A 72089-nucleotide genomic window follows, 5' to 3' on the forward strand; every position below is an offset into this window, starting at 1 on the left:
GATATTGAGTATGCATTTAGTTGGAACGTCATTTGCTGAATTCTACGTTTCATTAAAAGTTAAAGGGAAATAACTTAATCTTCTTCACATGAAATGAAAAGGATTTAATGTTCATCAGTGAAAGCACATTGTTTGCTGTTTCGAAATGTCTTCCCATTTATATTTTCGTGTAAAGTGATTATGCATAATTGCATCAACTATGCTGTACCAAATGTTAAGAAATTGAAGTTGCAAAAATTTGTCAAACTGTCGGGGCTAGCTTATAAACTTCTCATATTGTATTAAAAATATAGGTTCTGATACCCGCATCGGGTACTTGATCGGGTCGGGTATAACATAACACATTTAGCTAATTTTTGGGATATGATGCCCTAACTTTTGGGTCGGGTATCCGCAGGTATGCAATTGATACTCCTAGTATCATTGAAATTTGACATCAAGTGAAGGGTTTGGAAATTTATTGTCTTCATCTTCTCGTGTTTGACATTCGGTGATAAAGTAATGCAGTGGAAAATGGCACGACTGAATTAGTGGTTTTTTAAAATTGCAATAGGAATAACATAGCAAAGGTTCAGAGTACCTAGAAAACTAAACTTTAAATTCAAGAAAATTACAATAGAAAGCATGCTCATAAACCAGAAAATAGAAAACATGTTCAACATAAAGTAAACTAGAAAACTATATACTATAAAATAATTACGTCGACTTCAGCCTTACTTGAAATCCATGTCTTTCTTGCTTGATCAACTCTCATAATTGAAATATGGTATATCATGTGTAGTGGATGCTCAGAAAGGTTATTGAATATGTACAAATTGAGTGGTATTTTTGTTAGGATATACTGTACATAGAAAAACATGCTTCTAGCTGCTTGTAATATAAATTTCTTATATTCTCAATGTAAGTTGTGAATGAGAATAAGAGCTGAGGGAAAAGGGGTAAAGGTGGAGTTGAGGAGCAGCAGATCAGCTACAGGCTTAGCACCGGGTGATTCGTGACTGTTGGAGTCGGTTAGCCTAAACTAGCCGTTGGAGGGTTGTGAAGATCAAGAGTTACAGCTGGAAGTTTGTTACACTCTTGAAATCCCTTTTAATTCAGTTTCAGTTGTATCGATTCACATATAAGAATCAAGACACGCACATACACACAGTAGTCAGTTCACTCATCTTAGTCTTAGCTTGTCTTGATTCTTGATTAGCGTCTCGCGGTTACTGCTGTCATCGATTGAGAGAGATAGAGTCTATTTGAGAGTGTTGTATGTTCTTGAGAGCTGGAGGTGAATAAAGGATTTGTTTTTGTTGTCCGTGGATGTAGATCACATTGATCGAACCACGTAATTCTTCGTCGTGCTTTACTTTTCTGTTTCTAATTGCTTGATTGATCGAGCTCGATTCTTAACACTCAATTTGTGATAGGAGGAATTTATTTATCATATGGTTTAGAGTTTATTTTATTTGTTGATTAGATTCATGACAAAACAATAGATCAAACAATCCTTTGACTAATCCGTAGACTCCCTAGATAGATGTATGTGAACACACAATTGCTAGTGGTTATTTGAAGTCACCTTTTTATTTTCGATGCTTAATGAAACTGGAGTGTGGTATATTACATAATAGATAACGTTGAAATAAGTATTTCATGCTGGTTAAACCAAGTACAAGATATCAGTGAATGTTTTATTCTAAATCTATACAATTAATATTGAGCATACGATGTTGTCATATGTTACTTTGACTTAACTTATCAATATGTGCGAGTTTTTCAGAACCAATAATCATAACATCTCGACCAAGTGTGACAAAAGCAGTAAGAGCCAAAGGAAAAATTCTACCACACACAAGATGACTAGTTATTGTAGATTTTTAGAAAGAAAAAAAAATGAATTAGGGAAAAATAATTGATACAGAAATTAGAATATAGGGCAAAAATAACTCAAATATGCATCAAGTGGCTAGTATAGGTAATCCTGCATTCATTGAGCCAGATGAGAGATATCTTCACCGTAGCTTCGAGCTTTCTGATGTTGAAGGTCGCCCCATAGTCGCAACGAATGCACATAGGGGGTGTTCGGTTGGCAAGATTAAATCTCATGATTAAATATGTATCATGTTTGGTTCATAAGATTGGACCCTTCAACTTAATCCTATATGGATAGTCTCATGATAATTAGTCATAGCCTCCCCCTCCAACTAAAATAATCCCACAACTTAATCCTAGATGGATAGTCTCATGATATTAGTCATGGCAACCGAAAGCCACCATAGTGTTGTAATCATAGATTTTAAGTTCCTAGTTGTCTCCAACATGCTTTGTAGAAGCACGATTGTCCAACACTTTTGCGCTGTGTTTCCTCTTGCTTTTGGAACTGCGTTTTCTTCTTCACGCGCTCTTAGTTGGCCGTTTTTCAGTGTTCTTTGGTATAGTGTTCACTTTCTCGGTATAAGTTGGGAGCATGCGTATAAGTATCTCATGTTCAAAGTTACAGTTTAGTTAAACTAAACACATTGAAGATAGCTATGACATAATTCGAAACTACCTAGATGTTATAAAGGCACGAAAGATTCATAAATTGTGGATAAAGAATCAGCAACCTGCTAGGAAAGGTGTCCATCGAAGCCAGACGTTGCAAACGATATCTTGTTCGAATGAGGAAATCAATTAATTGGAGAACAAGAAAGAAAGAGATAAAGATTAAGGAAATCAGATAAAGATTATGGAAAATCAAATCATGGACAGAATTATGGAATTAAAATATATTTTTCATATATAGCTAGAATTAGCACCTATAAAAGGTGGTGTAACCATGGAGAGAATTAATTCAAGTCTAATACAATGTAGTCCATAAAGCTTATAGTGTTTTTTATTTTCCACACTTTGTTTTTCAACTCATCTATGTAACAAATTGATATTAATTGGGGACATGGGATGACTTGAGTGACAGATTGATAGGCCTTGGATCCTATCGAAACGATTAGAGCACACGAAATTAAGAAGGAAATGATAAAGAAACCGAGTTGCTATCAACTAGGATTTCGAAACTTGGGTTTCAATGAAAGATTTTTATTTCTTAGTTCTTGATTGAATTTTTGACTCTCTAATAGACCCTTTATATAGAGTCCGGACATTCGACTCTACGATTCGGGAAAGAATCAAGAAGAAAACCCGAGAAGATATAATAAAATCTACCTAAAGATATTGTTCAATAAAAATAATAAAGCAAAGACGTAATTAAGGAAAATAAGTATTGCAACTAATATAATGAGTAGTCACTATTGCAGGTGGCCATTCTCTGGTGTCGGACTCGTCCAGTTGAGTAGGTTGCGGCTGATCGTCGAGGTTCTCCTATCAATTGTTGAAATTCACCTTGTCCTCAAGGTGGAAATCAAGATAATAGGTAGCTTGAACTATTTCAACCAATTCGAAATGGAGATTTGGAGAATAATTAGCAGTCATCAACCTGAAGCGGACCATATGGGAGTTGATCACTCCATTAATTGGCTTATCGAGGGCATAAATTGGAGAGTAAGTGAAATAGCCACATATGGTTCGTCTACTGCAGCTGTCTGCCTAGCGACGTCCCAGCCTGCTGTTTCCAGTGAAGGAACTCCGACCCATTCCTCTGCTCTCCCAAAATGGATCATTCTCGACATGGATTTCCCCACCTAAGTTTGTGATGGATCCGCGAATTTCTGATGTTAGTAAATGCTGGTAGAGAATGAAGATTACGACACAATGAATTTACGTGGTTCGATTTACTGAAGTAAATCTACGTCCACGGGAAGAAGGGAGGGCAAGATTGTATTGCTTGATCTGGGATTACAGCTTACAACACAGACTTGCTATATGCTATTTTATCTCTAGAGAGCTTAACCCTTTTCTATCTGATCTAAGTTCTATTTATACATTGAACTAAGGTCGTGGTTTGCAGCCCCACTAACAAGATCGTGGGTGAGCAATAACTGCTCAATAACTGCTTCGTACCACTAAATAGATCGTGGGTATAGCGGAGGTCGTGGAGGCCTTTCATGAGTCCACTAACTCCTAGTTCGGTCGAATGCTGAGACCGAACTGCTGGACTTTACCGATCAGCTCTTGCCGATCTGAGAGGAGAGCTTGACTGGTCGGCTTTTACCGAGCTGTAGGCTGAGTCCGAACTCTTTGGTCGTGCCGAACTCTTTGGTGCCGAACAGATACTCTTTCTTGGGCTCTGGGCTGATGGGCCGTCACTGTTATTGGGCTTGCCATTAGGGTTTAGTTCGTACCCCATCACTACCCCCCCCGAAAAGCGAAGTGAATCACTTCGGCGAGGTGAGTCACTTCGGCATTCTGGATAATGGTAAGGGGGAGGCTGACGTCAGGGGACGTGCCTTGCGCGTGCCTGCATTAAATGCGACAGTAAAATCCGGCCGTTGAATCCTGAAAAGGTGGGATTCGAAACGGCGCAACGATCTCGAAATCTTTCCCGAATCTGATAAATATGCTCTTTCTTCCTCATTTGAACACCTTTGCTGTTGCGTCTTCTATACTCTCTCTTTCTCGAGAAATTTTCTTCCGCTTTCAAGAGCTTCTTCAGACTTTCTTCACCTTCAAAAAGTAAGAAAAATGTCTTCTTCTTCTTCGGAGTCGGGTAGCGGTAGGAAAGGGGATAAGGGGTCTTCTGGCCGGAAAGAGTCCGGGGAGAAGACCGTAGAGTATTTCCATAGTATTTTGAGTAAGGATACTGTGATATCCCTACCCGAAAAATACTTTTTTCCTGGGGGGAAGGCGGTGGTACCTGACGGTGATCATAGGGCTGACTCCCCGCCGGAGGGGTACGCCACCGTGTACGAGGCCTGCTTAGAATGCGGGCTTCGTTTCCCCCTCCCTTCTGCCTTTATAGATTTACTAGATTTTTTTCAGCTTCCTTTAGGCCAAGTGACTCCGAACTCTTGGAGGCACTTGTCGGCCTTCGCTGCCGAACTCCGTAGGTTAGGAAGGGATTTGTCTTTGAAGGCGATCCTTAAATTCTTTCAATTTAAGAGGAAGGGGTCTTGGTTTTACTTGATCCCTTTACAGCCCTTTAGGGCCTTTTGTAAAACGAAGTGGCCGAAGTGGCAAAATCGCTTCTTCTACTATGATAGGACCGAGGCTCCTAGTTTTCCCTGGAGAGGGCCGGAGTCCGTTATCCGTCATCCTCGGCCTGAACCGTTGGACGAGCTCGATGGCGAGCTCAACAAGATTCCCATAGTTAGGAAACAATACACGGAGTCTGAGCTCGTCAAGGGCGACGTCGTGTTCGACATCTCGTCTTCGGACGAAGAGGCCGAGGGTGAGGATTTCTCTTTATCTTTATGCTCTACTGCTTTAACGAAGAAAATCTGACTTTGCTTTCTTGCTTTTTGGCAGTGTACATGCTGAATAAGGCTAGCCGCAAATCTTCGGAGTCCAAGGAGCCGGAGAGGCCGAAAACCACCAGCTCGGCGTCTGATGCCGAGAGGACTCCGAAAAGGCAAAAAACCTCTTCGGATCCGAAGAAGCCGGAGTCGACTTCGGCAAAGGGGAAGGGGAAGGCTCAGAAGCCCCCGAGAGCGCCAGAGAAAGACGTGGTCTTGGCGCCTCCTTCGGAACATATCTGTGAGCCGTTTTTATGGCCCACGGACTTCGCCGAGGTGAATTCTCCTCTTGATTTTCTGGCCTTGCTTTTTTCTTGTATTTTTTGTGGCCCCTTTGTTGACTTTTTTCTTTATTCATTTTCAGAGGAACGATATGCTCTCCAAGCTTGTCGCCGTCGAACTCTCCAAAGCGTCCAATGACTATGCTGAGATGCAGAGGAAGTTGGCGGCTGCTTGTCATCGGGCCGAACAGGCTGAGGCTAACTTTGAGAAGGCCAGAGCTGCTAGGATTTCGGCCCAGGATGAAGCTCAGTTTGCCAAAAACCAGCTCGTCATCCAGCGGGAGCAGACGAAACGGAGGGATGCTGCTGCCGTGGTTGCCCAAGGGGAGGCTCTCCGTGTTTACACGGAGAAACTCTTTTTGAGCAGCCAGTTCTCGGCCTTTGTCGGTAGTCTGGTAAGGCTAATTGCCGATAAGGGCGAGCAGGGGGCCGACGTCGTGCTGCCTCTGTACAGCCGAGAGATAGCAGCTCGGCTTCAGAATCTGCCGCTCCTTGAGGAGCTCGCTTCATCCTCGGTCCTGCTTTCTGCAGACCGAGTCCGGAGTTGTCGAGCTGATCGGGACGAGAACCTGGAGGCTATCTTTGCCTCCGTGGGACCCGTTTCACCCGCTTCGACTTACAACGGAGAGGGTGAGGCCGAGCCGCTGGAGCTGGAGGCCGAAGTCGAGCGGGCAGGGCATCCGGAGAAGGAAGCCGATCAGGAGGCGGAGGCGAGGCCGGCAGGATGCGAGGCCGAGGCTGAGGTAGCTCAGGAGAAAGAAGCTGAACCAGACCAAGGAGCCGGAGACGAAGCTGGTGGAGTATGATTTCGTCTCCCTTCTCTTAGTCTAGTTTCTTCCTTGTAAAATGGCCTTGAAGCCCTCCTAGTGTAAAAAATTTTCCTTGTGAATGAAAAATTCTCTACACTTGTCTTCGTATAGCTTTTCGTACTCGCCTTTATTCCTGTTGTATTTTATTATCTGCTCGGTACAGCTGCCGAACTAATATAGCTGCTTTGTACTCAAGGAGATGGAGATACTTCACTGGAAACGGCTGTACTCTTCGGCTTTAGACGAAGCTGAGAAAAGAGCTATAGCCGATCAGACGAAGAATGACGAGCTTCTGGCTCGTTTAGTGAAGCTGGAGGCCGATAATAAGGACTTAGAGTCCGATAAGAAGGATCTGGAGGCCGAGCTGAATACGACCATTGCTGAGAGGACTGCGTACGAGGATTACATCCGTGTGCGCGGGGGAGTGACCATATCAGATGTTCAGAGTCGAGTTGACGAACTGTGGGAGGAATATCATGTACTCCGGAGGAACAATGCACTGGAGAGCTCGGCTTGCCAACAAGTTGTGAAATCATTGCGGCGCTGGGCTTCTCGGTACAACATTGTTCTTTCTCGGCGCCCCTCCATAGAAAGATTCCTTCGGCATATCGTGCCAACAGATGCTCGCACTCCAGATCAAACCTCTGGTTCCCTTGTTCAAAATCCTACTCCCAGTCAACAACGAACTCCAGAACAGCCGGAAACGTCAAGACGAGAACGGGCTCAGGAGCAACCGGAATCGTCAAGACAGGGACGGACTGAAATTCGCCGAGGAGTTGTGACTATGAGCGAGCAAGATCAGCAGATGCTTATTGCAGAGACTCTTCATCGCCGAGGTGTTAGGACTTCTCGGGCTCGGGGAAGAGGCGTTGGGTCGAGGATAGCATCTCGTCGACCTGCTTATTCTTCATCTGCTCGGAACAACCGAACTCGGCTTCCAGAGGATTTTGCAGATAGGTGGCTTAACTTCAGCAACCCTGGACAGTAGAATAGTCCTTTGTAATAGCGTAACGCCATTTTGTATACAAGATTTGAAAAATGAAATTTTGTTTTCGCTTCTAACACTGTATTTACAGCTTAGCGAAAAAATTTCATCGTACTTGTCCTCGGTCTTATGAAGTAAACTTCTTTGACCGGACTTGGTCCTTGGTCTTATGAAGTAAACTTCTTTGACCGGACTCGTCTTTGGTCTGATGAAATAAACATCTTTGACCGGACTCGTCTTTGGTCTGATGAAATAAACATCTTTGACCGGACTCGTCTTTGGTCTGATGAAATAAACATCTTTGACCGGACTCGTCTTTGGTCTGATGAAATAAACATCTTTGACCGGGCTCGTCTTTGGTCTGATGAAATAAACATCTTTGACCGGACTCGTCTTTGGTCTGATGAAATAAACATCTTTGACCGGACTTGGTTTGTGTTCTAATTTGGCGATTTTTGTCGCCGGGATCGAACTTTCCCTTGTCCTAATTCGGCGAGTTTTATCGCGTGGATCGGACTTTCCCAGTTAACCGAAGTGGTCTTATGCAGTAAACCTCTTTGACTAGACATGGTCGTCCCCGGTCTTATGAGGTAAACTTCTTTGACCGAACTTGGTCGTCCTAATTCGGCGAGGTTTATCGCGTGGATCGGACTTTCCCTTATTGCAGTTCGTTTCAGACGAAGTGCTTATTTCTTAAGCCGAATTGTGGTCTTGTATCTTCCTGAGAAGCTTGGACTCACAATCGTTGGCTTATTGCAGTTCGTTTCAGACGAAGTGCTTGTTAAGCTGAATTGCGGTCTTGTATCCTCCTTGGAAGCTTGGACTCACAATCGTTGGCTTATTGCAGTTCGTTTCAGACGGACTGCTTGTTAAGCTGAATTGTGGTCTTATATCCTCCTTAGAAGCTTGGACTCACAATAGTCTTTAATAATCGATCTAAAAAGGGGATCAGTCTTTAAAGAACGATATACCTTGGTACCATTTGTAAGAGACGACAAGCACATAGAGACAAAACACATAGAGAAAAAATGAAAAAGACGAAAGAAAAAAACTTTAAACTTTTTATAAAACGACAAGTAAAAGGTACAAGTAAAAAACAAACAAATAAAAACATGTACCCCTATGACCGAACTAGACACAAGACAGACTGACCGGACTTTGTCTCTTACAAGTGGAACTTCTTGAGGTTGGAGACGTGCCACGTTCGGGGTACTTGTTCTCCTGACATGTGAGTCAATTTATAAGACCCTTTGCCGAGGACTTCTGACACCCGATACGGACCCTCCCATGTGGGCTCGAGTTTGCCCAGCTTTTCTGCTCGGCTTACTTCGTTGTTTCTCAAGACGAGATCTCCCACTTGAAATTGAAGCTTTTTCACCCTTTGGTTATAATACCGGGCTACTTGCTCCTTATACTTGGCTGCTTTTATGCACGCCAATTCTCTTCTTTCTTCGGCGAGATCTAGTTCTGCTCTCAGTCCGTCGTCATTCATTTCTGAGGAGAAATTTAGAGTTCGGGGACTGGGTACGCCGATCTCCACCGGAATTACGGCTTCAGTGCCATACACCAGACTATACGGAGTTTCACCGTTGGAGGTTTTGGGTGTAGTTCGGTAGGACCATAGGACTTGAGGGAGATTTTCTACCCATTGTCCTTTGGCTTGTTCTAACCGAGCTTTTAACCCTTTCACCAGAATCCGGTTCGTTACTTCCGTTTGTCCGTTTGCTTGGGGATGGGAGACCGAAGTGAACCGCTGTTGAATGTTCAGCTCTTGGCACCAATTCTTGAACGTCTTGTCGGTGAACTGAGTCCCATTATCCGAGATGAGGATGTGGGGTATGCCAAATCGGCACACTATGTTCTTCCAGACGAAGTCCAATGCCTTTGAGCTCGTTATCGTAGCTAATGGTTCAGCCTCCACCCACTTCGTGAAGTAGTCCACGGCAACGATAAGGAATTTCATTTGCCGAGGAGCTTGAGGAAGTGGTCCCACTATGTCTATGCCCCATTGCATGAAAGGCCAAGGGCTTTGCATAGTGTATAGATCGGTCTGCGGCATCCTTGGGACATTTGCATGAATTTGGCACTTCGTACACTTCTTGACGAGCTGCACTGCCTCTTGTACCATGGTTGGCCAATAATATCCCCATCTCAGAACTTTTTTAGCCAAAGCTCTGGCTCCGATGTGGCTACCGCACGATCCTTCATGAACTTCTCTGAGGATGTAGTCCGTCTCTTCTGGTCCTACGCACCGCAATAACGGCTGGAGGTAAGACTTTCTAAAGAGGACTCCTTCATGAAGTTCGTACCGAAGTGCTCGGCACGTGATCTTCCGAGCTTCTCTCTTATCCTCGGGCAATTGTCCTTGATCCAGATACTGCGAGATCGGCGTCATCCAGTTCGGCGAGCTGGATACTGAATGTACCTCGGCTTCATCAATGCTTCGATGCATTAATTCTTCTGCCTTTGAGCTCGGATCTGAGGCCAACTTACTTAAGGTATCTGCTCGGCTATTTTCCGCTCTAGGAATGCGGATTATCCGAAAATAGGAGAAACTTCGGCTGATGCTTCGCGCTTTGTCCAAATACTTCTTCATTCTCTCGTCACGAGCTTCACTTGTACCCAACATGTGATTTACTATGACTTGTGAATCACAATGGACTTTGAGAGATTTGACGAGCAGACTTTGCGCTAACTGGAGTCCGGCCAGGAGGGCTTCGTACTCGGCTTCATTATTAGTAGTGGGGAATAGGAACCGAAGTGAGTAGGTTACCTCGTGTCCGTCGGGAGCGACAAGTAGAATACCAGCTCCACTTCCCATCTTGTTTGAAGCTCCATCTACGAATCCGCTCCAGCAGTCCGGCGGCTCTACTTCGGATTCCAAGGGCTGTGCTAGTTCGGCATTGGCAGAATTCTTCTGTTCGGCAATAACAGGAATTGCTTGATCGAACTTTGCTTCCGCAAGAAAATCTGCCAAGGCTTGTCCCTTGATGGCTTTCCGAGGTAGATATTCAATTGTGTGCTCTCCCAACTCTATAGCCCACTTGGCGATTCTGCCTGATGCTTCTGGTTTGGTCAACACTTGCCGAAGTGGCAGATCAGTTAAGACGCATACCTTGTGAGCATAGAAGTATGGCCGCAGTCTCCTTGCTGCATTTACTAATGCCAGAGCAATCTTTTCCAGTGGTTGATACCTGGTTTCTGGACCTCTTAATGCTCGGCTTGTAAAATAGATGGGAAGCTGCTTTAGGCCTTCTTCTCGTACAAGCACCGCGCTGATGGTTTGATCCGATGCCGCTAAGTATAAGAATATTACTTCGGCTTCGGTTGGGGCAGAGAGAATAGGAAGCTCGGCTAGATAACTTTTGAGCTCGTCAAAGGCCTTTTTCTGCTCGGCTCCCCACTCGAATTTTGGTGCCTTTTTCAACACCTTGAAGAACGGCAGTTGCTTTTCGGCTGCTTGGGAAAGGAATCGATTCAGTGCGGCTAGACATCCGGTTAGCCTTTGCACGTCATGTATGGACTTCGGCATTGCCATGTTCTGAACGATTTGAACTTTTGAGGGGTTTGCCTTGAGTCCGTCCTTTGAAACCCAACAACCCAGAAACTTTCCCGAATCTACCAAAAAGGTACACTTTTGGGGATTAAGTTTGAGGTTGGCTTTCTTGAGCACGTTGAGAGTGGACTTGAGGTTGTGCTCGTACTCCGAAGTGCTTTTGCTTTTGACGACTATATCGTCAACATACACTTCGACCTCCTTTCCAATCAGGTGCCGAAAAAGCTTGTCTACCATCCTTTGATAAGTGGCTCCGGCATTCTTTAAACCGAATGGCATCTTTTTATAAGCGAAAATGCCGAAATCAGTAATGAAGGCCGTTTTTGAAGCGTCAATCTCATCCATTAAAACTTGATGGTATCCTTTGTACAGATCAAGAAAACAAAAAATTTCAAAGCCTATCAAAGCTTCTACTTTTTTATCTATGTTCGGAAGGGGATAGCAATCTTTGGGACAGTGCTTATTTAGATCGGTGAAATCTATGCACATCCGCCATCCTCCTTCCTTTTTCTTGATCATGACAGGATTGGCCACCCACGAAGGATACTTCACTTCGAATAACACATCCGCCTTCAATAATTGACGGACTTCGTCATGGATGACTTGACTTCGTTCTGCCGCAAAGAGTCTTTGCTTCTGTTTTATCGGCCAGACTGAAGGATCAATATTTAACCGATGAGTGATTACCTCGGGGGGCACTCCGGTCATGTTCAACGGAGACCATGCAAAGACGTCTTTATACTCCTTGAGGAGCTGGATGGTTTTTTCCCGAAGTAGGGGCGTTCCCGCGAAGCCGATCTTAACCGTTCTGGATGGATCGTCTTCGTACAGCTGAACTGTCATCGAGTTCGGCTCCGGTATGACTTCGGTCATCGCCTCTGACTCCGGCTGCTGTGATTGCTATGCTTGGTGGTGCCGATCTGACTGCTCGGCACTTCTAAGCGCAATTTGCAGACATTCCTTTGCTCTCTTTTGGTCACCTCGGATGACCGCTATCCCTCCTTTAGTAGGGATCTTGATGGTGAGGTGATAGGTGGAGCAAACGGCCCGAACTGTGTTGAGCCAGTCTCTTCCCAGGATGACGTTGTACGGGGACCGAGCTTTCACCACGAAAAACTCAATCATCGTACTGGAGCTAGTAGGCGCTTTCCCCACCGTGATCGGAAGGCTGATAATACCTTCAGGGCGGGTGTCCTCCTGGGTGAAGCTCTTCAGGGGAAGCGGAGCCGGACTGAGCCGAGCTGGGTCCACTTCTAGTTTGTCGAAGCACTCTTTAAAAAGAATGCTAACCGACGCTCCTGTATCCACAAACACCCTGTGGATCAGTTTGTTTGCCACTCCGGCTTGGATGACAATGGCGTCTTGGTGAGGAGAGATGGCCGGGACGGGATCAGCAGCCGAGAACGTAATCACTTCGTCCTGCTTCAGCCTTTTATGCGTTGGCTCCTCTCGATTGGAGCCTCTGCGTTCTGACTTTAGGGACGACTTGGTCTTCCCGGCAGGAAGCGCGTCAATAGTCTGGATTACTCCATCATATTGCGGCTCGTCATCGTCTTCGGGATCCGGCTGCCTTTTCGGATCCTGAGGAGCGCAGTTCGCACCACTCTGCTTCTTATTCTTCTTTGGCTGCTTGCTTTGGTATTTTTTCAATGTCCCTGCCTTCACAAGAACATCGATACCTGCAGCCAAGTTTCTGCACTCCTCAGTATCGTGACCGTGGTCTTGATGGTAGGAGCAGTAGCTATCCTGTGGTCGGCGCGCGGCTGATTTCGTCATCCGCTTTGGCTTTTCGAATAGGTCAGAGTGCAGTTCGAAAATTTCCGCTCTCGGCTTGTTCAGCGGTACGAACTGAGCGGGCGACTTCTCGGGATTGAGACGAGGTCCCAATCTGTCTTGCACCGGAGCCCTTTGAATTCTTTCAAATGGAGTCCGGCGAGGATGCCCCTGATCGCTATGATCGGGCTTCCTTCTGTCTCCTCGGGTCGATGAGCTGTCTAACGACCGTTTGCGACGGTCTGCCTCATCGGCCCGGGAGTACTGGTCCGCAATGTCCCACATTTCCTGAGCTGTCTGCGGACCGCACTCAACGAGCTTCCTGTAGAGAGCTCCGGGCAGGATTCCATTTTGGAATGCCGAGATGACAAGCAGATCGTTGAGATCGTCTACTTGCAGGCATTCCTTGTGGAATCTTGTCATAAAGTCGCTGATTTTTTCGTCGCGACCTTGACGAATGGAAAGCAGCTGAGCCGAAGTGATTCGGGCTTCCGCTTTCTGAAAGAACCTCCTGTGGAAGGCATCCATTAGATCTCGGTAAGATCTGATGCTGCCCTGGGGGAGGCTATCGAACCACCTTCTCGCGTTCCCGATGAGCAGCTCGGGAAACAGCTTGCACATGTGGACCTCGTTGAGACCCTGGTTCGCCATGTTATATTGATAGCGCCCCAAGAAATCGTGAGGGTCCACGAGCCCGTCGTAAGTCATCGACGGAGTTCGGTAGTTCTGTGGTAGGGGAGTTCGGGTGATGTCGTCCGAGAACGGAGTCTTCAGTGCTCCGTACACGGCGAATCCGATAGCTCGTCGGTATGGAGGAGATTGAGTTCTCCTGTGATTCCGGTACCGAGGAGGAACTGGAACATGTGGGGGACGGGGATTCTTTCTCCTGGGAGATGCGACACTACTGCGGTAGTGACTTTCTTGTGCGGAGGGAGAAGGAGAATCCGCCGTTTTCGTCTCCGGCTGCTTTTGGCTTTTTCGCAGGAAGGTTAAGAATTCCTCCTGCTTCGCCGCCAAAAACTGCTTGACAGCCTCATTCAAATCGGGCTGCTGGGAAGACTCAGTGGGACGATTTTTGGAGCGGCTTGTTCCTTCGCCATGAGAACTGGTGGTGGATTTATCCCTAGGCTGCTTTCCAGACCTATGGGATGGATTGGCTCCCTCCTGGTTCTCACGGGCAGGAATACGGGTACTCTGCGATCTGGTATGCATTTTTTGGGTGGAAAAAATGGATCAAAAATTCGCTTTATCACAAATTTTGTTCTTCGTTTCCCACAGACGGCGCCAGTGATGGATCCGCGAATTTCTGATGTTAGTAAATGCTGGTAGAGAATGAAGATTACGACACAATGAATTTACGTGGTTCGATTTACTGAAGTAAATCTACGTCCACGGGAAGAAGGGAGGGCAAGATTGTATTGCTTGATCTGGGATTACAGCTTACAACACAGACTTGCTATATGCTATTTTATCTCTAGAGAGCTTAACCCTTTTCTATCTGATCTAAGTTCTATTTATACATTGAACTAAGGTCGTGGTTTGCAGCCCCACTAACAAGATCGTGGGTGAGCAATAACTGCTCAATAACTGCTTCGTACCACTAAATAGATCGTGGGTATAGCGGAGGTCGTGGAGGCCTTTCATGAGTCCACTAACTCCTAGTTCGGTCGAATGCTGAGACCGAACTGCTGGACTTTACCGATCAGCTCTTGCCGATCTGAGAGGAGAGCTTGACTGGTCGGCTTTTACCGAGCTGTAGGCTGAGTCCGAACTCTTTGGTCGTGCCGAACTCTTTGGTGCCGAACAGATACTCTTTCTTGGGCTCTGGGCTGATGGGCCGTCACTGTTATTGGGCTTGCCATTAGGGTTTAGTTCGTACCCCATCAGTTTGCTACAACATCAATCCAGCTACTCTCTTCTTCTGATTTGAAACCATCTACCATGATTACATTATTCTCAACCTCCTTCAAATCATCAACAATGGCTGTATGAAGCAAAACTAGAAGAAACACCCTGGCTTCTTTTCTTTTCAAAACCATATGCATAAAAATAACAGTTGCCAAAATGCAATTAGGTAATATTCATCAGCAAACAAACCTTCAGGGTTTTTTCTTCTTTTGTTCTAGAACACACTTAACATTCCTCAAGTGTACTTGACTTTTTTTTTATTCCGCCTTTGGGAGAGACGCATGACCCTCATGCGTCGCCTTTTAATGAAACGCATGACGGAGATGCGTCTTTTATAGAGACGCATGAGGGACATGCGTCGTTAAATTTTTATTTTTTTTTCTTTATTTTTTTTGAAAGACGCATAAGTGTCATGCGTCACAGGCAAAGACGCATAAGGGTCATGCGTCTTTCATTTATTTTATTTTTTTTATTTTATTTTTTTTAATAATAAAATAAAATAAAAATAAAAATAAAAAATGAAAGACGCAGGACGCTTATGTGTCTTTGCCTGTGACGCATGACACTTATGCGTCTTTCAAAAAAAATAAAGAAAAAAAAATAAAAATTTAACGACGCATGTCCCTCATGCGTCTCTATAAAAGACGCATCTCCGTCATGCGTTTCATTAAAAGGAGACGCATGAGGGTCATGCGTCTCTCCCAAACCCGGAACAAAAAAAAAGTTCAGTACAAACACGGAATCTAAGTTCTATTCTAGAACAAAAAAAGAAAAAACCCCAAACCTTCATCTCCATCAGCGACTAAATTATTTTCACTAGTTAAACTTGGACCTTTATCAGCTTCACCTGCTCCATTTTCACATCTTGACACCGTTCCGTAAAGTCATGAACCAAGGAAATAGTAGTCTGTAGGTGCTTGTAATCTCCATTAGTCTCTGATCTGTTTCCTTCTTTACCATGAGGCAAAACAGTTGCATCACCCTGTCCAAGCTCAAAGTAGGGAGTAGTTGTTGTGATGCCACTAAAGAAGCAAATCCATTTGATGACTGCAGAGCTAGAATGAAATCGGTAAACCAGAGAGTGCTGTGCGGAGCATAGAGGAGAATATATAGTGGAGTGTAAGCGAATGGAGCTGTAGTAATGACCAGCCTTAGATGTATCTCCTTTGTGCACCACATTAGCATAGAGCTCGGAATTAGAATGCCACCCGAGAACAGAAAATGGGGCATAAAATTGCTTGCTCAGCTTGTCGGACAGGGGGCAGCTGAGGTGACATATATTTGGTGATAAGGCTGTTTCATGTTCTCCCCCCCTGTTGCTTCGTCATCCTGGCCGTAAACTGGTCCAACAATATCTCCATCTCAAGATTCAGCGGACACAGGGATGGAACTTGATATTTGACTAATCCCATCTGTAAGCAAGTAGGATGCTTTCATCTTCATGTTGAGATCTCATTCCTCGTTCACGGTCAGATGTAACAGAATCTTCACCGTGCTTTTCCCGATGAGGGAGCTCCAAACCAGGCTTTACTAAGTAGTCCATCTTAGCACCATCTTCTACTCCACATTCATCACCGTTCACATTCAAAACTGTAAAACCGAGTCCACATAACACCGAAAATTTTCGAGGTTGTATAGATGTAAGCGAAAGAGGCTCACCATCATTTGTGATGGAGTCACAAGAGAACTCAGCATCAGTAAATTTGACTGCAAAAGAACATCCTAGATTGAAATTGCGATCTTGGTGCTCGTCACCAACCAATTCGTGTAAACTTACATGTTGATGATTAGCATGCCCTGCCCGACGAGTTACATGTCTCCACACAAAATCTGCCCAATAGGTCCCATCCATCTTCTTGGAATCCATCAAATCCATCAGACTATTCTCCACCTCAAGACTCAGCGGAAGCGACGGTGGAACCAACAATGTGTCAATCTGCCCACTTAATTCCACAATGTTCAACATATCCTTCTCCACTTCAAGCATATTACTGGACGCCAAAATGGAAGCACTAGATGAAACTGAATCGGCTGTTCGGAAACCCGGTATACTCCCACCTGTGCTAAGGCTTCCGCCCGAACGTGTCACATCGTTGCGCGGAGGGATCGAGCGGGCATCAGAGGCAAGTGCGTGTTAATGTATGAACACTTCACGATTTCCAACACGAAGCAAAGTATTTGGCTCATCACTTGTTGCATTGAAGCCAACGAATTTCTGCCTCTCAGGCAAATAAGGATGACCACTGTCACCTGCAACTATTTTGCTGTCATTCGTCTCCTTCAGTTTGTAGCCGAAGCAAGGCTTCCCTTCATTAAGATTCTCAGAGTTTTTATCAATAATCTGGGCATCAAACAGAACCGTACCAACTCCGTCCATAGGCTGGCTAGCACGAGCGGCGGTGGCGGCTGAGGGAACTGCTGCAGACGGAGTCTCTGGCCAAGTTAGCAGATCTGAAGTGGAAGTGTGAGATTTCTGAGTCTTGAAGATGGACCGAGAGGGATAAGGGATAAAAGGCTAGGCATTGTGGATTGCAGAGAACAAAGTTTATGATTCTCTTATTTCTATATTTCTGTGTGTTTTACATTGTATACAATGATCTCTTTTTATAGGAGAGAAATACAAGTATATTTGGAAACATATCAATCTATTCTAGGTATAATCACTAATTGGTATTCTCTTAAAATGGATTTATTTCTTTTCTTGATTCTTTCCTTGAATTGTGTCTTATAGGGTTTGACACTGAGGAGGAGTAGTAGCTTTCTCAAAGATTCCTGACCAGTCAGCGGTTAGTGCAGTCTCATCCCTTGCTTTACCCATCCCACAGGTAGCGGCCTGTTGGTCCAAGGTAATCGAGAGGTCCACGCCATCATCAGAAACGACATCTATAGGTGACGTGTGTCGTAGGCTTGCTACTCGCCCTTCACATGGATCGGGGTCAAATTGCTTCTTGACTGCTAGTAGAAAGTCATCCCAACTTGCTCCGGCATGGTTATATTTCCAGGATGTCATCCAGTCTGATGTCGGTTGATCGAACAGGTATTTAGTAAGGTATAGCCGATCAGATAGAGGCGTGTAGCAGCAGTTGTAGTACGTCTGTATATCCTGAATCCACTCGACGACATTCTCCCCCGTTGAAACGAGGGCGAGGTAAGGCCACGGGCACCACGCCTGTCAGTGGCTGTGTGAGCGACGGAGGCAATCCCCACCTACGTGTAACCGGAAAAGCAGGTGGGCCAGGCAGTTTGATCGTGGTGTTGTTGCCCATGTGATCCTCATAAAAACTTGGCTCAAAACAATGCTTGACTGCTATCAAAAAATCATCCCAGTCCTTTTCCGTGTTGTTTTCCTTCCAATATGTTTCCCAATCGGACGCCGGTGGGTCAAATAAGAACATGACAAGATAGAGGCGATAAGATTCTGGAGTATAAGAGTGACTGAAGTAGCTTTGGATTTTGTGAATTCAATTAGAAGCATCCTCACCTGTGAAATGAGGCGGCTCTATGTGGGGGCGGAGAATAGACTCCCGAGTGGTGGTCGTCGGGGCTGTAGTCCGAGACGGCGGTGGTCTCCACACATGCTTCCCCATCGGGGTCTCCGTAACCGGGGGGTCTGGCGGTTCTTTATGTTTATCTACTGTCATGTTTCTGCCAGAAGCTAGGATTTCCAGCTTCCTAACCATTGAATCAGAACCAAAAAACTTTGGCGAGGGTGGCGGCTTCGAAACCATCGAACCTGGTGCCATGGCTATCGCGTGTTGAGGGAGAAGAGTATCGCGTTGAGGGAGAAGAGTAGTCAATGGAAGCGATTAGAGCACACGAAATTAAGAAGGAAACGATAAAGAAACCTAGTTGCTATCAAGGTTTCGAAACTTGGGTTTCAAGAAAAGATTTTTATTTCTTTGTTCTTGATTGAATTTTTGACTGTCTAATGGACCCTTTATATAGAATCTGGACATTCAACTCTACGATTCGGGAAAGAATCCAGAAGAAAACCCGAAAAGATATAATAAAATCTACCTAAAGATATTGTTTAATAAAAATAATAAAGCAAAGACGTAATTAAGGAAAATAACTATTCTAACTAATATAATGAGCAGTCACTATTGATGGTGGCCAAAATAACTATTCTAACTAATATAATGAGTAGTCACTATTGCTGGTGGCCATTCTCTGGTGTCGGACTCTTCCAGTTGAGTAGGTTGCGGCTGATCGTCGAGGTCCCTATCACAGATGCTATTCAAATCAAGATTTGATGCAATTTAGAAGTTTCTCCTTATAGCCTACATAGAGATTTCTAACTATACAACCTTCCAATCTTCAGATATTGAACACTCCACAGGTTGTGCACTATGAGAAAAATCACAAATTTCAAACACAAGTTAACCTAACCTAGCAGGAAATTTGATCTGCCACCAAAGCAAAATTTTGAGTCTGAAATATCCCTCAACAAAGACAACGAACTTTCAACATCCTTACCAATCTCAGCCAAGTCCTTGACCCAAACAGGCTTTTCCTCCCATACCAACCTCGAATTTAATACAAATTCAGCCCACTCTAGCTTACTCGGAAGCACAACTGCCATATCTCCTACATATCTCGCACTTTGCACCACATAAGGCTGCGCGTCAAAGGTGTGCCACCCCACCAAATTTCTCGAAGCATAACAAACCGGACCTTGCACGGGCATTTGCGATTTCTTTTCGTCTCTTTCATTCTAGCATCGAATTCCAAAGCAAACTGCACCTATCCATTTCACATTCTGGATCTCATCAACAACTTCAACTATTCTAAGATGGTGTTCGGTTTCCTAGATAAAATAGTATAAACTGACTATTGAGTATGACTAATTATCTCATGATTATCCATCTTGGATTTCATAGAAATCCATGGGTTCCATCCTAAAACTAAAACCAATTGGTAATAGGAGTGACTCATTAAAATTATATAGTGGTTTCAAGTCTATGCGAAAATCGATGTGGGATAGTTATAATTTTATATCTTGTTTCTGTTGTTAAAACCGGGTAATTTTCTCTCAAAACCGATTCAGTAATTTCAGAGTTAACCTAATGGGGTCTACGCGATAAAATTACTTCTCCAAATAAATTCTTTGGAAAGACTGGCGGAGACACTGTCTCTCTTAAATACCAGATTCCTAACAAAATTTATCAGTCGGTGTATTTATCACAATATAAAAACATCCAAAAGAACCGTACAAAACACTACTACCAAACCCGCAAATAATATTGAATACAATATCCCAACAGAAAATAAACCCAGAAATAAATGCGGAACAAAATAAATAATAAAGAAAGAACACACCTGAAACTTTGATAACGGAGTTCGGCCAAATTGCCTACGTCTCCGAGCACCCTCTGCAGAGCCCGCTTATATTTAGACGGAGAAGATAATACTAATGTTTGAGGTATTTTACAAATTAGGGGGAGTTCCTTTTATAAGGCAACTTACCCCTCCCCCCAACTATTAACTCCCACCGATGTGAGATTTGAAATTTTGCCAAATTTCAAATCTCCACCTTGACAAAGTTTCAAATCCCACCGAACACAAATTTTCTCCACCCAAACAGACGACTCGCGGTGCTTTCATATTGGCGCAGTCAAGCACCAGCTCCAAATCGCATAATATTAACCAAGTTCAAACAATGTTCAAACTTGGCTCTCGTCACCACCTTGGTCAACATATCTGCAGGATTCTCCAAAGTCGGAACCTTTCTTATGACAATTTCCTCTTCTTCGAGAATTTCCCGCACAAAATGGTAGCGAACATCAATGTGCTTCGTCCTTGCATGAAAGACCTGATTCTTTGCTAAATGAATAGCACTCTGGCTGTCAGAATATACTTCAAGTTGTTTCTGACCAACACCTAATTCTTTCAGCAACCCATGAAGCCAAATTGCCTCCTTCACAACTTCAGTAATGGTCATGTACTCTGCCTCTGTCGTAGACAAAGCTACCGTTGACTGCAAGGTAGACTTCCAACTAATTGGCGCACTCGCTAAAGTGAACAAATAGCCCGTAGTAGATCTTCACTTATCCAAATCATCAGCATAGTCGGAATCACAATGTCCAACTGCAAAATGACCAAGTGATTTATCCTGCTCAAACAACAAACCAATATCTACAGTATCTTTGATATACCGCAGAATCCATTTCACGGCTTGCCAATGACCCTTTCCTGGATCATGCATGTATCTGCTCATAATACCAACGGCCTGTGAAATGTCTGGTCTTGTACACACCATTGCATACATCAAGCTTCCAACTGCGTTAGCATAGGGAACTTTCGCCATATATTCTCGCTCATCTTCCATTTTTGGAGATAACTGAGAACTAAGTTTCAAATGAGGAGCAAGTGGGGTACTTACAGATTTGGAATCATCATTTACACCAAAACGCTGTAGTACTTTGATCAAATACTGCTTCTGTGTCAGCCAAAGCTTGTCTCCCTCTCTATCCCTTGTAATCTCTATACCGAGAATCTTCTTGGCTTCCCCCAAATCCTTCATCTCGAACTCTTTACTCAACTGAGCCTTCAATCTGTCAATTTCAACTTGGCTCTTTGATGCTACCAGCATATCATCAACGTATAAGAGTAGGTAGATGTAGGAACCATCTTGAAGTCTGCGCAAATACACACAGTGGTCGTATTTGCTTCTTGTGTACATCTGATCCTTCATAAATTTGTCAAACCGTTTGTACCACTGTCTTGAAGACTGCTTCAATCCATACAACGATTTGTACAATTTACAAACCCAATTTTCTTTACCAGCAACCTTGAATCCCTCCGGTTGGGTCATATAGATTTCCTCCTTCAGATCACCGTGTAAAAACGCGGTCTTCACATCAAGTTGAGCTAGCTCCAAATTCAACTGCGCTACCAAAGCCAACAAAATTCTAATTGAGGAATGTTTAACAACATGAGAAAATACCTCATTGTAATCAATTCCCTCCTTCTGGGCGTAGCCTTTAGCTACCAATCTTGCTCTGTAGCGAACATCATCTTTGTCAGGAAATCCCTCTTTCTTTGCAAAAACCCATTTACATCCAATTGTCTTCCTGCCTTTCGGTAATGACATCAGCTTCCACGTCTTGTTCTTCTGAAGAGATTGCATCTCTTCTTCCAAAGCACCTTTCCAACCATCGCTTTCTGAACTTTCAATAGCTTTCGAAAAGGTACATGGAACATCATCAACAACTGGAAGCGCATATGCTACCATATCCGCAAATCGAGCAGGTTTCTTATTTTCCCGCCTCGTTCGCCTGACTGCAATTGGCTCTGATTGCTGCGAAGGTTCTTGGGGTGGAACCTCTTCATCATCTGACTCTTCTTCTTCCGTAGGAGAGTCATTTGTGGTGTTTTTAGTTGGGATCACAACTGCTTCTTCGAACTCCACCTACTGCGAAGTATCACTACTATTTGAATTTACCTTATTCAACATGGAAGATTCATCAAAGGTAACATCCCTACTTATAATCGTCTTCTTAGACTCACCATAACCGATATCCTTTAACACCAGCACTGAAACTCATAAACAAAGCCTTCTTTGCACGTGGATCCAATTTTGACTCAGTCACATGATAATATGCAATAGAACCAAAAATACGCAAAGAATCATTCAGTTGCAGGTTTACCGGACCATACCTCTAAAGGAGTCTTGCCATCAATGGTAGAACATGGCAAACGATTGACAATGTGTTGAGCGTATGTGATGGCCTCAGCCCAAAATTTCTTATCTAGCCCAGCATTAGACAACATACAACGAACTTTCTCCACTAGTGTTCGATTCATACGCTCTGACACTCCATTCTGCTGTGATGTATTTCTCACTGTGAAGTGCCGAACTATGCCACACTCCTGGCATACATTTTGAAAATGATCACCCTTGTATTCTCCACCGTTGTCAGATCGGAGAACCTTGATCTTCCTCCCCATCTGATTTTCAACTTGAGCTTTCCATTTCAGAAAAATCCTAATGACTTCATTTTTGCTCTTCATAGTGTACACCCAAACTCTCCTGGAAAAATCATCAACAGAGGTGACAAAATAGTGTCTACCTCCAAGTGACGGAGTCTTGGCAGGTCCCCACACATCTGAGTGCACGTAATCTAGAATTCCCTTCGTATTATGGATTGCAGTGCCAAATTTCACTCTTCGCTATTTTTCTAGAACACAATGCTCGCAAAACTCTAATTTGCAAGACTTCGTACCTTTCAATAATCCTTGCTTGGCGAGAATTTGCAATGATCTCTCACCAGCATGTCCCAATCGCAAATGCCAAAGCTTCGTCGCCTCTGCATCCTTCTTGTTACTCGAAGTTGCAGTTGCTACTGTCCCAACAACTATACTACCTTGATAGTAATATAAATTGTTCTTCCTCACGCCTTTCAACATCACCAATGCTCCTGAAGTTGCTTTAAGAATTCCATCTCGCATCATTACGACTAGGCCTATAGATTCTAAGGCCCACAATGAGATGAGATTCTTCTTCAACTGGGGCACGTACCGCACATCCTTCAGAATTCTGGTGGATCCATCCTTATTCCGTAGCTTGATTGAGACTATCCCGGCTGTTTTACATGGACTGTCGTTTCCCATGTAAACAAGTCCGCCATTGAGTTCTTCAAAATCAAAGAACCACTCCCTGATGGGACACATATGATAGGTGCAACCTGAATCCAATATCCACTTGTCTGGATGCGATGTTGAAGGTGAAACCGTCAAAGAACAATCTGACTCCGCATCATTTTTGCATTCAGCAACATTTGCATCTTGCGAAGCCTTTTCTTTCTTCTTCAACTTTGGGCAGTCTTTATTCCAATATCCTTTCTCATAACAGAAAGCACACTCATCTTTGGCAACTCGCCTTTTCGATTTGGACCTACCTCTTCTCTCCTTTGATCGGCCTTGTTGACGACCTCTTGCCACTAATGCTTCATCTGTAACTGCTTTTCCTTTCATTTTATATGCCTTTCGCTAATCATGACTATACAAAGCAGAACATACAGTATCTAAAGACACATTCTCTTTACCGTGGAGTAATGTGGTCTCCATATGTTTAAATTCATCAGGTAGAGACGACAACAACATCAATGCCAGATCCTCATCTCAAATTTCACATCTAAATTTAGCATGTCTGCTACTAATTGATTAAACAAAGTAATGTGATCATTCATAGTAGTACCTGGTCGGTATTCAAATCAGAACAACCTTTTCTTCATAAGGAGCTTATTCTGACCACTCTTCTTCAGAAATTTGTCCTCCACTGTCTTCCACAATCTATGTGCAGAAGTCTCATTCTTGACAGCATACTTCTGCTCCCTGGACAGATACGACCGAATTATGGTACTCCAATCTTTATCATCTATATCTTCTGGTTTCTTTTCTTCAATGGCAATGTCAAGACCCTACTAGGAAAGAGAGTCTAGAACCTCCCCCTGCCACATACCAAAATGGCCAGTACCGTCAAATGTCTCCACCGTCAATTTCATATTTGACAATGGAAACCTCGACCATGATGACGAAGAACTAGCCTTATTTTCTTGATCATTACCCGCCATTACAGACTCAAAATAAAGTATTCAATATTACAAACAAATAGAACCAAGGACGAACCTTGGCTCTGATGCCACTTGTTGAGAAAACCGGGTAATTTTCTCTCAAATAGTGAAATGAACCGAATCAGTAATTTCAGACTTAACCCAATGAGGTCTACTCGATAAAATTACTTCTCCAAATAAATTCTTTGGAAAGACTGGCGGGGACACTGTCCCTCTTAAATACCAGATTCCTAACAGAATTTATCAGTCTGTGTATTTATCACAATATAAAAACACCCAAAAGAACCGTACAAAACACTACTACCAAACCCGCAAATAATATTGAATACAATATCCCAACAGAAAATAAACCCAGAAATAAATGCGGAACAAAATAAATAGTAAGAAAGAACACACCCGAAACTTTGATAACGGAGTTCTGCCAAATTACCTACGTCTCCGAGCACCCTCTGCAGAGCCCGCTTATATTTAGACGGAGAAGAGAATACAAATGTTTGACGTACTTTACAAATTAGGGGGGGGGTTCCTTTAATAAGGCAACTTACCCCCCAACTATTAACTCCCACCGATGTGGGATTTGAAATTTTGCCAAATTTCAACAGTTTCAACTGCCAACAGTTGTGGGAATGAATCTCATGAACCAAACATACTATATATTTAATCCCGACATACAATCTTCCAAACCGAACACCCCTAATTGGATTGGTAGTGGGTGAGAATGGTAGTTTAATTGAGAGGATACTTAGATTTCAAGATTCTTTTATTTTAAGCTTTATTCTCAGCTAGGGCTGAGGAAAAATATTGAAAAAATGATATATCGCTCGTATCGTATTGAAAAATATCGATAAATTATCGAATTTTTGATATATCGTAATTTTCGATACGACACGATACCGTATCGTAAGTTTTCGATACGATAACGATATGAATTTCCTTATATCGCGATATATCGTTTTATATCGAATATACGATATATATCGTATATATCGAAACATATTGAAATTCAATACATATTAAAATTGAAAATTATAAATATATATAAATCCATTTAATTGTACTTGGTTGTGTTGTATTTTGATTATGGAGATAAGAGCACTATTAGTTTTATTGTGTTGGAGTTTTATTAATTTTTGTGTGAATTTTAAGTTTTGAAATTATAATTTTCGATATACAGGTATTCGATACGATATCGATATTTCGATATATCGTACCGAAATTTGATATATCGATATATCGAATTTCGGTACGATATATCGAAATATCGATACGATAACGATATTGATATTATCCATATCGAAAGTTCGATATATCGAAACTTTCGATACGATAACGATTTGAAATTCTTTCATATCGATATTTTTGATACGATATACGATACAATGTTTTCGATACGATATCTCGTATCGACACACCCTTATTCTCAGCTGCTATTTCCATTTCACCATCTTCTGCTTCTTTTTTCGTTTCGGTAAAAAAGTGAAATTTTAGAAATTTTCACATTGGCAGACATATTCTAGAGTCAAACGAGCACGTGCATTAAATCGATTTCTAAGTTTAATTAATCAAACTAATGTATATTAGAGCATCCGCAATGGATGCCCGATCTGGCGCTCCATCGCGCGAGATTGGGCTCGGGCGTCATCGGGCATCCATTGCAGGCGCACGATGGATCGGGCGCCCGAGTGAGTGACCGAAATAGCGGTCGTCCCACTCGGGCGCCTGATCGGGCGCCAATGCAGAGATGCGCCCGAGCCTGATCTGCTCGATTTTGAAAAAAAAAATTAATTCTTTATTAAACCTATATAAATACCCTAAACCCGCATTTACTTTTCACACACTTTACACACAATACTCTCTTTCTCTTCTCTTTTCCCACCTTCACACTTTCAAGAATGAATCTGAGTCAATTTCCAAACCTGCAGAGTGTCGACGACGATATGCCGATATTTGGCATGTCGTCGTTTTCCTTTTCTTTAATTAAGTAGTGTAGTTGTTTTTTAAAATTTGTGGTATTTAATATAATATATTTTGGTATTTTAGTAATTAAAAACAAAAATAAAAAATAATAATATTAAAAATTAAATGCAAATTGAGTTTAATTGATAGGGAGGACACTAGGGCGAAACGATTGCAGAAAGAAGGAGCGGACTAAGAAATACTGATGTGGCAACCACTAGGGCGCCCTAGTGCATCCATTGTGGATGCTCTACGATTGTGTTCTTATTTGATTTTTTGAGTGGTCAATTTTTCTTTATAAGTTTATTGTAGATATTCTATTTTCTTGTTTAGTAAAATATTTATCTCTTTTCTTGTCTCATTAAACTAGTTAATTAATTTGTTTTATGATAATACATTTATAATTTCACCTAAATTATATGTCAGTTAAGTACGAAGCACTTCATAAAAAAGCTAATTTTGAGTTCAAAACATCCCACCAACAATAGTTCACCAACAATAGTTAACCGATCTATGGAATTAATGCACCTGATTATGCCACGCTGAAAAATAGAAAATCAATTAAAATATTATTTTATATGTAAAAATGTTAGTTTTGGTACTACACATCCTTCGGTTATAAGCTATCTCTATTTTGTTGTTGCAATATCTCTTGAAAATGGCAATTTTCAACATTTTTTCATCACTAGTGTTTCTCTTGTTCTCGTGCTTTGCAATAGCCGTCCCGCCGAAATTCTTCAACGTCGTTCGCTACGGTGCCATCTCCGATGGCACCACCGACAACTCTCAGGCATTTCTCAAAGCATGGAAAGATTCATGTGCATACAATGGAAGGAGAAGGTTTTGGATCCCAAATGGAAAATTCTTGCTACGAAAGGCCTCATTTGAAGGCTTGTGCAATGGCTCAATGGCCTTTCTGATCAAAGGGACCCTCGTGGCCCCCACCGATTCCTTCTTCACTGACACGTGGATCGCATTCCGGTATGTATCCGGCCTCATTGTGAAAGGCGGCGGCAGCCTTGACGGCCAAGGCCAATCAGCGTGGCATTACAACGACTGCAAAACCAACTCTAATCCCAGTGACATTGAGATTCGACTTTGTGAGGAACTCCAGGGTTGAAAACATCGAATCCATCAACAGCAAGAGCTCCCATTTCAACATTTTCGCCTGCGAAAACATGAGCATAAGCCATGTTAAGCTCTCGGCGCCTGCAGACAGCCCCAACACCGATGGCATCCATATTGGGACCTCGCGCAACATCAAGATATCCAAGTCCGTCATTGGCACGGGAGATGACTGCGTGTCCATGGTGTCTGGCAGCCAATCTATTGAGGTGAATGGCGTCGCTTGTGGGCCTGGCCACGGCATTAGTATTGGGTGCTTGGGGAGAGGCCATGAGCATGAGTATGTCAAGGGGATAACTGTCAGAAACTGCACCTTTATTGGCTCCGATAATGGTTGTTAGGATAAAAACATGGTCACCCTCTTCGTATAGTTTGGCTTCTGGCTTAGTTTTTGAAAATATTATTATGAAAAATACCAAAAATCCAGTTGTTATTGATCAGTATTACTGACCCTCGCCACATTGATATTTGCAGGGGCATTCGAGCTCAGCTGTCCAAATACAAGATGTGACATTCAAGAATATATTTGGGGTGTCGAGCACAGAAGTGGCGGTGAATTTGCAATGCAGCAAGGCTATGCCGTGCAAGAATGTGAAGCTCATCAACATCGACCTTGCCTACGACGGCCCAGGGAGACGGGCCACATCCCTTTGTTCGAATGTCATCGCCTCCTCTTCTGGCAAGCTCGTGCCTGGGGGATGTATATAGCTTTTTAGTCACTAGCATTTCGCTGATGTATTATTTATTTGCAGTTTGTTCTTTTTTTTTTGATAAAATTGAATCTTTGAATTTGCAAAAAAAAAAAAAAAAAAAAAGTTATCTCTATTTTGTTGTGCAGATCCTATTTGGTTGTGCAGATCCTTTTTCCTAATAGCAAAGAGTTTAGATATTATTGTATGAGGCGCCGAGTTCAAACCCTCTTGATATCAGTTGTAATTTCCTCTTTTTTAAAAAAAAATAAACTATCTCTATTTTGTCAACAGAATAACTTCTTTTTTGTATGGTAAGTAATATCATTCATGATTTATTGATCTTTCCAAATCTTTCAATTCTGAAGCATATTTTATGAAATCTTTCAACTGAAATCTCGACGTCAAGTTTAATCGTCGGCAATAAATGTCCACTTTTGCCATTGTCGTCCGTCCCCCATCAATTGTCCACTTTCAATTTTTGTCATAAATGGTAATAGGTCTCATATTCTACTAACTCATTTCACTCACATTTTATTATAAAACTAATATATAAAAGTGAGACTCATATTCCATTAACTTTTTTCAACTCATTTTCCTTTATATTTATTAAAACCGGTGTCGTAATCAAAGTGGATAATTATTGAGGAACAGAGGGAGTAATCCATTTGAAGATAAATTCTGATTTTGCACAAATTAAGAAAAGTTTCATACAAAATAAGGAAAGTTTCGCAAAAGTTAAGCATATGGTTGCACAAAATAAGAAAATTTTAGCACTAACTAAGCAAAATTTCAAACAAAAGAAGCAAACTTTCACGTCAAAAGAAGTTGCAGTTTCACGACAAAAAAAGCAAACTTTAGATTACTATGCATCTTCCCGTGTTTAATAAGGCATTAATTCAAATGTCAATGAAGTGCACGTTGCATGAAGTAAATATCGAAGTCTAGTTTTGCATTGTATACAGTTCAATTGCATTTTACGGAAAAAACTTGCAGTTTTCTATTTTATTTTGCATTATACTGCTCTTCCAGTTGCATCATTACTATTCTATTTGCATTGGATTTAGGCAACTCGAAAGTAGTGATAAGTTAGAAATTAAACTTTGTGTTTACATTATACATGTGTGGAATATAAGCTAAATGTACAAAACATTGAAGTGCACTAAATGTTATATTGGGTCTGTGTTTTATAAATAATTGCTTCTAAGGACATTGTTATTGCTTTATATTTAGGCATTATATTCAACCGGAATTTTAAGAGTTTTGAATAACATATATATTTGCATAAAACATGTCATCAAACAACGGAGGTTGGTTGAATTTTGCTCTCTATTGACATTTTTGGCGTGAGCAAATGTATGCCACTCCATCTTACGCTTCCACTTGTTACCCGCAAGTGGGATAAAAATACTTGAGTTATTGTACAACAGTACTAGAGGGAGTTTACAAATGACTCATTCGAAGACAACAAGCAAGCTTTCAATGACAAGATTTCGAACAAAGTACATAATTTTTTGAATAAAATAATTTCAGTTACAGAGGTTCACACGACAAATTAAGCAAACTTTCGAACAAATTAAGAAAATGATTACATAATAGTTTCGGTTGTAGAGGATTACAAAAAATAAGCAATCTGTTGTACAAAATAAACAAATTTCCGAACAAATTAAGTAAAGTTTTGCACAAATTAAGCAACTGATTGCATAAATTTTAAACCAAACTAAGCAAACTTTATAACAAAAGAAGCAAACTTTCACTCATAATTACAAAGATTTCCAACAAATTAAGGAATTTCATGGACAAAGATTTCCAACAAATTAAGGAATTTCATGGACAAAGAGAGGGTTTCAATTAGGCGGTTCTTCACTGCCTCGCGCATGCGGTCGGTCGGTGGTCAGATGCTGAAGGAAACGTTGGGGTATTTGTCGGCGGCCGCCGGTGGCATTTGAACTTTTTGCAAGCTTAGTTATTGATTCGTTTATGGAATTGGAAGTTTTAGGGTTTGGATTATCAATTGTGTTGGATGTGAGCTGGATTGGAGAATCGAGCTTAATCATAATGCACTCTAGGTGTTTGGTGATATTCCCCAGTTGGGAATTAATTGCTAAGAGTTAGATTCAAGATTTAGCTATCTCTTTTTTTAATGTTAACTACACACATTCAACTACATATATAATCTATATCAACTACATATACAATTCATGTCAACTATATATATAATGTCAACTATGTGTACAATTCATGTCAATTACATATATAATCCATGTCTACTACATACATATAATGTCAACTACATATATCTACATATATTGTATGTAAAACGTTGTTGTTGACATAAATAATATAGGTCGTTAACATGAAAATATTTGTTGTTGACATTAATTATTTGTAAAATGCTGTTGTTGACATAATACTTGACATAAATAATGTTTGTTGTTGACATCGTAGTTGACATAATGTCTCTGTAGTTGACATCTCGTGAATATGACAATTATGCCCCCTATTTGACATAATGTCTCCGTAGTTGACATCGCGCGAAAATTGTGAATGAGTGGCTGAAAATGCATCTCAGTTCTCAATTAGGCCCACAAATCTCAACCTAACAGACCATACAAATATAACAATTTGAACTAAAAGTCAAACACAATTCCAAAAATCAAACCAGAATACAAGTTCACCACATACTTTTTCGCGGTAAAATTTGAACAAATGAAAAGTATGAATTTCCACATTTAGTTTCAACAACGTGAGACTTGTGACATGTGACGTGTGATGTGTGACGTACGCAATGCCTCATAGCTAGACATGCACAACGGTTCCGAACCGCCGGTTCCGATTCATGAACCGGCGGTTCATGGTTCATCATATGGATGAACCGGAACCGGCCCGCCAAGGGTCCCGGCAGTTCCGGTTCAGGTTCAAAAAACCTCCGGTTTTTAGCATGAACCGGCAGTTCGCCGGCTTGAACCGGCGGTTCAACCGAAAATTTAAAAAAAAAAATACTTTTTATTTATAAAAATTGATTTTTATACTTAAAAATAATTTTTACAAATAAATGAATACAAGAAATTCATAATAGCCCATAGATATTTGATGGGCTTGTGAATTTATGAAACCATTCTTGGTTGTTTCTCTTTTATAGAGACATTCTTGAATGTTTTATGTTTCACTTTCGATGTGGGACAAAATCATTCTTAGTTGTTTCTCTTTTATAGAGACATCCTTGAATGTTTTATGTTTTACTTTCGATGTGGGACAAAATCATTCTTGGTTGTTTCTCTTTTATAGAGACATCCTTGAATGTTTTATGTTTCACTTTCGATGTGGGACAAAATATGTTGAAGTATTTTCTTTTATAACTACATGTTTAGAGCATTCATTCATCTTTTTCCAATGTGGGATACAAAACTTTCTTTTATCTTCTACTTTTCTTTATGTTTTGTATAATATATATAAACAAAATTATTATTCAAATATATTCTTGATTGATAAAAATAAAGAATTATTGAGAAATATGATTTGTATATAGAAAATATTTATTTGTATAATAATTATTGTTAGGTTTATACAATTTGTATAAGAATTATTCTTCCAATGTATATAATACTATTATTTATTAGTTAACATATACATAAATTTATAAACCTAAGCAAATCATTAATGATAATGAACAATGAATAATAGTTTATGTAATAATATTTGTTGTTAAATTATAATAATAGAAGATAGAGTATTAATATAGACGAAGAATGATGGACGATCTATAATATACTTATAAATAAAGACTTTTATCTCACATTGAAATAAAGAGTAACACATCCAAAATGTGTAACTATAAAAGAGAATAATTCAATATACTATCTTCTAAATTAAATAAAATCCAATATACTATCATCCAAGTATTGGCATTTTAAAAATCAAATCCAACTTTAAGCATGGAGTGTTTTTTTTTTTTGACTTTTTAGTCTTTATTATGTATAAAATGTGCTTAAACAAATTTCAAACAATAAGGTGAAAATTACAATTTTATTGATAATAAATTTGAATTAGACTAAAAATTACAACTTATAATGAATATATTTTATTTACAAAAATTAATAAACACTACTTAAAGTTAAACCTTTTGATTTTTAAAATATCAATACTTAATATTGGACTTGAGCATTTAAATTGGAAGAGAGTGTATTGAATTATAGGGAAAACACTACTTGAATTATAGAGAGTGTATTGAAACTTATAATGAATATATTTTATTTACAAAAATTAATAAACACTACTTAATATTTTATTTATCATTAATAATTTGCTTATGTTTATAAATTTATGTATATGTTAACTAATAAATAATATTATACACATTGAAAGAATAATTCTTATACAAATTGTATAAACCTAACAATAATTATTACATAAATAAATATTTTCTATATACAAATCATATTTCTCAATAATTCTTTATTTTTATCAATCAAGAATATATTTGAATAATAATTTTGTTTATATATATCATGCAAAACATGAAGAAAAGTATAAGACAAAAGAAAGTTTTGTATCCCACATTGGAAAAAGATGAATGAATGCTCTAAACATGTAGTTATAAAAGAAAGTACTTCAACATATTTTGTCCAACATCGAAAGTGGAAAATTAAACATTCAATGATGTCTCTATAAAAGAGAAACAACCAAGAAAAATTTTGTCCCACATCAAAAGTAGAACATAAAACATTCAAGGATGTCTCTATAAAAGAGAAACAACCAAGAATGATTTTGTCCCACATCGAAAGTGGAACATAAAACATTCAAGGATGACTCTTTAAAAGAGAAACAACCAAGAATGAGTTTGTCCCACATCGAAAGTGGAACATAAAACATTCAAGGATGTCTCTATAAAAGAGAAACAACCAAGAATGGTTTCATAAATTCACAAGCCCATCAAATATATATGGGCTATTACGAATTTCTTGTATTCATTTATTTATAAAAATTGATTTTAAATATTAAAATCAAATTCGGTTGATAAATAATTTTTTTTAAAAAAATTCGGTTGAACCGTTGAACCGCCGGTTCACGGTTCACGCATCCTTCGACCCTGAACCGGCCCGTTGGAACTGGCAACCTGCCGGACGGTTCAAATCGCCGGTTCCGGTCTCGGTTCCGGTTTATGAACCGACGGGCCCGAACCAGCGGTTAACCGCCGGGCCGGTTCGTTTTGTGCACACCTACTCATAGCCCATGGAACATCGAATGTGTGTCGCGTGACCGGCAACATGTGGACTTAGATTTTGACAATTAATCTCTGGATTGTTCTTCCGATATACTATTTGTCCGTGCCTAACTTAACTCTTTCGGACTACAGTAACATACCAATTAGAAATTGTTTTTCCATATTAAATCATTATATTATTGTCACGGCCGCACTTCCTAAGGATAGGAAGCACGGAAAATCGTGACTAGTGGGGGAATTAAGAAGCGGGGAAGAAGGGGGAATAATACAATTCAAGGCAATACAACTTAACAATCAAAGATGAAATTCCATTTAAATTAACCAATGTTTCCAAACCGAAGTTTGCATAATGAGATAACAGAGTTTAGCAATAAAGAAAATAACAGAGTTTCTTAAGACATCGAATAGCGGAAGTAATTTGAGAGTTTAGCTACTACTATGTATGAAGACATAATAGTAACCGGACCAGTTCTTGAATCATCACTCAACATCCTCCGCCTCCCGACCTCGCTCAACCTGCACATAGAGAAAACATATGCAGGAGCTGAGTACTTGATGCACCCAGTGAACTCATGCCCAAAAAATTCATCGTTAAGATATGTCAAGCCATCATCGAGTGAATCCCGGGTTTTACTTTCAAAGGCCGAGAAACACTAAAGTTCATTTCCTTAAAAAGTGTCCGCGCGGACTAACATCATCCTCCATCATATACCATATCTGAACCATCATGTGAAACGAGACTGTGGCCACAATCTCGATCACTGGATCGGCCGACCTAGGGGACGGCTCACGATCCCCATCAGTGCACTAGTCTAAGTAGGGCGTAGACCCTAGTTAGACCCGAATTCGTTAACCATCAAAGTCTAGTAGAGTTTTATTCTAGTAGACAATCAGATAGGCAGTTTCAAAACATAAACACGGCATGACATACTTTTTGAAACCATCCTTATTACACCATAACATATCAATTTAAAATAAACGTTAAAGAATAAAGCCCACCTCAAAAGCTTAGGATTTCCGTAAAATTCCTCGTTCCGACTTTTAGTGTGCGTGTGAACCACCTTTTCGGAAAATACATAAAATTCATATAAATTTTCGGTAACGACGATATTTAGAATGCATGCACTCTAATTAAAATCTTTTAATTCTCTTTCTCGATTTTCGTGCATTTTCGATTATTCGGCGGCCGCCCAAGGCGTCGCGTGAGACGCCGGTCGGCCGCTTACGCTCGTTCTTTCCTTCGTTAGCTCCTCGTATTTTCGTAATTATTCATACTTAGGTAAATTATTCATTTTTCAAAAAGTCTTCCGGGAATTAATTAAATAATTCGCCACAATTAAATTTTTATTACCGGCCCAAGAGATTAAGCTTAGCCCACCTTATTCCTCCAAAAAATTAATTAGGAAACCCCTCAATTAAAAGAAGAGCCCAAAACTCAACTTAATCTTCCAATCTATTATTAAAAGGGGCCCAACCACAAAAATTAAACCAAGGCCCAACTAAAAAAAAGTACATGGCCCAAATCTCTCTCTATCTTCTTCCTCTCTCTCTTTCCTTTTTTCTCTCTCCCCGTCTCCTCCCCTCACTGCCGTCTGCCCTTCGACGAAGCCCCGCCGCCGTCGCCCTCTCTCCGGCTCGACGCCATCGACGGGGTCGTCGCCACTGCACCGTCGTCGAGAAGTCGACGCCTTCAGCCGGTCGCCGTCGTCCATTCCAGTCGAGCCGCTGCAGCTGGAGTCGCCGATCGCTGCCGCCGCCGGATAGCACAGCTGCTGTCGCCGACTGCGGCTCCGTCGCCGTCGGTCGTCGCGCCTGGAGCGGAGACAAACCCAGCCACCGGACAGCCACCCTCCGGCTATCGCCGAGAGGTCCAGTCGCCGGACAGGCACCCCGCAGCTCCGAACACGCCCGAAACCACCCCGAAACCTCCCGAAACACTCATTTTCATTAAAAAGTTAAGTTCTTTCATTGTTTCGGTTACACACGGCGATTGTTTGGTTGATTCTTAGTGGTTTGTTATTTGTTTTCGTTATGGAACAAGAAGGTATAAAAACATATATGCAAAGCTAAAATAAACTCATGCTTTGGTAGGAATGGATTATATCTCCAAAATGGTTGAAAATGGTGGAAGAATACACAAGATGGTGGTTCAAGCTTCCTCCTTCCCTCTCGGCACTCTCTATCGCCGCTTCTCCTTCTCTCTTCTCTTTGATTTCTTTGTTGTGTAATGTGAAGTGTTTAGGGAATGGTTTAAAGATGTAATGGTTGTCTCTTGAGTTGTGGAAGTAATGGGGGAAGATAGAGGGGTGGAAGAATGGAGAGTCTCCTCCATGAAGGAGGAAACCGTCGGTCACCTTGTGAGGAAGAGGAAGAAGAAAAGCTTTTGGGCATGGAAATAATTAAATCCTATGTTGTTGGGCTCAATTAAATATATTTTGGTTTGGGCTCAATTTAAATTGGAAGCCCAAGTTAGAATAATACTATTACTTGGTGGATTAAAAGAGTGATTAGGATCCAAATTATTTTGTAATTAATTGGACTCTAATTTATTTAGAAAAAGTCCAAAATAAATTCATACTTTATATTTTTTGTATTTTTCCTTCGTTAATTAAAATTCACGGGTCTTTATTTTATTTTGTTATCTTGTTCTTCATAACCAAAAATTAAAGTACGTTTAACGGCATCAATTTATATTTGGTGTTATCCCAAATATAATATCCCTTCGACCATTTCTCGATTTACGCGCATCGTTATCCAAAAACATATATTCCTTTCCATATAAATTCATTTGTCTTGCTAAGAATAGCAATTTTATCGTCATTCTTTCAACGAGACCTTCAACATGTCTCCCAACGTTCACAATTAAACAATTAACCACGTTCCTTTTTCACATTTAACACATAAACCATAAATTTTTTCCCATATCACATTTATCGAGAAGCATAGGATCTCAGAATAATTTTATCAATTATTTCGTTACATAACATTAATTTCTTACTTAAGGTACGGGTGTTACATTCTACCCACCTTAACAGAAATTTCGTCCCGAAATTTACTCATTTCTAACGAAAAGCTCCTGGTATTTCTCTTTCATTTTATCCTCGAGTTCCCAAGTAGCCTCCTCGTGGCCATGGTGTTTCCAAAGTACTTTCACGGACGCGATCGATTTATTCCTCAACTCTTGCACTTTCCTGTCCAAAATCGCTTCGGGCTTCTCCTCATAACTCAAGTCAGGATTCAAAATCATTTCCTCTTGATGCACCACGTGTTTGGGATCGAACATGTACTTTCGTAATTGTGACACATGGAAAACATTATGCACGGTCCCAAAACTTGGTGGTAGTGCCAACCTATACGCTACGGGTCCCACCTTATCAAGAATTTCATAAGGCCCTACGTATCGTGGCTTCAACTTCCCCTTTACACCAAACCTCATTATTCCCTTCGACGGAGATACTTTCAAAAACACTTTATCTCCCGTGTTGAATTGTAGATCTGTACGCCGGACATCAGCATACGACTTCTGTCGGTCTTGAGCTTCTTTTATCCTTTGTCGAATTTGCCGCACAATCTCAATCATCTCTTCGACCGAATCTGGCCCGAGTATTCTTCTTTCACCAACCTCATCCCAGTAGAGTGGTGATCTACACTTCCTCCCATACAATGCTTCATATGGGGCCATATTTATCGTCGCCTGGAAACTGTTGTTGTAGGCAAACTCGATCAACGGTAGTACAACTTCCCAATTTTCTCCTCTGTCAAGAACCACAGCTCTCAACATGTCCTCGAGAGTTTGAATCGTTCTCTCGGACTGTCCATCGGTTGGTGGATGGAAAGCAGTACTAAAATTTAGTCGTGTACCAAGCTCTCGTTGCAGACTTATCCAAAACCTTGAAGTAAACCTTGTATCTCGGTCTGAAGTGATTGTCACTGGCACCCCATGTAGTCGAATGATTTCTTTCACATAGGTTTGTCGGATCCATGCGTTATAGGGATAGGTATAAAATGCGCACTCTTGGTGAGGCGGTCTATGATTACCCAAATGGCTGTATTCCCTTGCCGGGTCTTTGGTAATCCCGTCACAAAATCCATGGCGATATGTTCCCATTTCCACTCCGGAATCTCCAACGGTTGTAACTTTCCATAGGGTCGTTGATGTAAGGCTTTTACTTGTTGACATGCCAAACATCTTTCCACAAACAAAGCTATGTCCCTCTTCATTCCATCCCACCAGAATGATCCCTTCAAGTCCTGGTACATCTTTGTACATCCAAGATGAGCGGTGTATGGAGTCTCGTGTGCCTCGGTCAAAATTTCATTTCGAAGTCCGTCGTTGCTCGGCACACATAGTCTCCCCTCGTAGGTGAGAGCATTATCAGCCTCCTCTTGAAACTTCTCTTGTTCGCCCTTCCTTACCTCCAAATCTTCAATGCGTGCACAACGGCCGCTAGTTTTAAGTCATGAGTAGGGTAGTTCAACTCGTGTGGTCTCAACTGCCGCGAAGCATAGGCAATCACCTTACCGTTCTGCATCAAAACACACCCCAATCCAATCTTCGAGGCATCAGTGTAAACCACATAGTCTACTCCCGGTTCCGGTACGGCTAGAATAGGTGCGGTGGTCAACTTCTCCTTTAACAATTGGAAACTAGCTTCACATTCCGGTGTCAAATTGACCTTGGTCCCCTTCTTCAGTTGTTGAGTCATTGGCCTTGCGATTTTAGAGAATCCTTCAATAAATCTCCGGTAGTATCCTGCCAGTCCAAGGAAACTCCGAATCTCGTTTGGGGTCTTCGGTGCCTTCCACTGTTGTACGACCTCCACCTTTGCAGGGTCAACTCGAATCCCTTCGGCCATCACAATATGCCCTAGAAAATTCACTTCCTTTAGCCAGAATTCACACTTACTGAACTTGGCGTACAACTTCTCCGTTCTGAGTGTTTCCAATGTGATCCTTAGGTGCTCCTCATGTTCTTTTTCATTCTTCGAGTAAACCAGTACATCATCTATGAATACCAGAACGAACTTGTCCAAGTATGGATGACATACTCGATTCATTAAGTCCATAAATACCGCCGGTGCATTTGTCAGTCCAAACGGCATTACTACAAACTCATAATGCCCACACCTCGTTCGGAATGCCGTCTTGGGTATGTCTTCCCTTCGTACCCTCAGCTGGTGATATCCTGACCTTAAATCCATTTTCGAAAATACTCCTGCTCCCCTGAGTTGATCGAACAGGTCATCTATTCTCGACAGAGGATACTTGTTCTTGAGAGTCAACTTGTTCAATTCCCGATAGTCTATGCACATTCTCAGTGTCCCATCTTTCTTCTTCACAAACAGTACAGGTGCTCCCCATGGCGATACACTCGGTCAGATAAAACCCAAGTCCAGTAGTTCTTGTAGCTGGATTTTGAGTTCTTCCAACTCCTTCGATGCCATCCTATATGGTGCTTTCGATACCGAAGCGGTTCCTGGTTCCAGATCGATAGTAAACTTCAACTGTCGATCAGGCGGAGGGCCAGGCAACGCATCGGGAAATACGTCGGGAAACTCACATACCACTGCCACATCTTCAACTTTCTTCTCTTTCTTGTCATGTCCTTGTAGATAAACGAGATAGGCAGGACGTCCCTTTCTAATCATCGTAGTTGCTTGAAGTGCCGATATCACACAAGTTCGCTGATTCATTGAAATCCCGTGGAAGGTAGAGGGCTCCTTCCCCGGGGTTTGTAACGAGATTTGCCTCTCTTGGCATCGGATAGTGGCATAGTTTTCAGCTAGCCAGTCCATCCCCAGAATAATGTCCACGTTATCCATCGGCATAACGTGCAAGTTGTGAGCCACTAAGCTAAGTTCTCCCACCGTGAGTTCTATGTTCGAGCAAGATTGTGAAAGGTCTATAAGGCCTCCTACCGATGAGTTCACGTTCATCTTATGTTCAAGTTCATCAACAGGCAGTCTTAAAGCATTCACGCAGGAGTGCGATATAAAAGAGTGTGACGCACCCGTATCAAACAGAACAGCAACAGGCATGCCAAGTAGTGTTCCCATACCTGCCAGATTTTCTTGTTTTGGCTCCCCCTGTGGGGCTTTAGCTTGCTTGCGTCCCAAGGCATAAGCCCTAGCTTGAGTTGGGTATGGTTGGCGACGCTGCTGCTGCTGCTGAGGTGGTGTAGGATTCCCTCGAGGTCCGTTCGGTGTTCCCCCACCTCCAGTGTTATTGTTGCTTGGGCACTCCTTGGCGAAGTGTCCAACTCCCCCACACTTGTAGCACACGTTGGTCCTGACTCTGCACTCTCCCATGTGGTTCTTCTGACATTTGGCACAAGGAGGTGCTCTCTGACGGAAATCTCCACTTTGGAATGGAGCAGCTTGCTTTCCTTTTCCCTGGGAAGAGTTTGGGGTACTCTGGAACCTTTTGTTGTCAAAGGGTGCGCGGTTCCCGTCCCATTTCCTCTTATCCCAGAAATTCTGCTGTGGGGTCGGCGGTGTTGGAGTAGTGGGTGTAACCGTCTTTTCCCGTGGCATTGCTTCCTCTACGTCCAATGCACGAGACAATGACTCGGCGTACGAGAGTCTTCCACGGCATGCCAAAGCCATCCTGATCTCGTGCCTCAGACTGGCACAAAACTTTTCCGCCATCTTCTCGTCGGTATTCACCTGCTCCGGTGCATATCGAGACATGTCGCATAGGGCACGGTCATATTCAGTCACTGTCATCCGTCCTTGCTTCAGATTGTAGAATTCGGCCTCCTTAGCCTTGCGGTAACTCCTCAGAATATATTTGTCATACAGTTCCTCCTTGAAGTCTTCCCATATCAGGGCGTCCAGTTGTTCCTACATCATCGTTCGCTGCTTAGTCTCCCACCAAAACTCTGCTGACCCGGTGAGTTGGTAAGTCACGCACGAGAGGCGCTCCTGGTCGGTACACCTTAAGAACTTAAAGATGCGTTCTATGGCCCGAATCCAGGTCTCGGCCTTGGTTGGATCTCCCATTCCGTCAAACACGGGAGGACGTTCCTTTCGGAACTCCTTCTCGATGTTCCGTTCCGGCTGTGGCGGTGGTGGAGGTGGTGGTGGTGGAGGTTGTCCTTCAGGACCCACACTACTTTGGGTCTCGTTGCTTGCCTCATTCTCGTGGTGAACTGCGGCACGTCGGGGAGGCATTCTGTTCAACACATGCGTTAGTACAAAATCCAACTTTACCATCACTACACCACACAACCTTTCCAAAAGCGATAACACAAACTTTTCCAAACGAACACAACAAAGTAAACGAACATCACGATAAAACAACGGGAAACTTTATTATCTTAAAACCAACAAGTACGTGTTTCCACAAGGTCTTTGCAACAAGGAAGGAAAACAGACGTCAAAGAAACTATTACATAGTTCGTCAAAGCAAAACATTCGAAACTAACAAAACAACAACAGAAACACTACTCCTCGGGAGCTCTCTCGTAATTCGCCCCTTCCTCGCTTTCAACCTCAACCTCCCTTTCAAGGGCTCTTCTTCGGGGTCTTCCTCATCCTCCATGGGATCCTCCTCATCTTCAAGGGGTTCCTCCTCATCTTCAAGAGGATCTTCCTCCTCCTCCTCGTCGTTCTCCCGAACATAAGTAGCCACGTCGATATGCTTATCGACCACAAGAACTTTGTCGCGGGAGGTGCGGAGGTGCGCATCCCAAGCCTTCTCCTCTTAGGGCAGTTTGGTTGGGGCGTCTCACTCTCGTACCGACCCCCGCTGTAGGGGCTGTGACTCGATGAGGACGCCTCCTTCCTAGGAGGAGCATAGGGTGGCGGTCCATCACGAGCATCAACCAGTGCTTCCAAGAGGACCTTCACAAAACCATGCATGTCTCCTTGCATGCTGTAGTCAGGGAGCTTATGCCAGATGTATGACCGTGAAGCCTCGTCGACCCACCTATTCCAAGGCGCCGGTAGTCCATCAATCAACCTCTTAATCCCCTCATAGTGCCTCACTCCACAGCCATGAGCATCCCGCCATATTGTCAAGTAATCGGCGACATAGGATATCAAAGGGCCCTCTCGTCCCTCTCGAACCCGCGATACATTTCCACCGCCCGCAATCCATTCTTGACGTACCTCCCCCTTAGCGGTGCGTGGATCATGATCGCCATCTACATGAAAGTAAGTCCCCTTAGCAACCAGTCGCAGAAAAAGAAACAAAGCAAGGTAGAAAAGATAAAACACGTAGAGAACGCCATACGTGCTACCGTGCATATACCTGTCGATTTCCATAAGGAAAAGTTATAACAATTCTTTTTCTTTTTAGGTTATCATCTAAGGATAGATGTTTCGTACTTTAGAACGTGGTACTTTTACTATTTCGTCTATCCTTCAATCTAACGCAATTGCTCCTCACAAGGTTATCCTTGCCTCGTCATTTCATCATTCCTTGGAATTCGCACCTTTCTGCGCCCCATTCGCTCTTTCACATCGAACATGCTTCATTTCAAACTTTTGCCTTCTTTCGTGTTGAGCGCAGTGAGACTGAGTGTTGAGCTTTAAACGGATACTCTTTTAGTATAGCGAAACGAGTCTAGACTAGATTGAATAAATGACTCTCGGTCCAGAACGGAAGGAAAAATTGCTCTGATACCATTCTGTCACGGCCGCACTTCCTAAGGATAGGAAGCACGGGAAATCGTGACTAGTGGGAGAATTAAGAAGCGGGGAAGAAGGGGGAATAATACAATTCAAGGCAATACAACTTAACAATCAAAGATGAAATTCCATTTAAATTAACCAACGTTTCCAAACCGAAGTTTGCATAATGAGATAACAGAGTTTAGCAATAAAGAAAATAACAGAGTTTCTTAAGACATCGAATAGCGGAAGCAATTTGAGAGTTTAGCTACTACTATGTATGAAGACATAATAGTAACCGGACCAGTTCTTGAATCATCACTCAACATCCTCCGCCTCCCGACCTCGCTCAACCTGCACATAGAGAAAACATATGCAGGGGCTGAGTACTTGATGCACCCAGAGAACTCATGCCCAAAAACATTCATCGTTAAGATATGTCAAGCCATCAAAGAGTGAATCCCGGGTTTTACTTTCAAAGGCCGAGAAACACTAAAGTTCATTTCCTTAAAAAGTGTCCGTGCGGACTAACATCATCCTCCATCATATACCATATCTGAACCATCATGTGAAACGAGACTGTGGCCACAATCTCGATCACTGGACCGGCCGACCTAAGGGACGGCTCACGATCCCCATCAGTGCACTAGTCTAAGTAGGGCGTAGACCCTAGTTAGACCCGAATTCGTTAACCATCAAAGTCTAGTAGAGTTTTATTCTAGTAGACAATCAGATAGGCAGTTTCAAAACATAAACACGGCATGACATACTTTTTGAAACCATCCTTATTACACCATAACATATCAATTTAAAATAAACGTTAAAGAATAAAGCCCACCTCAAAAGCTTAGGATTTCCGTAAAATTCCTCGTTCCGACTTTTAGTGTGCGTGTGAACCACCTTTTCGGAAAATACATAAAATTCATATAAATTTTCGGTAACGACGATATTTAGAATGCATGCACTCTAATTAAAATCTTTTAATTCTCTTTCTCGATTTTCGTGCATTTTCGATTATTCGGCGGCCGCCCAAGGCGTCGCGTGAGACGCCGGTCGGCCGCTTACGCTCGTTCTTTCCTTCGTTAGCTCCTCGTATTTTCGTAATTATTCATACTTAGGTAAATTATTCATTCTTCAAAAAGTCTTCCGGGAATTAATTAAATAATTCGCCACAATTAAATTTTTATTACCGGCCCAAGAGATTAAGCTTAGCCCACCTTATTCCTCCAAAAAATTAATTAGGAAACCCCTCAATTAAAAGAAGAGCCCAAAACTCAACTTAATCTTCCAATCTATTATTAAAAGGGGCCCAACCACAAAAATTAAACCAAGGCCCAACTAAAAAAAAGTACATGGCCCAAATCTCTCTCTATCTTCTTCCTCTCTCTCTTTCCTTTTTTCTCTCTCCCCGTCTCCTCCCCTCACTGCCGTCTGCCCTTCGACGAAGCCCCGCCGCCGTCGCCCTCTCTCCGGCTCGACGCCATCGACGGGGTCGTCGCCACTGCACCGTCGTCGAGAAGTCGACGCCTTCAGCCGGTCGCCGTTGTCCATTCCAGTCGAGCCGCTGCTGCTGGAGTCGCCGATCGCTGCCGCCGCCGGATAGCACAGCTACTGTCGCCGGCTGCGGCTCCGTCGCCGTCGGTCGTCGCGCCTGGAGCGGAGACAAACCCAGCCACAGGACAGCCACCCTCCGGCTATCGCCGAGATGTCCAGTCGCCAGACAGGAACCCCGCAGCTCCGAACACGCCCGAAACCACCCCGAAACCTCCCGAAACACGCATTTTCATTAAAAAGTTAAGTTCTTTCATAGTTTCGGTTACATACGGCGATCGTTTGGTTGATTCTTAGTGGTTTGTTATTTGTTTTGGTTATGGAACAAGAAGGTATAAAAACATATATGCAAAGCTAAAATAAACTCATGCTTTGGTAGGAATGGATTATACCTCCAAAATGGTTGAAAATGGTGGAAGAATACACAAGATGGTGGTTCAAGCTTCCTCCTTCCCTCTCGGCACTCTCTATCGCCGCTTCTCCTTCTCTCTTCTCTTTGATTTCTTTGTTGTGTAATGTGAAGTGTTTAGGGAATGGTTTAAACATGTAATGGTTGTCTCTTGAGTTGTGGAAGTAATGGGGGAAGATAGAGGGGTGGAAGAATGGAGAGTCTCCTCCATGAAGGAGGAAACCGTCGGTCACCTTGTGAGGAAGAGGAAGAAGAAAAGCTTTTGGGCTTGGAAATAATTAAATCCTATGTTGTTGGGCTCAATTAAATATATTTTGGTTTGGGCTCAATTTAAATTGGAAGCCCAAGTTAGAATAATACTATTACTTGGTGGATTAAAAGAGTGATTAGGATCCAAATTATTTTGTAATTAATTGGACTCTAATTTATTTAGAAAAAGTCCAAAATAAATTCATACTTTATATTTTTTGTATTTTTCCTTCGTTAATTAAAATTCACAGGTCTTTATTTTATTTTGTTACCTTGTTCTTCATAACCAAAAATTAAAGTACGTTTAACGGCATCAATTTATATTTGGTGTTATCCCAAATATAATATCCCTTCGACCATTTCTTGATTTACGCTCATCGTTATCCAAAAACATATATTCCTTTCCATATAAATTCATTTGTCTTGCTAAGAATAGCAATTTCATCGTCATTCTTTCAACGAGACCTTCAACATGTCTCCCAACGTTCACAATTAAACAATTAAGCACGTTCCTTTTTCACATTTAACACAAACCATAATTTTTTTCCCATATCACATTTATCGAGAAGCATAGCATCTCTGAATAATTTTATCAATTATTTCGTTACATAACATTAATTTTTTACTTAAGGTACGGGTGTTACAATTATGATTAATTTTTATAATTTGGGTTTAATTATATTTTTCATGTCAAAATTTATTTTCACAATCAGTTATTTTTTAAGTCTGTGACAATTATTTTTAATATACTATAAGCATAATTAGTTGAGAAAGTAAAATTTGTAAATGAAAAGTATTACTGTTAAATCCAAATTACAAATTAATCATAAAAAATTATTTTAATTAAGAAAATAATATCTTCTTTATTGAACTACTCAAAGTAAAAAATAATTTGAACATTAGAGTTAAATTATGTTTAATCTTTCAACATTTGTTCATTTTCATATAGTTATAAATAACACACCGCACAACACTGAATATAATTTCACTTATTGCCTTAAATTTAATTTATGAGTAAAAAACCCCATATAAATAATAAAATTAAAATGATTATTTGGTGTATAAAAAGAACAATATTAGCCTGATGGAATAAAATGCAGAAACGACGTCGTGGTTTGGCTCATGACCTCCACTCCTACTTAAATAGCACTAGCAGACACAGCTTCTTCTCTTCTTCTTCGGATATTCTTGAGAGAGACTGACAGCTCAGAAAACAAAATGCGTTTGATCCATCACTTTGCAATTCACACCATTTTGTGAGGGCCCTGGTTGCAATCACAAATTATCATCATAAATGCAATGAGGAGGTGGAGAGGAATAAGCCACGTCGACAAGTGAGTGTAATTGTCTAATATGAGCTGGCGGGATTGAGCTGACTCAGTGAGAGGGTGCAGCTATAAATAGGGCAAAGGGCAGTAGTTAGGAGTCATGAAAATTGTGTGTTGTGTGCGCTGAGCGCTTGGGCTAGGATCGTAGATCCGATGCATTTACCTTGGTTACTTCTTCTATCTTGTTTATCGTTATCAATTCCTATTGTATCGTCATTTCTTATCGGTTGATTATCACTTCAATATCATTCAATTTCTGCATTTTGTCTTTGTAAATTGCAGTTTTGGTATGCTCTTTGATTGTGGTGTGAAGTGTGGGAGAAGTGTTGCATTTCCAGCTGACATTGAGCTGAAATCGCAACAAGTGGTATCAGAGCTGTTCATCCTCGGACATAATGGCGGCGCGAGCTACGGAGGTGAAATCGTAGGGCGATGGAGGCTGAGAGGCGAATTGGGGAAAGGTTGATTGAGCTGGTCCAACGGCAGGAGAATATCAATGCTCGATGTGACGAGATGTTGAAGGCAATCACGGCTATTAAAGATCGATTATAGGGGAGCAGTGGGGCAACTGCCATGGTAGATGTTGAATCCAACCGTGAATCACTTGTGGAAGAAGATGATCCGATTGTTCAATTGCGGAGTCTAAAACATGTATCACATGTTCGAAGTTATATCGACTACATTAAACTCTAAGGTTGGTATACAAGAGGATCAAGCATTGAGTTTATTTTTGTCGGGGTTAGTAGATGAAATACGGGTACCGGTTTGTTTGTTTAAACCATAAACATTAGATGAGGCTTATGCCCTATCTAAGCTTCAAGAGCTTACATTAACTGGTGTATTTTGGTGTGACTGCGAGGAGAGTAATCCTCGGAGAAATGAGAAATTGGATGTGAACTCTAAGGTCGAAGGACTTAATTATGAGTTTGATGAGTCCAGCGAGTTTGCAGATACAATGGAGACTGATAAGGAAGTTTCTGAAGGGGTTTCAAGTGGTTCGGATGAGGGTGGTGATGGCCTTGTCGATTTTGGCAATTCTTTGAATTTTTTCTTGCATTGTTTTGTTGACGTGAAGGCTGGGAAGAGGCTCAATCATGACAAGATGAAGGAAACTGAATTAGGGCAATATGTTGCTGATTTGTCAGAGTATAATACCTTTTCACAAGAAAATAAACTCAAGGAAGCTGAATGTGTGCCAAGTGTTCGACAAATTGCCACAGTGAAGGATATTGCTGTCACTTTGAATGTGGTGAGTAATTTGACGAGGCGGCCAGTTCGCTTTCCTAAACCCTTGGTGAAGATGAAGTTCATGGTTCAACATGATGAAGAGATGGGTGGTGAGGACAACGCGCAATGGGTATCGATTAAGGCAGGGGAGGACCGAATTTATGTGGTAATCTTGAAGGAGTTAGGTTGGTCATGTGATGGAGATTATGGTGCTTATGCTCTCTCTAATCTTCAAGAGCTTACAGTGACCGGTGTTCTAGGCTGTGATCGTGATACACAAAGTAGTTTTGTGAGAATGGAAGAATGGGAAAATGATATATATGAAATGAATTAGGAATTGCTAAGGATAGTGTTGATGATCTAACTGTCCACTGGAAGACATTGCCAAATTTGAGAGATGATTATAGGGAGTTGGTGCAATTTGGGCAGAGAATTGGTGGATTTTTCACAAGTAGTGTGTATGGAAAGTCTGGGACTCCACAAGTCCGAGATATGTCAATTTGTTTTGATGTCGGGAGGTTTTTGAAGGTGACATGGGAACTCGTTACAGATGAAAGGGTGGATACTTTCAAGTTTGCGGATGACATGAGCAAGGCTTATCTCTTGAGTTTATGCGATGATAGCAACAACAAACAGTGGCTGGATGGAAGCTGCAAAGAATGCCCTGTGACTGTCTCTAAGGTTGAGGATGTTGTTGTTGTGGCTGCAACAGTTGTAGAGGGAAAGGAGATTGTTGTTATGGTTGTTGTTCGGGTTGGAATAGCGAGGGTTGTTAAGGAGACTCGAATAGTGATTATTGCCGTGGCGGATGAGAAAACTGCTCGAAATGGTACCATACATTGGTTGTATTATGTTCCTATACCTACTATAAGGATGAAACTTTTGCAAATTATAGCTAATAGGGTCTTCGACGGTGGTGGCATGGATGGACCATTCATATGTGTGATTTACATGGGGATCTTTTGTTATATGCTACTCCACACTCCAAATGTAGCTTGTATAAGTTCGCAATCGTGCAACGATGCAACATGGCATCGGCTGGTGCTTCGGAGGAATTCACAGACAAGATCAGCACTCGATGTTCATTGTTCCTTGAGGACAAGGAATTTTATGGGGGGAGTATTGGTAGCAACTAACTGGAAGATGCATTGGGAATCTTATGGGGAGAGTATGGCTGTGGAGGGGGAGCCGATTATGCCTGTGAAGGATGCTCTTGTAATTTATGAAAAGGAGTTTGGCAATTCTAGGAATTTTTTATTGCAATTTGGTGTTGATGCAAGGGCTGGGGAGAGGCTATATCATGGCAAGGTGAATGGAATTGAATATGTGCAGTACATTGTTGCATTTTCATATTACATAACTTGTTCACAAGCAAAGGAGCTGACTGCCATTTTGAGTGTGATAAGGAATTTGAACCGGTTTTCAGTTAGATTTCCTAAGCCAATGGTGAAGATGAAGTTATAATTATTTTCGTTATGGGAGTTGTTGAGAGAAGCCGATATGTTGGGGGTTTTGAAGAGAAAAGTTGTCTGCCAAGGTGCTCATGCTTGGAGTTTGGAGCAAGGACTTCTAGTGATGGAGTTGATGACATTCAACTTCTCAATGCTGGCCATTGATCACTTTAGTTATTCTGCTGATGAGATTAAGCACTGGGACTTGTCTCTGTATTCCTTGAGGACAAGGAATCTTAAGGGGATGGATAGTTGCAATCACAAATTATCATCATAAATGCAATGAGCAAGCTGAGGTGGAGAGGAATAAGCCACGTCGACAAGTGAGTGTAATTGTCTAATATGAGCTGACTCAGTGAGAGTGTGCAGCTATAAATAGCTTGGGCTAGGATCGTAGATCCGATGCATTTACCTTGGTTACTTCTTCTATCTTATTTATCGTTATCAATTCCTATTGTTTCGTCATTTCTTATCGGTAGATTATCACTTCAATATCATTCAATTTCTGCATTTTGTCTTGTAAATTGCTGTTTTGGTGTGCTTTTTGGTTGTGGTGTGAAGTGTGGGAGAAGTGTTGCATTTCCAGCTGAGATTGAGCTGAAATCGCAACAGCCCTTTTCAACTTATTAGCATTTCAAATTTGATGTTCATTGCACCAACTTTATCAATTATCAATTAGCATTTCAATTTTGATGTTCATTGCACCAACTTTATCAATTATCAATTAGCATTTCAATTTTGATGTTCGTCATACCATCTTCTTTCCTGTTGTTGCTATTCTTGCGTGTTTTGGAGCTTTTACCATTTTTCCCTTCGGTGTGTTCTTGGTTTTGAGTTGGTTTTGGTGTGCTTTGTTGATGATTTTGTTTAGTTAATTGGGCTTCTGTTTGATTAAGAATCATTTATTTTAGGTTTCTTATTTAATTCCTGGGTGTGTTTCTGATCTTGGTTTATTTGACTGTTTCAGCGAAGGGAGTTTATGAAAAGTTTAGTTTGTTGAATTTGCTTGTCATGAACTGATTGTTGGTAATTTATGTGTGGAAAAATTATGAATATTTGTTGGTTCGATTAAAGAGTTATGTCATACTTTGTTTTCAACTTTGCCCTGGCTGATGATAATCAGAATTGTTTTCTGAATTAAGTAGAGAACATTTTTCATTTATACATTCCTCTTATGTTTGATTTCGATTTACCTTTTTTTTATAACTTATTTGGATGTCGTACAACCGTTACACAGATACACATGTGTGTGTTGTGTGGATACAGATTAGTCGTTTTTCTGGTGGGTTTACACAAATAAACATTTTTTTGTGTTGCGTCGATACATAGTTGGTTTTTGGTGTGGTTACATAGATATACATTTGTGGTGTTCTGTGAGTACAAATTAGTCAGTTATTTGGTGGGGTTACATAGATACACATTAGTCGGTTTTTTGGTGGGGTAACATAGATACAACTTTGTTCTGTACTTCCATTGCGTGGATAAAATTGGGGTTAAATAGTTACACATTTGTCATGATGCATTAACTCATTTGTTGTGTTGCATGTATACAGATTAGACGTTCATCTTTTGGACGTGGATAGACATCGGTCGTGGTGCATAAATGCACATTTGACGTGTTTTGCAGATACGGAGAGATGTTTTTTTGTGAACGACTTAAATAATCTATGCAACATGACAAATGAGTGCCTCCCAAACAAAAGAAGGAACGAATAATCTCTCTCTTTGCAACACGACAAATGTGTTAAGTGTTGGCAATTGAAACTAATAATATAACATATAACTGTCTCACATCGGTGTTAAGAGAAAACTGAAACTAGTATATAAGTCTCATGGGCCCCTCCTCCTATCACCAATTGGTTTTAGGATGGAACCCATCAGAGCAGGAGGCTCGAGTTGCCCGTTGGCTCAGAAAAATTTCATCATAGCCTGATATACCAATCCCGACCTGTTTTTTCGGCCTAGATCAAACCCATCTCGGCCTTCTTCGACCTAAACCAAACCAGAAATATCTCACCCTGCAAATTGAAACCATGTCAGACACAGAGGATGTCAAACCCGATCCAGAGCAATCGGGGAAACTGAAACACAGCAAGAATGTCACCGTGGCATTCAAGCTCAATGGAAAGAACTACCCGTTATGGTCAAGACTTATGAAGAATCAACGGGCTGTGGATCAATATCGATCGTTGCCAGAAACAGCCCGTCACTTGCTGCGATAAGGGAGTAAATCAGTACATAACACATTCAAACGAAAAACAATTGTTCAAGTTTCTGACCGGACTAAATCGGGAGTATGATTCCATCAAGCGAGAGATCCTCAAAGAAGACCCCTACCCATCAGTCGAGGCGGCTTATGGATGGGTGAAGACGGAGGCGGCTCGACGAAATATCATGCCACCGGCGTCGTCTTCCCTAATCGAAGCCGTCGGCAATTACGCCGGAGACACATCATCTGGGGGAATTGGGAGCGGACTCTCGGCCCAGAATCAATGCGCGTCACCGCGACAAGGACCACCGCGACCCGCAGCCACCAGCCGACCAGGGAATCGCCAAGACACGTCAAAACTCTGGTGTTCACACTGTGGCCGGCAAAAGCACACGTATGAGACGTGCTTCAAGAGGTTGGGGTACCTGGAGTGGTGGGAAGAGAGGCAGAAGGTGAGAGCACCTCAATCTCAGGCTAAATTAGCCGTGGGAGTGAACGAAGACGGAGTACCGAAGCAAATCGGTGCCAGAATTAATGGAGGAAATGGAGGACAAGGGCCGACAATGAACTTGGAACTCCAACCCGGCGGTGGCAACATACGGGGGGCAGGCAATTTCACCGGACGAACAGCGGCGACGGGAGGATCGGACAGAATGGGTGGCGGCGCGGATGGAGGTAAAGGGTTTGGTTATATGCCAAACCCTAGTTATTTTGGCAAATTAAATCCTCTACCACATTATTTTGGCAAATTAAATCCTCCACCACATGATTTTCGATTATTACAGCATGCACCCTATAAAAAAGATATTCCACCGAGAAGATAGGGAAGAAAAACAGATATGGGGTTGCCAACTTCGTGCAAGGAAATCTATCTAAAATGGCAAGGGCTTTTGCGGCTGCATTATATGAAGAAGAAGAGATCCCACAAACAGCCAAAGAAGCAATGAGACATAAGCACTGGAGAGAGGCAATGCTCACTGAAATGAAGAATTTGACGAAGAATAACACGTGGGTGAAAGGCGAGCTGCCTGAAGGTGCGAGAACTGTCGGATGACGATGGATGTTCACAATCAAGAGAAGACCGGACGGAACGATAGACAGATATAAAGCTCGACTCGTGGCAAAGGGATATACTCAGACGTATGGCGTCGATTATGCTGAAACATTCTCCCCTGTAGCCAAGATTAACACTGTGAGAGTACTGTTTTCCATCGCCACGAACAAGGATTGGCCACTTCATCAGTTTGACGTGACTAATGCCTTCCTCCACGGAGAATTACCTAAACCTGTATTTATGGACCCCCCTCCTGGGTTTACTCAAGAATTCCAGAATGGTGAAGTCTGCCAATTGAAAAAGACACTTTACGGCTTGAAGCAGTCACCACGAGCCTGGTTCGGAAGGTTCACTGAAGTGATGAAGAAATATGGGTACAAGCAGAGCAATTCAGACCACACTCTGTTCCTTAAGAAGAAAGAGGGTAAAATCACGTGTCTGATTATATATGTAGACGACATGATTATTATAGGAGACGATGAAGGGGAGATTAACGAACTAAGAAAGAACTTGTTCAGAGAATTTGAGATGAAGGATTTGGGATTGCTCAAGTACTTTCTGGGAATAGAGGTGCTACGGTCAAAAATGGGAATCTTCATCAACCAAAGGAAGTATATATTGGACCTATTAGCGGAAGTTGGGATGATAGATTGCAAGCCAGCAGATACCCCCATAGTTCAAAACCATGGGTAATGTTGAAGGAAGGTGCAAGACAGACAGACAGGGGGAGGTACCAGAGGTTAGTCGGAAAGCTGATCTACTTATCACACACAAGGCCAGACATAGCCTATGCAGTGGGAGTAGTAAGCCAGTTCATGCACGCACCCCAAGAAGAGCATTGGGATGCAGTATTGCGAATAGTTCGATACTTGAAGGGAACAATTGAACACAGACTTATGTTTGAGAAACACGGTCATATGGAAGTTCATGGTTTCACTGATGCTGATTGGGCTGGCAACCCAAATGACAGAAAATCAACTGCCGGCTACTTCACCTTTGTGAGAGGAAATCTTGTGACGTGGAGAAGTAAGAAGCAAAAGGTGGTAGCGCTGTCCAATGCAGAGGCAGAATTCCGAGGAATCAAGAGTGGACTAATGGAGATATTATGGCTAAGGAAGCTCATGACAGAGCTGGATCTACGACCTGTACAACCATGTAGGTTGTTTTGTGATAACAAGGCGACGATCAGCATATCCGAAAATCCAGTTCAACATAATCGAACCAAGCATGTGGAAGTTGATAGGCACTTCATCAAAGAGAACATTGAAGTTAAGGTGGTGGAGATGCCTTATGTCAAATCTGAAGATCAATTGGCGGATATTCTTACCAAAGCTGTGAACTCCAAGTCATTCCAAGGAGTATTGAGTAAGTTGAGTATCGGAAATCCCGTCACTTAACTTGAGGGGGAGTGTAGGAAAGAAATCAGGAGCATTACAAGGAACTGATATGGAGAATATTTACCTAAGATAGAACACAATAAATGTAAATTAGGTTTACCTTTTATGTATCCTTGTGTAGCCTATATAATTGTAGGATCTCTTTACATTCACATATTGAACCAGAATTATATTCATCCCCGTTTTCTACATTAAGTCATGGTTGTATTGTATTTATGAATCTGTTTGACGTCTATTAGTTTTGTCCCAACATCAATTTGTGAAATTTAATGCGATCTAACCCCGGTTACTGTAATTCAGAATAAATTTGAATAGCTTCAGGTTGCTGCCATGTTCAATTCATCATTTATTGCTTAAACTTGTTGGAATTATCAATTTGATAACTACTTAGTTATCAAGTTGATTAAGTTAGAAGCTTCTTAAGTACTTAGTTGTCAATTTGATAACCAACTTAGTTATCAATTTGATAACTATCTCTTAAGTAGTAAAATAAAAAATGATCACCACTTATCTTTCCTAAGCCTATATATATGTGTGGGGTTGAAGGAGAGATCATAACAAGATCAAGATCACAATTCTCTAAACTAGTTCTCTCATTTAGCCATTTAGGAGCATAGTCTCCTCAATTCTCGAAACTCCGAAAGTTCGCCGGTGCCTAGAGAGTTTGAGGTGCTTCTACTCTCTAGGACGAAGTCGTTTTATCTTTGGGGACACTACGCCAATCCGTGAGCACTAGCCGAGGCGTAATTTGTCTTGCGGAAAGAGGGCTTTCCTCGACTCGACTTATAGTTAGTACTGTAATTTTCTATTTTCGTTGTAATTTCCGTTTCAGTTGTATTTGTATTGCTTTTCGGTTGTAATAGTTAGAGTACTGCCTGTAAACGGCTCGGGAATTTTCTCAATTTTATCCAACAGTCGCAAGACAAATTAGTCGTACTCTAGGTGATGTCGGCCGAAGTTACGATGGACGGAAACCATGGAGCTGGAGGAAACGAACACCAACAAAATGGATCTACTTTTGCTGTTGCCAAAACATCGGTGTTGACACCTGTTTCGACCTCGAGGGTGATGCCTCAGGCCGATAAGCCAGAGAAATTTAAGGGCTCTGAATTTAAACGTTGGCAACAAAAGATGTTGTTCTACCTAACTACGTTAGGTGTTGCCAACTTCCTCACAGAAGATGCGCCAGTCGTATCTGAGGAAGAGACGGACTTCCATGTCCGGAACGCCTATGATGTTTGGCATCAAGGCGATTTCTTGTGCAAGAATTACGTCCTGAACTGCTTAGATGATAGTCTTTATTCTATCTTCGCAGGGACTAAGACCTCAAAAGAATTGTGGGAGGCTCTTGACAAGAAGTACCGCGTCGAGGACGCCGGTACAAAAAAGTATGTAGTTGCAAAATTTTTGGACTACAAGATGGTGGACTCTCGTTCAGTGGTGGCGCAAGCCGAAGAGCTGCAAATCATAATCCATGATGTCCACGCTGAAGGAATGGTCTTACCAGATCAGTTCATTGTTGCGGCAATGATTGAGAAACTTCCTCCGTGCTGGACAGATTTTAAAAATTATCTGAAGCACAAACGGAAGGAGATGAAGCCTGAAGACCTGATTGTTCGTCTTCGTGTCGAAGAGGACAACAGGCGCTATCATCAGAAGCCGGGAAGCTCGGAAGACTCAAAGGCAAATCTGATAGAGCGAGGAAGATCCTCAAAACGTCCCCGCCCGAATGAGAAAGATAAAGGGAAAGGGAAGGCAGTTGCCCGAAAGTTTGAAGGCAACTGCTATAACTGTGACAAATCGGGTCATATGGCGAAGGACTGCCAAAAACCTAAGAAAAAGAAAGCCAAGAAAGATCTGAACCTGGTCGAGAAGAACTTCGATGAGGATGACTTGGCGGCCGTGGTCTCTGAAGTGAACCATGTAGATAACCCAAAGTCTTGGTTTATCGACACTGGAGCGACTGTACATGTCTGCTCAGATCGAAATCAGTTTTCAACATACAAACAAGTCGAAGGGAAGAAGCTTCACATGGGCAACCAAAACTCATCTGAAGCTATCGGCTTGGGAGAAGTGAAGCTCAAGATGACGTCTGGTCATGAGCGGAAACTGAAGGATGTGCTGCATGTCCCAGACATCCGGAAGAACCTGGTTTCGGGTAGCCTACTTGTTAGTCATGGTTTCAAGTTAGTTTTTATGTCTGACAAGTTTGTATTGACTAAGTTTGGTACTTTCCTTGGAAAATGTTATCTTTCCAATGGTTTGTTCAAACTAAATGTAACGGTTGTGCGCCGCACTCCGAAATTATCAAGTAATGAAAATGATGCATCTTCTTACTTGCTTGAATGCTCCGATTTATGGCATTGTAGATTGGGACATGTAAATTTAAATGCTATAAAAAGATTAGTGAATCTCGATTTACTAAAAGTCAACAAATTCAACTCACTTGAAAGATGTGAGGTGTGTGTTGAAGCTAAAATGACTAAGCTGTCGTTTCACTCGGTAGAGCGGAGCACGAAACCTCTAGAGTTGATCCATACTGATGTATGCGATTTGAAAGTTGTGCAAACTAGAGGTGGTAAAAAATATTTTATCACATTTATTGATGATTGCACAAGGTATTGTTACCTTTATCTGTTAAGAGGTAAAGATAAGGCAATTGAAGCGTTTAAAGACTTCAAAAATGAAGCCGAAAATCAACTTAGTTGTCAAATTAAGTGTGTTCGAAGTGATAGATGTGGCGAATATGTAGCCCCGTTTGCAGAATTATGTCATGCGAGTGGTATAATTTACCAAACTACGGCTCCTTATTCTCCCCAGTCGAATGGCGTTGCTGAACGCAAAAATCGAACATTGAAAGAGATGATGAATGCTCTCTTGATTAATTCAGGGTTACCCCAGAACATGTGGGGGGATGCTGTGTTAACAGCAAATTATATCTTGAATAAAATTCCACTTAAAGGTAGAGATGTGACTCCTTACGAGTTGTGGAAAGGAAAGAAACCATCGTATTCATACCTCAAAGTCTGGGGATGTTTAGCGAAGGTTGAAGTGCCTCTTCCAAAACAAGTTGCAATTGGCCCCAAAACTGTCGATTGTATCTTTATTGGTTACGCACTCAATAGCTACGCCTATCGTTTCTTGGTCCATAAGTCGGCTGTGCCTGACATAGCTGAAGGAACGACCATGGAATCAAGGAATGCTATATTCTTTGAGAATGTTTATCCTTGTAAGAAGCAAGAGGACCGTTCTAGTGAAAGAATGGTGGAAGAAGCTACTAGTTCTCATTCTCTGGAAAGGACGAATCCAAGTACTGAGAATGAAGAACCAAGACGTAGCAAAAGAGCTAGAGTTGCAAAGACCTTTGGCCCCGACTTTATTACTTTTATGTTGGACGATGAGCCAAAGTCACTAGCAGAAGCTCTGTCTGGCCCAGATGCACCATTCTGGCTAGAAGCGATCAATAGTGAAATTGAATCAATTATGAGAAATAACACATGGGTGTTAGTGGACTTGCCAGAAGGTTGTAAGCCTTTAGGGTGCAAATGGATCCTGAGAAGGAAATATAAAGCTGATGGTACTATTGATAAGTACAAAGCTCGTTTAGTCGTGAAAGGCTTTAAGCAGAAAGAAGGATATGACTTCTTTGATACCTATTCACCGGTTACGAGAATCACTTCTATTCGGATGCTTTTTGCGATTGCTTCATTGCACAATCTTGAGATTCATCAAATGGATGTGAAAACTGCATTTCTGAACGGTGAATTGGAAGAAGAGATATATATGGAGCAACCTGAAGGGTTTGTTGTACCTGGCCAAGAAAGGAAGGTATGCAAACTAGTGAGGTCTCTATATGGATTAAAGCAAGCGCCATTGCAATGGCACTTGAAGTTTGACAAAGTGATGTTGTCAAATGGATTTACTATCAACGAGTGTGATAAGTGTGTTTATATTAAAAACACAGATAATGGGTTTATTATTGTGTGTCTTTATGTAGACGATATGTTGATTATGGGCAGTAATAATCGCATTATCAATGAGACGAAAAATATGTTGAAAAGAAATTTCGACATGAAAGATATGGGTCTAGCTGATGTGATTCTTGGAATCAAGATTGTAAGAGATCACGAGGCAATTACTTTGACACAATCTCACTACGCTGAGAAAGTGCTCAAGAAGTTCCGCTCATTTGATTGTGAGCCAGCTAAGACTCCATTGGACCCTAATGTGCATTTGAGCGTGCACACGGGTGAGCCTATTGCTCAAGAAGAATATGCAAGGATCATAGGGAGTTTGATGTTTATCACAAACTGCACCCGACCTGATCTTGCATGTCCAGTGAACAAGTTGAGCCGATTTACGAGCAATCCAAGTAACGAACATTGGAAAGCTCTTCGTAGAGTTTTGAGATACTTGAAGTATACTCTCAACTTTGGGCTGCGTTACACCAGATATCCCCAAGTACTTGAAGGGTACTGTGATGCAAATTGGATTTCTGATTCAAAAGACTCATTTTCGACAAGTGGGTATGTGTTCACTGTGGGGGGTGGAGCTGTTTCGTGGAAGTCAACGAAACAAACCTGTATAGCTCGATCCACCATGGAATCTGAATTTATCGCTCTAGATAAAGCAGGGGAAGAAGCCGAGTGGCTTAGAAACTTCCTAGAAGGCATCCCATGTTGGAAGAAGCCAGTGCCCACAGTAGTGATACACTGTGATAGCCAAGCGGCTATAGGGAGATCACATAATAGTTTGTATAACGGAAAGTCTCGACATATACGTCGAAGGCACAATACCGTGAGGCAATTGATCACGAGTGGTGTTATCTCAGTTGATTATGTAAAGTCAAAAGATAACTTAGCGGATCCATTAACCAAAGGGTTATGTCGTGATCAAATGCTTAAGCTGCTAGAAGGAATGGGGTTGAAAACCACATCTAAAAGATGATTATAGTGGTAACCCAGCCATACGATTGGAGATCCCATGGGCTTGGTTCAATGGGAAAACGAAGCTATACGAATCTAGTCGTAACACTCAGAAGAACTTAGTCTTCGCTCATTCCTTAGAAAGCATTGAGTGTTGTAACCTGCACGTGGTAAGAGGTTAAGTCTTTGACTTTTAATGATTATTGGAAACCTCTAGGAGGTAGAGTATAGCAGGATACTCGAGAAAGAATCACCTATGTAAGTGAGAAGTGAGGGCCGCTTCAAAATGTGTAAAATCACTTATGAATCCAAAGTGGTGTTCCATGGCCAGAAAAGGACACAAACGTGAGAACTGACGAGTTTGTAAACAATATTGTGTCAATACTATTGTCTCGGTATACACCAAGGAGGAATGGTTCAAGGCATCACGTCCACCAGGCCGCCAGTATGCCCGATCGTATTGACTATGGAAGGTTCAAAGCCCCAAGCTACCATTTCAAATGCAATATTATTTCTTGAGAATTGAGGCTAGCGTCTGCATACATTCATATTCATTCCTCCGATAGAGGTGTGACTAAGATGTTGGTTTGAGCTTGTGAAGCTCTAACCAATGTGGGGGATTGTTGGAATTATCAATTTGATAACTACTTAGTTATCAAGTTGATTAAGTTAGAAGCTTCTTAAGTACTTAGTTGTCAATTTGATAACCAACTTAGTTATCAATTTGATAACTATCTCTTAAGTAGTAAAATAAAAAATGATCACCACTTATCTTTCCTAAGCCTATATATATGTGTGGGGGTTGAAGGAGAGATCATAACAAGATCAAGATCACAATTCTCTAAACTAGTTCTCTCATTTAGCCATTTAGGAGCATAGTCTCCTCAATTCTCGAAACTCCGAAAGTTCGCCGGTGCCTAGAGAGTTTGAGGTGCTTCTACTCTCTAGGACGAAGTCGTTTATCTTTGGGGACACTACGCCAATCCGTGAGCACTAGCCGAGGCGTAATTTGTCTTGCGGAAAGAGGGCTTTCCTCGACTCGACTTATAGTTAGTACTGTAATTTTCTATTTTCGTTGTAATTTCCGTTTCAGTTGTATTTGTATTGCTTTTCGGTTGTAATAGTTAGAGTACAGCCTGTAAACGGCTCGGGAATTTTCCCAATTTTATCCAACAAAACTGACCTGGATTTAATGATGATTGCTGATGATTTTTTCCATAATATTATCTCTATTGATCAAGAGAGAGAGGCATTTGCTGCATGGATTAAATCGAATACCTTGTCTTTACAATAAACTTTCTTCTATATGTCATAAGCTCGCTCCCATTACTGATATTACATTGACCATTTACAGCAGGAAACTTTAAGGTATCTATCGGAGCTGACGGAAATTGTTGTGTGAGTAAAGACACGAGTCAAAATTGAAGTGGCATTGACAGTAGTGGTGTGATTGTGCAGTGGCAGAGTCTCAGATCTTTTGTGCAGTGAAGAAGATTGTTGAAAGTGGGTACACTATTGAAGTTGCTGGGAGGGAAATTTTATATGGCAGCCTGTTCAATGGTAGTAAAGACGCTGTATTCAATTTTATGGACAGTGCTATGAGTATACTAAAGAGGGAAAAGGAGATTAGTATTGCAATCAAGTTTCCTGTATTTGAGAGGTTGCAGAACCTCGTAGACTACACATTACTGTGGCGTCTATTACTAAGTGATTTGAACCTCGTGAATGCATGTGTAGTGGATGGTTCGTCTAGCCAGGAAGCTTCTGGAGACAGCCAAGCACTTCCCCAGTCTAAATCTGAGACTTCTACAACCGGTCAGATGAAGGATTCCGATGACTTGGGCATTTCAAAACAGATAAACCCCCAATATAAAGATTGTGAGCCACTATCCCCCTCTGCTGGTGAATTTGCAAGTCCCGGATGTGCTAGCATCGCGATGGATGGAGCAGTTACAACTCTTGCTTCGGAAGGTATACAACTCCTGCATCGCGATGGATGGACTGAGTGGGCTAACGAGAAGGTCATGCAAGCTGCACAGACCGGGCAGAGTTGAAAATGTTGAGGCAAGAGAAAGAAGAGAAGGAGAAATGCAATAAGGAAAAAAAGCTTTGGTGGATAGTACCATAGAGCAGCTGTCGGAACTGGAGTATGCCATGACCAATGCTACGGGTCAGATTCAGGTGGCTAACTGCACTCTCGCTCGCCTTGAGGAGGAGCATGATCTGTTGATGAATGATATGGAGGCCGCTAAGATGCAGGCGATGAGGGTGGCCACTAAACTGCATTCTGCTACAGAAAGAGAGGAGGAGACGCTCAGGAAAATGCAGTCATTGGATGCAGACAAGGCCATCATCCAAGACCAACTCACGGATCTCAAACACCAGATAACTGCACTCAACAATCGACTCGAAAAAGCTAGAGGCCGCAAGGATCAATTCAAGGTATGGCATAAATTGTTTTGTTTTTTTCTGTATCAAATAGTTTAGCAGTGTATAAACATCTTGCCCCTGATGGAACTAGAGGAAGTTCAGTTTCCAAACTACGCACATGCACATTCTTATGTCTGTTGGAATTAATAAATCATAATCTGGGATTGATGTGCACATGTTTTTACCTTTCTACCATTTCAGGCTTTGTGGAAGCAGGAGGAGAAGGAGAAAACAAAAGCTCAAAAGAAAATTGATTCCTTGAGGAGGAAACTAGAGGAAGAAGAGGTTGCGATGAAACTAGAAGCAGAAGACATAAAGCAAGCAGCCGAAAAGAAGATGCACAGAAGACATCAAGAGTCTAGAGTCTGAAAAGTCGAAGATAGCAGCTTTCAAGATAGGCTTCCCAGGATCACGGCTTCCTAAAAGGTTGGCCGTGTTTCAGGACAACTTCAGTGAGGCTCCAGATGTGAAAGCAGAGAGGGAGTGCGTCATGTGCTTGTCAAACGAGATCGGTGTTGTTTTCATCCCATGTGCACATCAGGTTCTTTGCAAGGGATGACATACTGCCCTTCTTGTAGGACGGCCATCCAAAAGCGTGTGTTATCGCGCTGATTCAGAGTTCATGAATGAAATTGGGGGGAGATGGTGTACCAAGTAGTAATGAGCACACACAAGCACTAATACGCACACGCAGGCACTATAATACGCACACACACAAGAACATGCACACCTTTTTCGTTAAAAGGCAACCATAGCTTAGTATTATACTTGCAGTCAATTCGATTTGATGATACATGGAAAATGGTTACCAAGGATAATCGATCAGATTCAAGAGTCAAAAAGTTATCTAAGTACTTCTGAATCGATAGATCCAACATGTTGCCCAAGAAGTGTGGTGCTTCCACACGGATATGCGAAATAGAATCTGGTACATTGGCAACCAATTCGGTCGTTCAGGATGGCGAGGAGCCTCACGGCCGGCGCCATGTTCGATCGCGAGGGTTGAGGATCGAATGAAATTAACAGTTTGTAAAGATTAAAAAAAAGAAACGAAAATTTGAAGAAAAAAGAGAGCAAACCTTAGTTGAAGTGCTACCGTCTTGAAAAAAAATTCAAGAAATGGGCCGATTTATGTTGGAATACTCATGTTCACATGCATTGATTATATACCAACAGGCCCTAAAATTATCATAGGGCCGCACTAGTTCATGATATGCCCAATTTCAAATATTTGCTCAGAGGTGGTTTTTATATCTTGAACACCAGAAGTGAAGGTGAGATTACACTCTACCCCCTCATTTTCGTTCCCCACCAAAAAGCTGTCACTTTCCCCAAATTATGTCAAATTCGAAAATCCCTAAGCCATTGCTCCGCTTTCCTTGTCGGGACACTATCAAGAAGGAATCCAGAGAAGCTTAAGGCGCGCCACGTGAGGGTTCCGAGCAAGAACGCCGCCACAAATCCGGGCCGGAGAGGAGAACCGGGGAGCCCAAGAAGAAGATCGCGGCGTTGCTGAGAAGCGCGGACTGCCACGGTGGACTCTTGCTCATCTCTAAATCCATAACATCTTCACCATATTCACTTCGGGGGTAGATGGGGAACCATCGTCGATCCTCCTTTAAAAGGAAAAAAAAACATCTTCACCATCACCCAAAAGCTCCGGCAGCACTGAGGCGGTGTCGCCTCTCCACTTAAAACCGACGATCCTCAAAAAATTCCTTGCAAGATTCATCCGGGATTTTGAGACGCCGAAAAACTCTTCATCCAAGACAGATTCAAGGCTCCGGTGGAGGGATGTGAGCTTGATGAGGAGATTGGTGTCGAGTAGATTAAACAATTGAGAATGTGTCATTGATTGTGGATATTAGTTTGGTGTTGATTATGGTAAATTTGAGAATTTCTCTGTTGCAATTTCTTCGTGGAGGAAGGAATAGAGTAGCAAGAACTAAATTTGTGAATTCAGAGTAGACAGTTCCTAGTGAACAGTGTATGGATACAGTAACTTCGTATGCATATCTGGAGGCTTATTCTTGGATGCTAAACATGCTATAACACCTTCCATTACCCATTTAAACAGTATCTCAAATCTTACGAGAATTAAAACCGGGCATTTCTAAAATGATAAGTTGAACACGTCTCAATGTTTTTAATCACTAAGGATTCTAGGATTTAAGGAATCCAAACTCTGCTTGATTCAACTCTCTTAATACCACTCAGACTTGGGAAAGAATCAAGAAGAAAATCCAAGATTAAAAATTTAAATCTATCCTAATGACTGGAGTAATATCTTGCGATTAATGCAAGATATTCAACCGAAAATAAGGCAATAAAATAGGAAAGTAATAACTAAGCGAGTTACATCGATCTTATCTACTTCGAGCTATTATCCATTCGCGCGAGTATTGATCTCGGCCGGTTACTCGGTGGAACATGGTCCTTCTTCGTTTGCCTCTGGTCTTCGGATGGGGTCAGAGCAGATACGGAACACGTGGGAGCATTGCCAGATCGCTCGGCTGCTGCTTGTGTGGTTGTGGACGTTGAGGTCCTATCACACATCTTCTGAGCATTTTGCAGCAAAGGCACGTCATTCAGAGGAGGCTGAAAATTGAAAATTTTGAAAGAGAATAAACTTTAATTCATGCAAGTAATCAAACAAGGAAAAATACAAAGAAAAGTTGGGATAACCTGCGATGCACTGGCTTGTTCTCCATGAGAAGTGTATACATCATAAAATAAGGTACACCGAAACCGAGGTATGGTATCGGTATGGAATTTCGCCATACCGAAAATAAGGTATATCGAACGTAAATGAACGATTTTTTCGCATATTGAATTTACGGTATGGTGGTTTCGATAAGGTATACCGTACCGACCCATCCTTAGTACTGAGGAATAAAAACCATTCCAATAATTAAGTTGAAAAATCAACTATGGGGTTGTTTGTGATTAAATATGTATTGTGTTTGGTTCATGAAACAGAATCTCACAACTCGATCCTAGATAAATAATTATGTGATAATTAGTCATAGTCACTTTTTTCCAACTAAAATAATCTCACAACTCATTCCTAGATTATATCTCATGATTATTTTATGTAACTAACGGAACAGTCACTATGCAAACAGAATAATTTTCATTGATTATAAAAAAGAATTCTCCCTTCAAAATTTTACTACCATGGAATTAATGAAAATTATATGCATCTTAAAAGAAGGAAGAAGTGATATACTATCAGCATCATTGAAGGGCTGAAAACCAGCCTCTTTCACAAAGGTTTCAGCAGTAGTACGCATGTTGTTTCTCAACATATATTCGTGAACGCAACGATTAAACCTGCAAAAGAGAATCGAAATCAATAAATAAACAAACAGTTTTTGATAATATATAAAAAAGAAACTCACATCTCCCGATCATCGCCATCTCCCATGATAATAGAAACAGAAATTCTCCAATTCACAAGTCACAACAGCAACAGACGCAAACAATTAAGACTAAGAGGGACAATGAAGAGCAGAAAGGCAGTAGAAATTCGGATTGATTGTAAATATATAACAAGGCAAAATTGTTGATTTAAAGAGTTAAAGTGAGAGAATAAGCCAAGGAAGTTGGTTCCACGACCGTGCAAAATGACACAATATATAAGATAATAAGAGAGCTAACCAACAACTGACACTAAGGCCACCCACAACGCGTTACGCGGGTGGCCCGAGTCACGTTACGGAGGGACGAGACAAGCACGGGACGCGTTGCAGCGTCCCGGCCCGTCACCAACCCGTCCCCAGCACGTCACGCGTTCCGTCACTCCGAGATGCGGCACGGGACGGCTCGCCACGCGCTCCCAGGCCATGCTGACGCCCACTCGCCGGCCCGCGAGTGGGATTCGTCACGCTGACGCAATAAATCCTTTTTTAAAAAAAATTCGAATTAAAATAAAAAAATTAAAAAATTGGCAAACGGTAATGTTACCGTGTTTATAGCCGTTTCCAATTTTTTTATTTTTTTTTTATTTTTTACTCTATTAATACTCCTAATTCATCCTCATTTCACACCCAACTACACATCTATTCTTCACAATCATTTCCATTTCCTCTCCAATTTTCATCTCAAATCATCTCTCTTTTATTCTTCCCCCAAATTTAATCGATCTCATGGATCCGTATGAGCAAATGCGTCGAATAATGGAAGAATTACTTGAAGAAGATCGACGCCGGGAGGCGGAGGAAGCCGTGCCGCCCCAAAGACGCTCCCGGACTTACATCCATCGTAACCAGGAGGAAGCGGCCGCAAGGTTAGTCCGCGACTACTTCTGTGATAACCCGGTGTGGGGAGATACCTACTTCCGTCGCCGTTTCCGCATGTTTGCCCCGGACTTGCTCTTGTAAATATTTCAATAACCCAAACAAACCCAACAAGAAATGAAACAATAAAAAAGGTGGAAAAGGAAGAAGGTGAAGGTGTTATGATATAGATAGATGCTTGGAACCTATGGACCTTCTACAAAATAATAAAGACAACTCAAGGCAACTTTCACCAAAGCAAGAATCTAATGGCTCCACAAAACTAGCAACACAAGAACTAGAATTGCATACCTTAACATTCAACCTAAGCCCGGCAACAGATTGGAATGCAACCACAAGGGATTTTGATAAATCTTCAAAAATGAAGATGGGTGCTCACAAATGGAGTCTTTGTTCTTACAATATCATTCAAAAATTGATGACAAAAACCCTAGACATGTGTATTTATACTAGGAGTGAAAAAGGAGCAAAATAAAATAATTCTTGGTCACAAAGACACTTCCCGGATAAAACGCGCGAATGGGCATTTCCCTAGGCTCATTTCGCCCGCCCGAGCGAAGTTTCTGGACAAAAATTGATCTTTCGAGAAAAACGCTCGACCGGGCGTTTTGCATGAGGAAAAACGCCCGCTCGCGCGTTTCATTCTGCATTGCGCGACTTTCTTAAAACGATCATAACTTTCTCATCCGGGTTCCGATTGAGGCATGCAAGATACCCACGCGAAGCTCTTTCGACGATGAAGACAATGATGGTCTGAGGAGTGGGTTTAGATTTTAGCTTCATAGTGAAATTCCAGTTTGAATCAGACCTCTGAATCCGGCTTGAATCCTTGCCATATCTCCACCTTATTCTCGGACCCCAATCAACCCATTGCCCGCGATGTCTTGGCGATTTATGATGTTGAATATCTAGATTCGCATCAAGGCGCTTTTTGCGCAGAAGCAGGAGGCTGCTCGGAAGGATGTGGAGCGGGCGTTCGGAGTTCTCCAAGCGCGCTTCAACATTATCAACGCCCCGGCTCGTACGTGGTTCATGGAGAGCATGGTCGACATCATGTATACGTGCATAATCTTTCACAACATGATTGTCCAAGACGAAGGACCTGAGGCGGGAAATTGGTTAGACCCCGAAGCCCCCGAAAGCTCAACCGCCAGTAGTTCGCCTCGAAGTGGAGTGCATCCGTCTATACAAGAACGGTTGTCTATACGGGCAAGGACACGTGACTCTTCCGCCCACGCCCAACTCCAAGATGATCTAATGGAGCACATTTGGGCAAATTTTGGCGGAGGAAATTAAATTATGCATTTTGTAATTTTTTTAGAATTTTAATTATGTTTTTTTAATTTTTTACGAATTTTATGTTGTGATGTTATTTTATTTTTAATGAAGTGTGTTTTTAATTAATTGAATTTGTTTGAAAAAAATAAAAAAAATAAAATTGAATGAATAGTAATTTAAGGGACGGTTAAGGGACGGATAAGGGACGGAGGGTTGCAGGTTCCGTCCCTTAGTTAAGGGATGGAGTAAAAAAGTACAGTGGGGCCCGTGAATATTAATTTAAGGGACAATATAGTGACAGCGTTGTGGATGGCCTAAACCATATCGGATTTTTAATTTTAACCTAGCTTCTAAAAAAATATTATTATAATTTAATTATTAATATTTTTGTTTAAAGTGTATTTAATTTTATTTTCCAGGTTTGTATAAATCAGGTGTAAATCATGTAAATCGGATTTTATCGTGTAAATCAGGTTAAGAAATCTTGTTTAATCTTGTAAATTGGGTTTTAATCATGTAAATCAGGTTCAGTTGAGTTGGGTTCGGGTGACCTGCTAAAAAATAGTAATACTCTCTCCGTCCCATAAAAATATGTGCACTTTTCATTTTCGTTTGTCTCACAAAAATATGTACATTCCATTTTGGAAAAGTTATCCCAATATATCATCTCTATACATCAACTTATTTACATCTTATACCACCATTAAAGACTACTACTAATAATGTAGGTCACACTATATACTAACACTACTTTAGCTACCATTCTCATTCTCTCTCTTACTTTACCAATGTTGTCTTAATTCCCCTCTCATATCAATTGCTCATATTTTTATGGGAAGGAGGGAGTAGTACTATTATTATTTACTTATTTCAATAATTTTTTTAATAACATAAATCATGTTAATCGGATTTTATCGTGTAAATCAACTTTTAATCACGTAAATTAGGTTTAAAAATCAGGTTTTAATCCCATAAATCAGGTTTAATCGTGTAATATCATGTTTTTATAATGTAAATCAGGTTTGTGTTGTTATTGTGTTATTATTGAGACATATCAACACGTATTATATCGTGTTGGGTGCAGATCGTGTTTGGATTTGAAGGTAGTAGTGATGTTCATGTCAACACGTATCCCAATTTATTACTCCTATATATCAAATTATTTACTAATTATACCACCATCAAAACACAAATAATAGTTGAGGTCCAACTATTTACTAACACTACTTTACCTATTTTGTCTTAATTCATGTGTCATATCATATGCCCATATTTTTATGGGACGAAGGGAGTAATAAATACCCTATATAAATACTTCTAATCTGCAAGAGAACGTTGTTAAAAATAATACTTAGGGGCCGGATCCACAAGAAGACGGTTTGGTTGAAAAGCTTCCAAAAAGAGACTAAATACGATAACGGAAATAAGCTGGTGAGACTAAATACGATAACGGAAATAAGCTGGTGATAGAAAATAAAACTAGACAAAAAAAAATCAAAATAAGATATATAAATCACCAAAGAGAAACATAGTATTTAAAGACTCATTCCTAACATTAATCTACTCAGTTAAAGATTGTGTTTACTCCTACCTTGATTCGAAATTGTTTCAATCTATATAAACTACTTGTTATATATCGTGTTTACTCATAACTTGATTATTCGAAATTGTTTCAATCTATTTCACCAGACTCATTCCTAATACAATATAGTTAGTTAAATATCGTGTTTATTTTACACTCACTCGCAACTGAACTCCTGTAAGGGAATTGTAAGACTAAGATAAGTGAATACGTCTCAAACTCTCTACTCACTAGCCTTTCACCAGCATATACAAATTAATTTGTAAAATAGGTAAAATCCCTTGATCCACTTATAATCTATCCTATGAACAATTTTACCTAGAGTTTCTTAACTATGTTTGTGTTGGGGTTGGCATCGGAAGCATGCGTTCTAACGGATCACATAATAATTCTGATCTATTTAGCAGATTATTTAGACAAATTCTATTCGCGTAATTCTCACATGTATCATGCTCATAACTTGAATTTAAACACGTTTTAGTCACAAATAATACCTAAAACATGCTTTCTACGGAGTAAGCCAATTTACCTCGTTGATTCACTAAAGAATCGAGATGGCTCGCGTCTTCTCCTCGTGAAGATCTTGAGTACTAAACCACGGATCTTCTGACTGGTTCCCGGACTGTAATCTGATATCAGTGTGGGCTGTTCTCACCAGAATACTAGGACTTGAATAAAGAAGACGGAAACTGCTCACGGAGGGAGAGCAAAAATCGTCCCTCTTCAAGACAGAGAGGGGGACGAAAATTGTGATGGAAAATAATGCATATTTTGTTAATTATGGAGCCTAAAATATCTACTACCATGTTTAGGATTTGTTTCCTTGAAGTATATTTCCTTGTGATAGATTTATTCCTTAAAAGATATTTCCTTATGGATAATGTTTCCTAGTTTGACTAGAATTATGGCTCTCTAGGTGCTCCCTCATTGTTAAATCATCCTGAAATTATATAGTGAAATCCCTGGCTTGGCATCGCCCCCAGACGTAGATACAAATTGTATCGAACTGGGTAAACAACTTCTTGTGTTTATTCTCTTTCATATTCGTGATTGCCTGTGTTTATTTCCCAACAACTGGTATCAGAGCCTAGGGTTTAAGAGGCAGAAATCACGATGGGGATCGACGAGAAAATTGCTGTAGAGAAGTTCGATGGATCTGATTTCGGATTTTGGAAGATGCAGATTGAGGATTACCTGTACGGTAAAGATCTCTGGAAGCCTTTAAAAACCAAACCCGAAAAGATGGAACATGAGGAGTGGGAGCTGCTGGACAGAAAAGCGATGAGCGCGATTAGGCTATCGTTGTCCAAGGATGTGGCTTATCACACGACTGCAGCAAAGTCGACAAAGGAGATGATAAAGATCTTGGAGGACATGTATCAGAAACCATCAACGGCAAACAAGGTACATCTGATTAGACGATTGTTTAATTTTAGAATGCAAGAGGGAAAGCTGGTGCAACAACATCTCAACGAGTTCAACATGATTACTTCGCAACTGAACTCGGTTAATATAAAATTCGATGATGAAATTCGTGCCCTGATTTTGCTATCGTCTCTGCCTGAGAGTTGGGCTGGCACAGTGACAGCAGTTACTGCTGCAGAGACAAAACTAACAGTTGACAGAGTAAGAGATCTGATGATGGGTGAGGAAGTTCGCCGGAGAGAATCAGGATCTTCTACTTCGGGATCAGCACTGAATACAGAACAGAGAGGCAGATCGAAGGGAAAGCAAAATCGTGGAAGATCAAATTCCAGAGGAAGGAGTCAATCCAAGAAGGATTTGGATAAAGTTAAATGCTGGAATTGTGATGAGTTTGGGCATTTTAGAAATCAATGTGAGGCACCGAAGATGTATAAGAATAAGGATCAGAAGGACAAGAAGACAGCAAACGCTACCATGTCTGATGACGATGGCGAGGCGTTGGTCTTGAGCGTCAGTAGTCCGATGGAATCGTGGGTATTGGATTCTGGGGCGTCGTTTCACTCCTGCAGCAATGTGGAGATAATGGAAGACTACGTTTCTGGCGATTTTGGGAAGGTACATCTGGCTGATGACGAGCCCTTAGATATCGTGGGAAAGGGGAACGTGAAGGTAGTGACGTCCAATGGATCCGTAATAAAACTGAATGGAGTCAGACACATTCCTGGATTGCAGAGAAGTTTGATTTCGATTGGGCAGCTTGATGCAGAAGGGTACACCGTGACGTTTGGCTGCAACAATTGGAAGATTACCAAGGGAGCTATGATAGTAGCTCGAGGTAAGAAGGAGGGTACGTTGTATACCACAACTAACTCCAAGGATTGCATTGATATTGCAAGTGAGGCAAATAATGCAGATTTGTGGCACTGTCGTCTTGGCCACATGAGCGAGAAAGGGATGAAGATAATGTGCTCAAGAGGTTTACTGCCTGGCTTGAAAACTGTTGAAGTTGGCCTGTGCGAGGATTGCGTGTTTGGGAAACAGAAAATGGTGAGTTTCTCAAGAGGAAGCAGAAAATTGAAGACACAGAAGTTGGAGATGGTCCACACTGATCTATGGGGACCAGCACCTGTGAAGTCCCTAGGAGGCTCTGAATATTATATGACTTTCATCGACGACTCTACTCGAAAGCTATGGGTTTATTTTCTGAAGAGTAAATCCGATGCGTTTGACGCTTTCAGGAAATGGAAAGCCCTTGTTGAAACTGAAACCGGGATGAAGGTGAAGTGTCTAAGATCCGATAATGGAGGAGAATATGAACTTGCAAAGTTCAAGGAATTCTGCGCCGAGAATGGAATCCGCATGGAGAAAACTGTGAAAGGAACTCCACAGCAGAATGGAATCGCAGAGCGCATGAAGAGAACGTTGAATGAGCGAGCAAGATGCATGAGGTTGAAAAGTGGATTGCCAAAGAGTTTTTGGGCAGATGCAGTCAACACAGCTGCATTCCTAATTAATAGAGGTCCATCAGTTCCCTTGGAGTTTCGGATACCCGAGGAGGTTTGGACAGGAAAAGAGGTAAATCTATCTTTCCTACGCATCTTTGGTTGTGTTGCTTATGCTCATGTTAGTTCCGTTGAGAGAAGTAAGTTGGATGCTAAATCTATTAAGTGTACGTTCATTGGTTATGGAGGCGATGAGTTCGGTTATAGACTCTGGGATGAGCAGAACCGTAAGGTTATTCGCAGTAGAGATGTCATCTTCAATGAACAGGTATTGTACAAGGATAGATTGGAGGCGTCAAGTCCCAGCAGTTCTGAGCCACAAGTGGTCGAGCTAGACATCTCAAACTCGAGTGGGAGCAAGGAGAGTCAGAATGCTGAAGAGGTGCTTGAAGAAGAACCAAGCACTCCACCACCGACTATTCCGCTGCCAAAATCGACTAGAGAGCGACGTGCACCTGATAGGTACTCGCCCTCTAATTTCTATTTGTTACTTACTGATGGTGGTGAGCCCGAGTGTTATGCAGAGGCAGGAGAAGGCCCTGATAAACGAAGGTGGAAAATTGCCATGGATGACGAGTTTGCCTCTCTTCTCCTAAATGGCACATGGGAGCTTGTGGAACTTCCTAAAGGGAAAAAGGCATTGCATTGCAAGTGGGTCTATCGAATCAAAGGTGAAGCTGATGGTAGCAAGCGCTACAAGGCTAGGCTGGTTGTCAAGGGATTTGAGCAACGATACGGTATTGATTATACAGATGTGTTCACTCCTGTTGTGAAACTAACTACTATTCGTTTAGTGTTGAGTATGGTAGTTGCAGAAAATCTATTGTTACATCAGATGTATGTAAAGACGGCATTCCTTCATGGTGATTTGGAGGATGAGTTGTACATGACACAGCCTGAAGGATTCATAGTAAAAGGAATGGAAAACCTTGTATGCAAGTTGAAGAAGAGCTTGTATGGTTTAAAGCAAGCTCCAAAGCAGTGGTACAAGAAGTTTGATGGATTCATGATGGAGATTGGCTATAAAAGATGCTACGCTGACCATTGTTGTTACTACAAGAGGTTTGACAAGAGCTATCTTATTCTGTTATTATATGTTGATGATATGTTGATCGCAGGAGGTGATCAAAAGGAGATGGATAAGTTGAAAAGGCAATTGTCTGAACGATTCTCCATGAAAGATCTTGGAGAGGCTAATCAAATTTTGGGCATGAGAATCGAGCGTGACAAGGCGGCAGGAAAATTGTATCTTTCGCAAGCTGCTTACATTGGTAAGGTTTTGGAAAGATTCAACATGGATAATTCGAAGCCAGCAAGTGTGCCTTTGGGCAGTCACTTTAAGCTGTCGAAGAAGGAGTCGCTGAGTACAAAAGAAGAACGTGCTGAAATGAAGAAAATTCCTTATGCTTCAGCAATTGGCAGTATTATGTATGCAATGGTGTGTACGAGGCCTGATATTGCACAAGCAGTGGGAGTAGTGAGCCGGTTCATGGGTGATCCGTGCAAGCAATATTGGGAAGCAGTTAAATGGATCCTTCGATACTTGAGAGGTACTACAGAAAGCGTCTTATGTTTCAATGGCAAGAATGTCGAGCTGGCAGGTTATGTGGATGCAGACTTGGCGTCCAATGATCTTGATGGGAGAAGAAGCACAACCGGGTATGTATTTACTTATGGTGGTACTGCTATTTCATGGACTTCTAAGTTGCAGAAGACTGTTGCTTTGTCTACTACGGAGGCTGATATGTAGCTGCGACAGAGGCAAGCAAGGAGATGGTGTGGTTGCAGAGTTTCTTAGATGAACTTGGGAAGGAGAACAAGAGTAGCATACTCTACAGTGATAGTCAGAGTGCTATTTTCTTGGCGAAGAATCCATCGTTTCATTCTAGGACAAAGCATGTGG

The 72089-nt window shown here is 41.5% G+C and overlaps 3 protein-coding genes across 4 annotated transcripts; all 3 read left to right on the forward strand.

Annotated features, from left to right (window-relative positions):
* Window positions 1–26876: 26876 nt before the first annotated feature.
* Window positions 26877–27338, forward strand: LOC121776740 (exopolygalacturonase-like). Its single transcript, XM_042173912.1, has one exon. It carries the CDS (start codon window positions 26877–26879, stop codon window positions 27336–27338), a length of 462 nt encoding a protein of 153 aa, XP_042029846.1.
* A 58-nt stretch (window positions 27339–27396) lies between these two features.
* On the forward strand, window positions 27397–28051 carry LOC121776741 (exopolygalacturonase clone GBGA483-like). The gene is made up of 2 exons (XM_042173913.1): window positions 27397–27642; window positions 27818–28051. Exons 1-2 carry the CDS (start codon window positions 27397–27399, stop codon window positions 28049–28051), a joined length of 480 nt encoding a protein of 159 aa, XP_042029847.1.
* A 17223-nt stretch (window positions 28052–45274) lies between these two features.
* Window positions 45275–48534, forward strand: LOC121777066. Of its 2 annotated transcripts, none has more exons than XM_042174199.1 (2): window positions 45275–45575; window positions 45691–48534. In XM_042174199.1, exon 2 carries the CDS (start codon window positions 47128–47130, stop codon window positions 48097–48099), a length of 972 nt encoding a protein of 323 aa, XP_042030133.1. In that variant the 5' UTR covers window positions 45275–45575; window positions 45691–47127; the 3' UTR covers window positions 48100–48534. The 2 variants fall into 2 exon arrangements, with proteins under 2 accessions (XP_042030133.1, XP_042030132.1); XM_042174198.1 differs by having other exon boundaries at window positions 45275–45414.
* The last annotated feature ends 23555 nt before the right edge of the window (window positions 48535–72089 follow it).

This window comes from Salvia splendens, chromosome 18, assembly GCF_004379255.2.
Source record: "Salvia splendens isolate huo1 chromosome 18, SspV2, whole genome shotgun sequence".
NCBI lineage: Eukaryota > Viridiplantae > Streptophyta > Magnoliopsida > Lamiales > Lamiaceae > Salvia > Salvia splendens.

Coding starts and splice junctions, on each gene's coding strand:
- LOC121777066 (XM_042174199.1), top strand. CDS start 47,128: ATGTCAATTTGTTTTGATGTCGGGAGGTTTTTGAAGGTGACATGGGAA.
- LOC121776740 (XM_042173912.1), top strand. CDS start 26,877: ATGGCAATTTTCAACATTTTTTCATCACTAGTGTTTCTCTTGTTCTCG.
- LOC121776741 (XM_042173913.1), top strand. CDS start 27,397: ATGAGCATAAGCCATGTTAAGCTCTCGGCGCCTGCAGACAGCCCCAAC. Junction 27,643..27,817: donor AGTATGTCAAGGGGATAACT/GTCAGAAACTGC, acceptor TGATATTTGCAG/GGGCATTCGAGCTCAGCTGT.